The sequence below is a fragment of the Aplidium turbinatum genome, chromosome 2 (assembly GCF_918807975.1).
Source record: "Aplidium turbinatum chromosome 2, kaAplTurb1.1, whole genome shotgun sequence".
NCBI classification, from domain to species: Eukaryota; Metazoa; Chordata; class Ascidiacea; order Aplousobranchia; family Polyclinidae; genus Aplidium; species Aplidium turbinatum.
In genome coordinates, this window is record NC_137473.1 from 14,842,357 (window position 1) to 14,903,304 (window position 60,948).

The 60,948-nt window shown below is 37.9% G+C and overlaps 3 protein-coding genes across 4 annotated transcripts; 2 read left to right on the forward strand and 1 right to left on the reverse strand.

The window, feature by feature from the left end:
- The first annotated feature begins 11,553 nt into the window (after positions 1–11,553).
- LOC145765431 (uncharacterized) lies at positions 11,554–32,096 on the forward strand. Its single transcript, XM_082577251.1, has 16 exons — positions 11,554–11,572; positions 15,667–16,204; positions 18,844–18,931; positions 21,590–21,761; positions 22,112–22,265; positions 22,551–22,623; positions 22,821–23,383; positions 23,553–25,458; positions 25,887–26,172; positions 26,717–26,998; positions 27,481–27,640; positions 28,506–28,638; positions 28,795–28,895; positions 28,998–29,198; positions 31,490–31,550; positions 31,638–32,096. Exons 1-16 carry the CDS (start codon positions 11,564–11,566, stop codon positions 31,642–31,644), a joined length of 4,734 nt encoding a protein of 1,577 aa, XP_082433377.1. The 5' UTR covers positions 11,554–11,563; the 3' UTR covers positions 31,645–32,096.
- Positions 32,097–33,122: 1,026 nt separating this feature from the next.
- On the reverse strand, positions 33,123–43,547 carry LOC145764861 (peroxisomal membrane protein PEX16-like). Of its 2 annotated transcripts, XM_082576552.1 has the most exons (9): positions 43,380–43,547; positions 43,150–43,279; positions 40,025–40,109; positions 38,922–39,058; positions 37,882–37,962; positions 37,296–37,419; positions 36,489–36,683; positions 35,684–35,900; positions 33,123–35,133 (listed from the first exon to the last, which is right to left on the reverse strand). In XM_082576552.1, the coding sequence occupies exons 2-9, from the start codon at positions 43,255–43,257 to the stop codon at positions 35,007–35,009; spliced, it is 1,074 nt and encodes a 357-aa protein (XP_082432678.1). In that variant the 5' UTR covers positions 43,258–43,279; positions 43,380–43,547; the 3' UTR covers positions 33,123–35,006. The 2 variants fall into 2 exon arrangements, with proteins under 2 accessions (XP_082432678.1, XP_082432677.1); XM_082576551.1 differs by having other exon boundaries at positions 43,150–43,547.
- Positions 43,548–55,385: 11,838 nt separating this feature from the next.
- On the forward strand, positions 55,386–60,055 carry LOC145765427 (uncharacterized). Its single transcript, XM_082577249.1, has 2 exons — positions 55,386–55,460; positions 58,915–60,055. Exon 2 carries the CDS (start codon positions 58,940–58,942, stop codon positions 59,621–59,623), a length of 684 nt encoding a protein of 227 aa, XP_082433375.1. The 5' UTR covers positions 55,386–55,460; positions 58,915–58,939; the 3' UTR covers positions 59,624–60,055.
- The last annotated feature ends 893 nt before the right edge of the window (positions 60,056–60,948 follow it).

Below are 60,948 nucleotides of genomic sequence, written 5' to 3' on the forward strand. Positions count from 1 at the left end.
AAATCTTCTTCTGTGCTACCAGACTGAGCAATACATTGTAAACTGAACCCATGTGCTGGATAACCTCCCAAAAAAAGCCTTCAGCATACTAACACAGATAAGCAGAGGAGAAAGAGAAAGAAAGAAAGTAAAGGCTCATCTCACACGAGGTAACGTGGTTGTGGCTAAACTGGCCAGCCTTTGAAGTCGAGCTGGGCTATGCTGATCACTGACTGAATATTGCTTTAGCTTTCGAGTGCTTCAGTATTTCACAATTTTGGCTTGAAAAACTTTATTTTTAAGGCGGTACAATCTGTGATTAATTAAATAAAGTTTCTGTTTGGAGTTTAGACTTCTGTAGTTTAGTTGGAAAGTATTTGTGACGTGTCTATTTTACACTTGAATATTTATTGCCAATTCAAATACACTCCTGAGTGTTTTTATACTGAGATTTTTTGACAGTAAAGAGTGTGTTTTTTTTTCTTGAAACCTTTAAAGAAAAACATCTGATAGTTAATTTTTTTTCTCACCATAGAAAAACTAAACAAAAATGAGCGTCCAACAATAGCTGGTCGATTTTTCTGAAACGTAATTGTCTTGAACGAATAACTATGCAGTTCAGATAAAATTGCTGTATTTACTTGTATGTTTTGTAATCAATCTGTCTGTAGACATCAGAAACAGAGAGTTTATCTGCCGCTGGGAGCTGTTATTTCTCCCGCAAAAGCAGATTATTTTATCGATGTACTTAATATATTCAGTTTGAGCAATAGAGCAAGAAGGGCTTACAAACTAAATTTTAGTCTAGAAGAAAGGCTAATGTGGAAGCTATACGACATTGCAATGTTGTAAACTCGTTATGTCAGAGAAGCTAAGATCAAGATTTTTCAAAACACTGAACTATCAAGTATCAAATATCTTCTAAAAGAAGAAAATATTTTTATTTAGTTATAGTCATACTTTAAACACAGTTTTAGCGTAGTATGTCTTTGCAGCAAAGTGTCAGTTTAAGATTTCAACTTCAAGTGTATGTCACTTTTAGTCGAATACAAGTTGAATATGATTGGCGGGAAAATGACACTCCTGCGCCTGCAGCGTGATTGAAGATTCACCGATCTTTGTTTTGTTAATCTAGTTTTCACGTTGGATTTTGTGCAGCTAGAAAATTTGCTTTCACCGTAAATGGAGATAATATTTTTTGATAATTTGTAAAAGTTTAGTTTTAAAAGTTTTATCATGTCGGAAAAAAAATTGAGTTACCGCATATGCAGCTTACAGTGATATGCATGAGGTGCTACAACTTTACTGAAGCAAAATTGTGGATCAGTGATTAGCAGCTGGGCTACTGAATACATTTAAATATTGCTAATTTAAAATAGACGGCACTTCATAAATTCATAGATATCTTGCAAGTTGCAGTAGATCGGCGTCTTTATGGACTGTATTAGGTCTCGCGAACACGATAGGCTTGCTTTATGTTGATTTACCGATTGTGAGCCTTGCCATAGCCTGTGGCCCTGTGTCATGTGACAAAAGCTGGTGATACAATGTCGTAAGGTTGTCGTTGAAACAGCTTTATTTGGTGATTGTTTTTACCAACGGACAGTACGTTTGGTAGCTATAAATTTGGCTTACAAAGCATTGATTGTTTTTACAAACGGACAGTAGCCTACGTTTGGTAGCTATAAATTTGGCTTACAAATCATGCTAGTTCCCCATTCTACACCGCTCGCTGTGTGTCGAGCTGAGTTCACATGCCACAGTCTCTACTGCTGTAGGCTATGCGTGTTTACCGAAATTGACACAAGCTGCGCCAGTAATAGTAGGCTATGTATACGAACAGTTAGTTTTTATAGAAGTTAAGCGCTTACAATTATGTATGAACTGTAGACCTGGTGAAAGTATGCTTTTTTATTCTTTTTACAGAATATGATGAATTCACTATGACATCTGAAAAAATAAGGTTCAAACTCAAAATTGATCAAGTCTGAAATTGTGTGTTTGCGTTAGCTTGGTTATTGTTTGCAGTATGACAACAGAATCAGCCAATCACACAAAACAGTCAACCATTTCAGTATCTCAATCATCACTATCCTCAACTGCAACTGGTGAGAACAATAAGCAAGGTTCCGTTACCTTTGCCGTAGTCCCTGCTACAAAAGCTGATTCAGACCAAAAGACTTCTCGAGATTCCAGTTCCGGCGATGAAGAATCTACTGACGAGCCCGGGAATTTGGTGATAGATTTGGGAAATGACAATGATGCAGAGAAAGCAGGGAAGGATTTTATTTCACCAGCAACACCACACAGCAGTGGTAGCAACAGCAATCCCAGAAATGATAACAATAACAACAGTGTCGAAGTTACAACACCCTGCATCAAGAAACGGTCTAATTCGGAAGAGAAAAGCGGAAGAACAAAAGCTGGTACCGACGAATTATCGTCTTATACTCAAAATTCAAGTGTGAATAATCAGCCTAAAAGTGGTAAAACAAAATCGAAAAAAGCTGTTAAATCAAGCAAATATCATAGCTCGATTAGCATGCCGAATAGCGTGGCCTTGTCCAATTTAAGAACTAACTCTCCTTCTGTACTTCAAGATGCTGATGTTCCTAATATTTCCTCTAATCTTAGTTCAAACAAACAAACCCATTTTCCTGACTCAAACCTATCGTCAGCGCAAACAGGTTGCACTGCAGACGAGACCTATGGAAAGAAGAGTAAGTCATCGAAGTCAAAGAGTCATCACAAAAAACACAACAAACACGGAGAAAAGAAAAATTCCGGCAACAATGGCGTAAAATCGGACGCCCTGGGCGAAAAATCGAAGTCTAAATCGAAACACGGTAGCAATCTGCAGCCAAATACCTCTATATCAGGCACAGCATTTTCCGCTTCAAGTGGCGCACATGTTCTCCCACCTCTTATTTCAGCGGCGTCCTCTTCTATAGCAATTGCAAACAAAGCAAACTTTGGTACTTGTCGGAGTGATTCTCCTGTTTCGGGAAACTTGATGAACGCCCAGTCGTTATCCTATTCCCAGAAAACCACCCAAATGTTATCTATAGGGCGTCTCCCAAGTCGCACAGCACTGAACGCAGCCCTAACTGGCGGTGGGGCTAAAATCAGTCAGGCGTTCAACAAAAGAGAAGAAGGTTACAACAGTGTGGACAATCATAGTCACCAGGGTAAGAAAAAGCTCCGAAAATCTCAACCAGTAACCCAACCTACCAGCAACCCACCTGAAATTGCTATGAGCACTCATGTCGCAATTACTTCACACACACACAACTGTCTAGGTCAGCTTTCCGATAGCCCTAAAAGAGACCGAAGCGATACGAATTTCCTGCTCTCAGAAAGCAATGTTTCGGAGCCGAAGAAGCTTCGACTTGATATGGTGAGAGGTTTGCTTTGGTTTCATTTTGAGTTTTAGTAATTTCTGGTGTTGCTTTGGTATATTTGCTTGAAAACTGTTGAATCTGATGCTATGACAGCTTCGCCTTCGTACTGTTTGAAGGCGGCCACTTGTTGCCAGACCACTATGTCGCCTAAAGCCCTAAACAAATTACTGAACGTTGTTGCAAAACATGCTTTTTATAGGTTGGTGTCACTGCTGTGTTTGATATCTTTTTCTATGTGGCAACTGGCAAGCAATATGGCTTGTCTATTAACGAAGGTGCGAATTTTCGTCTTGTATTTGACAAACAACGCCTATTCTTCGACAGTAGAATTACTATCGGAAAGCAATTAATGTCAAATTAGTACATTGAAAACATAACCCTACTATGAGAAATGTTAAATTTCGTCGCCTACTCCATCAAACAAAGCTATAAGTAGGCTTCATATCGTGGCACATTTAGCAAACAGCTGATTGCAGTCTAAGTCTATTCCATGCTGTCAAAACAGCCACAGCAACATAATAAGTTGAATTGTGAAGAATTGCTTCATGCTTTGTTTTATGACGCCAGATGGTGACGTTATAATCTTAATATTATAACATGACCAAAAGCGATCATTTCGATTTGCTGTAGCGAAGTAGCGGCACGTTTTTGATGGTCTCTGTTGCTTTTTCTGATGCAATTTTTACCACTGCCTTTTCAGGCTACTTGAAAATTTTGCGAGCAAAAATAAGATTACCTTGTCTCGTGCTGCTGTTATACTTTCTGATAGAGAGATATGAAGTGGGCTACATGAGTAGAGTTTGCTTTGTCAAACGTGTATGTTGCGTTGTTTATTTAGTTACTTGTGATACTTTTCGGAAATCCGAGATAAGAGATGTGCTCTGAATGACGTAGCAAGTTAGATAATTTCATGGAGACAATAAAATTGTTTGGAAAGCATATTTTGAATGGGCGAAAATAGTGTCACAAAACGTTGTATTAGTATTGAGATTTGAGACACTTCTTTGGAGGCAACGTAAAACCTTTGGTGGAGATTATTCGTATCAACTCCCAGCAGGGACAACCATGGTATCCATAAGAAATTATTTTGTTTGACCTTTCGATGTTTTTAAAACCGAGTTTACATTTGGCCTCTTTTTAATTTGATTTAACAGTTGATTGAACAGAGAAAATGGGGCCGGCATAAAAAAAATTTAGAATACGTCTTTTGCATTGATTCAGTTTCCGAGTCTGCGATGTTATGTTCACGTCTGCAGATGTTGAATCAATGCAGAGGACGAATTTGTGGGTGGAGCGAAACGTTTCAGATTAATCATACTTTTTCCGTTTTGATATGTGACAGTGTTCTTTTACTTCACATAAATTGTTTCAGATTTTTTGCCAGCATAATTTTCTAATCTGCTGAATAACAGCAAAAAAGCTCAGCAAGCTTGTTTGTGAAGCCGTTTATTTGCTAACGAAGATCATGCTGATACAAGGATTTTATACACATTATTGTAAATTTGTAATTATCATCACCCATGACCACAATCGTTTATTTAAGGTTTTATATTTGAAACAGGTGTCTTGTTACTGTAGCGGGGTTGCCACTTACAGTAAAAGCAAAGCCCGTTGCTGTATCATCAGCATTTGACAGGAAGCATGTTGAATACTGAAAAGTTTCTTGCACAGAGGCTACTACAGACTGCTTCGGCAATCGGTTGACTACTTACTGTAGCATCGTGTGCTTTTGCGTATGACGTCAGCCGCTTTGCTAATCATTCGTTTGTTAGCTCACACCACGGCGAGACACCAATCCTGAAAACGGTCCCATGCACTTTTGTTCACATTTTTAATGGTTGATGGTTACGTTTGGATGGTTTATTCGCAGTTTTGTTGTTTTGATGGCTGATGGTTATCTTGTCACGAGAATGCATTTCTCAGGAACAGTCATTAACTTCTATGATTGTTTGAAAACAAGCTTCATAAATAAGCACAAATCAAATCAAGATGCTCAAGTAAGTAGCGCTATTAGTTCTACTGGTTAAAACGCTAATTGATTTTAACGTTTTTGGTTTAGGCGTTATGACACGATTGGCTTTCTTGCCTTCCCATCCACTAAACTAAACCAACTTTCGATATATATAAGTCTGGTTACGACAAATAGCGTTATTCAAACGTCAGGCGTTCTACATCTAGCTTCATTCAATACATTTCTTTTGAATAACCAAACTTTTTTTCGTAAGCATCTATATTCTATGTGATTGCACGTTGCGACAAAATGACAAATGTTTGCAGAGTTGTGCTTGACGCTTGTTCCATTTCCTGCTGACAAAGTCTATGTTGGATGATTTTGTTGTTTCAGGATCACTCTTAATGATTTTGACAAATTATTTGAGCATTATAACAATATATTTTACATATTTACAAATAGATTAACAGTCAAACGTTTTCGGTTTAACTTAAGCCTCATCAGGAATCTGAAAATATTTATAAAAATGCAATAAATTTCAAATTCTTGAAGCTTCCTCTTCAAGTTGAGCCGAAGACGTTTGACTGTTAAACTATTTGTAAATATGTAAAATATATTGTTATAATGCTCAACCCTGTTGCATTGTTGCGTCTTGCCTGTCTTTGGTGCAAGAAAGAAAATTCTCTCCCGAAACTATATGATAAAGATTTGCAGCTAGCTGGCTATAATGACCCATATATCTGGTGTACACTGTACAGTACAGTCGATCTAATTTGCAACATGGTACCTTTTGTTTAGTTTTTATTTTTGCTTGTGTAGTTATGCAGAACCGTTGCAAACCTAAATCATTGATTTATCATTCACAATGCGAACAGGAAACGGTGGGCAATCCTGTACAGTACACATGTTTCAAAACCAGGTTTCAAGTTTCCGAAATAGACGGTAATTTTGCATTTTTTATCACCACAATCTTCATTATTCTTTCAAGTGGCATACACCCACGTTTTTGTTCAAAACATTGAGCAACACTTGAGATAGATTACAGGTTTGAGATTTGTTTTGCGTTAAGTTAGGAACATGGCTACGCTAGTTCGACGTATGTTGCTGTATATATGAGCCAGAGAATGCAAGTGCTATGGTTTTTCTTCGAGTTGTCACGATGCACTGCAGATGTGTTGTGATGACGTCATTCCAGAATGCACAATCTTTGCAAGTGCTGTAATTGGCTTTTGCAATCCCAACCAGCTTTGTATTGAATGTGATTTATGTAAACGACGGAAGCTGGTCTGAGAGGTTTTAACTAATTGACCTCGGCGAATTGTATGTGGGTTTGTGTGAGTTGTAGCTTTGCTCTGCTTGGTAATTACGGTATTTACGATATTTTATATTCATATCGTGTATTATGTCGTATATTTTTATTGGCTCAATAAACAGCTCAATAATTCAGTAGTTTGTTCAGTTGTACCAAATATCATATGATTGATTTTGTGTGCACTATTTTGTGTATTTTATAAATCGTAAAAAGGTTAATTTTCTGTGGTTGTGCATTGCGTCCTGTTGGTTTGAGTTCCAGTGAGTTAAAGTTTGGCCCACCTAACAAAATTGGTCATTTATACATTTAACGTTGACAGACGTTAAATTAACGTATAAATAACCAATTTTTCTTCCTAGAAAGTTATGGGACTCCGTTCTGGTAAAGTAAATATTTCATCTCATTAAGCCATCTGAGCTTGACAGAGTTGAGAATGTGCTTTTAAATACATGACCTCTTACATTGACGTAAATGGGCGAATGCTATTTTTTGGGCTGTTACCTTTCAACTGGAAGTCATGTCATTGTAGGCGGCGTTTGTGTTTCATCAAAGATGATTTCACAAATCACTCAATGAAAAAGATTTTTGGTCGCATTCTTACAACTTGAGTTGTGTGGTTTTATTAATTCTTTACGTGTAATTAAAGATGTGAGTCGTTTTTTGTGCTTGTTTTAAAAAAAATGTTTTAAAAAAAACTTTGCTTTTTTTGCATCAACAATCTGTCTAAAATTTAAATGTTACAACGAAATTTGTAGCTTTGCTTCTCTGAAATAATCAAGACATCGATAAGTTGCCAAAATAAAACTTTGTCGCTAAACTTTTCATTAAAATCTTCTTTTTAACTTTACCAATGATCCAAACAGATGCGTAGTGTGATAAAATAATCTAAAAAAGTATGAGCGTATCACACTAAAATTGGCAATTTATGTTCATTAGATTTAAATTGAAAGAACTTGAATTTGTCAATTTAGTGTGGTACTGTCTACTTCTTTTTATCGATAATCTAACCTTCATCAGTAGACTAGACTGTATATTCACCAATTAGACTTTAAAGAATGTCATAATACTCCATATAGTTTTCAATTACTCATCATAATAGGCTATGTGCAATAAAAGAAATGACAGGAATAAAAGAAATAAACAAACTAATAAAAGAAATGAAGACAGACAACAAAGGAGGTTGACTGTTAGCATGGTCACCACTGGGGCCAAACAGGCCTCGTCTTTATCATTGGTAGCACGAAAGTAGGTGGTTCATTGATACCACTTGCTGAGCATGCGACCACATTTCTGACTAACAGAACTGAGCTAAAACTGCAGCAAATTAATTTGTAATAAGTTATTTAGCAGCTACTGTATAATTCAACACTTGCTTTTGCAGTTCTTTGTTATGATAAATGGAAATAGTTGTTACAGGAAAAAATGTATGAAACGATCGGAAATAGGCTAGTATAAAAAACGAAAAAAAAACAAGTAATAAACGTAAAATACAATTTAAAAAAAAAACGACTAAAAAAAAAACGTTTTTAACCATCCCTACTTGTAATCCAATAAGTGATTAAAAGGCCATTTTGGGATTGATATTTAATGAAAATATTTTTGTAGCCATTATAGCAGTGATCTATCGTCTTCCCCTTAGAAATCGTTTTTTGTATGTCGCATGTTTCAGGCATATTTTGATCTGAACCATTTCACTGCAGACTGTCATGTTATATGAGGATAAATTAATGCTTAATATCAAGCAGATATATTAGCTCAAATGCTTTAATAAGTTGCCTGGAGAATTAAAAACACCTGACATTGCATGGTTTGAGTGAATTACGTTGGTTTATTAGCTTATTGCATGCTAAATACTTTGCGGTGTTTTTGAAAGCAATTAAATTAAAGCACAAAGTGCGAACTCAGACCGCTCTCGTGATCCGTCGCATACCTAAGAAGCAACGCAACAAAACCATATAACTTTAAAGGGTAGATAGAAACTTAATTGTTGACAACAGGAAGCTGAATTATTGGTTTACAATTATTCCCGGCTTTATAGCCGGTGCTTTTTTTCTAATACCAACTTCAAAGAAACTGCTACTTTTTTCACTGAGGTATGTAGACCATTGACTCGCAAATTGTTACCAAGGTAGCCCACAAGTCACAGACTTATATGCCAGCATACCTCGTGACTGGAACAGTGTCAGAACCGTATGGATCAAAACATGTTATTATGCCAAGCTGATATTAATCCTGTAATCGTGGGCGTATAAACCGATTGCTTTGCTATGGTGACGATTTCCCAACGTAATCCTTTTTGATTAAAACACCTTAAAGGCGTAAGTCTAAACCGCCATAGTATGTCTGATGTAACTTTAGATCTGAAAAAAGATGGTTATCTTTCTTTGAGGACAGAGTTTAACTTTGTTACGTTAAGCTACTGCTTTATCATTTTTCTCAACTGTCAGTTGTTTAAGATGGATTTTGCTCCTTTATGTAAAGTTGCATTGTGTGGTAAATCAGTGCTCTCCAAACAATGCTCCATGAAAATGTGTCAAGCACTGACGTGATGAACTGATCACTGGAGAGGTCATTGTTCCACGACCCCCTTAACAAAGTTTAGCACTAATTGTTACGTAATTGCTTCTTGTCGGACAACGCTATGCGCATTGTTTAGGTTAATTCAATTACAAGAATATGGAAACAAACAAGACAGAAATTAAACTGCTAGTTGCAACAGAAAGAAATATCTTTGAAAACTCTTTAACATTTTCAAAGTAAACACCATTTTTTAATTTACTATTTTTTTACTATATTGTTATCCGAATCGTACTTTTTCTATTTCTTTGAAGTTCTAGTGAACGGCTCAATAAATCTGTTCATTGTCGTAGACTTCCTGCAACAAGCCCACAACATTTGACTTGCCTTGGTGTTGTTTCAAAGTCTGATTAAGTTTCCAGCGTGCAACAGATTAAAATTTTTCCACCTGTAGAACTATCATGCTCTGTAAATGGTGTTAGTGTTTTAGAGATAAGTTATTTTTAATAATGTTGAAGTAACGGTGTTAAGTATAAATGTAATGTAGCAGAGCTTTTTTTTATTCTGTTGCAACTTGCAGTTTAATTTCTGTCGTGTTTGTTTGTTTACTATTGTTATTTTTCACTTGGGTAAAACACGTTCGGTCCGACGCAAATGTTTTTCCAGCTGGTAAAATTTTTTGTTTTAACATCATCTCATTGTCGCTATACTTTGAAATGATGTAAAAAGATAACTGTTTATCGATTGGGTTAAGACACAAAATGATAATTATAATAATTGATAAGAACTTTCTTTTATCGCAAGGCTCAGTAGCTGAGTATATACCTCACTTTTATTTCCCGCCACCTTTTAGGAGAAGTGCAATAAAAGAAGCGGAATGTATTTCATCTTTGGTTGCCAGTTCCATATGTGACGTCCATACCGGTATGGACACTCCATCGGTGCGCGTATTTGTAATCTGCCGGTCGCTGCAGCAACCACGTGATACTGTGAGCGTCTTTCTTGAAACTTTAAGTAAATTGAACAAGCGATTCCGCAGACACAGACTGACATGATGGTTTGATGACTGGAGGTAATAATCACGTGGGTTCGATTTCCACCGCTGCCACTACTTTTTTTCTTTAATTACTAAACAAAGTTCAAAGCAAGAATCAATTCTCTGTCTTGAGTGCTAGAAGGGTCACAAGGACTGCAGTTAAGTGGCTCATGGGGAAAATTGTTGTATTTAAGGTATCTACCGGTCATAACACTCCATCTGCTGCAGCGACCTGCAGATTAGAAATGCGCTGCCGGTATACGAGTAGTATAAATAAGTTTTAGCGTTGTGCCTGAGTTGAGTCAGCCTTGGTCTGGCAGCTCATCTGTAGTCAAATCAAGTCCATGACCTTACTTGCCTGACAGATTTCTCGGTGCTCGCAAGCTTCCACACGACGACAACGTGTTGGCCCAGGTTGTGGTTATGCTGTAATTAGCTTTTCAGATATTTGCCACCTTTTTTTGTGTGTAGAGATATCGAGGTAGTAGTTCCTCTATTAATGATTTTGAACATTTTAAGCTGCTTCGTCTGTGGAAAGTTCCATTCCTGTGGTAAACACAAATGATTGTATTGTGCTGATGCTGTGTGAAAGATAGCTGTGCAATCGCGCTATGCGCATACATGAACGAAAAGATGCATCAATAGTGATCAATCAGTCTTGCAAAAAACGGAAACTAAACCATCTGTCATCATTTAAAAATGCACTTTCTTCTGAAACCTTGATTACTGCTAACTTGTGTCAATTTTCCATATCACTGTTTATCTGTTAATTTATTCTCCATTGAAGTATTCAGTAATTTTTTTTACATTGATTCAACGTCTTTAAATGGATGTGAAAAATAAGTCAATTTATTGGCTAAGATACATCTCATAACAATCCCCTTGTGCTAACATAAAAGCCTCAACGGAAGCTACTTTGGCGTGTGTGTAGCGCTGTCTTGTAGGTTACCTCACACCAATGGATGCTATCGTTCAGCTTTGACTATTCAATGACTCATTTCTTAACTACTTTTTATAGTCATGTTGATAAAGTGAGAAATATCCTTCCGTTTGGATAAAATGCAGCAGCTTGCTGTCGTGCGGCTGTAGCTATGGTTCTGGAAGCACGCCAATGTGTTTGCACACTTAACTTTAAATTACTCAGTGCGCTTCATAAATTGCAGTAAGATTTGCAGCGTATTTCAGCAGATTTGTGGTCATGCAAAGCCAAATGCTTGAATTGGGCGTGAATTCTGGAAAAGTTTAAACAAGTTCAAGTATTTCATATTTTCACTCTGCTGTCAAGCAGGAATTGCAGCCGTCGCCTTGACGCTTTTGTTTTTTTAACTTTTGGCTAGTCTTTGAAGCAGAGTTAGTATAGTTGCAGCATGTTGCAGGTAAGACAGACGCTTGGCCACTCAGTTTAAAACTAAAACTTATTTCAAGTAAAGGCACTTTGTTACCTAGAAGATCAAATATCGATTGTTTTCATTTGCAACTTTAAAGTTTAATAAATGACCCTGAACTCCAGCAATTACGTTTCGACGTTTCGAAGTTGACCTCACGACTCCGGACTTTTGTTCTTTTTTTCCTCTTTTCTGGAAACGTTTTCAATACGATATGCTTGAGCGTACCTTAAATTTTTGCAACAGCCATAATTAAAATTAAAACCACATAAAAAGCAGTAAACATATATATTTGAATGTGAAATTTACGTTAGATAAAAAGCTGTGATCATATATCGTAGAGCCGTGTGACGTATTTACATTTATGGCGTAAATATCAAATACATTTTACGGCCTAAAATGATGGATTAAATGCACGTCGCTTTTTATCACTTTTAAAATCCCAAACACGAGTTCATTGATTGGTTTTCTATGGAAAGGACAATTAAACAACGCGCCTTTAGACTTCAGTGTATAGTTTGATTTATTGATTTTTGTGTTTTTATGCGCCTCTGAATGGCAATAGACTTAATTTTCTCTTTTGTTTAATCGATGTAACTAGACGTTGAATTGTTATAAATGAGCAGCGTTTCTTTTTTCATCCTATCAACATTGTCGACTCGGAGGTGTTTTGAAGTTCACTAAAAATTCCATTTTATTTTCTTTGTTGATGGATCAAAAAATATGTTGATGATTGAGCTCAATTGCAGGCATAGCCTCAATCAAGATGTAATGTCAGAAAGGATTTCCTGGCTTTGTTTCATTAAATAAGCCGTTTATCGCAGCTTTATAGCGTGCTAGCTAACTAACTTTACCACAGGTACCTTGGCCTTTAAGACATTTCTGCAACAAGTTGGGTTTTCCGGCCATTGTTCTTGTTTGTCCAACGCTAACCTGTCTTTGGAATGTGTGGACTTATCGTACATATAGTTTTGAAAAGTTAAACAAAGGTCATGAAAGGCCACAGAAAGACAAGGATTATTGAAAGATCTTGTGTAGCGGGACGTTATAAATTTTAATCTTTTAAAAAATATCTCAGTGATCTTGCTGCTTTGTTGGCGACCGTGCATGACACCTGTACTTTTAGGTAAGCTCAGAACCGGGCGGTCTTATAGAATGCTTTAATTTAAGTGGCATTTGTAAAAAAACTGATTTTCTACCTAGCTAGTGATATGCATATTACCATATTGCGTTATTCTGTACCGTCTTCACTTCTGCTGGTTGACATAATTAACCGTTGCTTTTTTCTTGTTTCTACCTTTGACATTGAGGAGCACATTCTTGCTTGAAGTATTAGCGGGTACGCTTGTGTCCAATCAAACCTTTTTTGAATGTCAAGTTCCATTTATTGTTTTATGTTGTGGGTCAAAAGGATTTTTTATCGTAAATCTGTTGTAGCTAATTCTCTGGTAATTTCACTTGAGTGTTTGTTTGCTTATGTTTACTTTCGTAACGAATATTCATGGATGCTTCTTGTGTTGAAGCTGACACAATCTCGAAGGCGTCGCTTTCTCAATACTCTCTAACTGTTCAAACATGCATCCTAGCTGGAAAAAATTACTCTTTTTGCACTGATTCGACGTCTGCTGGCGTTTAATCAATTTGAATATAGTCCTGTATGAGGTATGCTTCCACTGCTGGCAGTAGCTTTATTAAGGAAATCAATAGTGTTTGCAGACGTTGATTGAAGGTAAAAAAAGGATATTTTTCTGGGCATAATGACGTTTCATAACAGAAAGAGCATTCTGCCCCTGTTTACGTTGAAGGTACCAGCTGTATGATGGTGGATTGGTGGTATCTGGTATAGAATGCTTGATTAACACTTACGTTCCAATCGTACGTGGACATGAATTGAGCTTACTATTTGTCAAAATTGATAATTTGGCAGCAGTTTTGCGCTAGGACAGTTTGCTGGTGACCTTGCTGTAATAGTTATTTACTGGTTGTATGAAATTGGCTGGCTTCAATGAGTTTCGTCGCTTTGTTACGTTGTAATTTCAGCAGTGTGTTTTTTTTGCTGTGGAAGATTGCTGTCATCCATGACGTACGAATGACGTAAAACTTGCTTTACATGTTTTACGCACGGCAGACGTTACATCGCACACACGGTTATTAAAGTCACTTGTATCAGAAACAAATTTCGGTTGGACCAAATAAACTTCGTTTTCAGTACCGTACAAGAATTTGGTTCGGAGTTTGATTTTGTTTGAGCCAAATAAACTAAATTCTTTGCTTAGAAATTTAGAAAATTAGAAATTTATTGATTAAATATGAAACACCACAACCGCAGAATTTGCGACAAGACGAAATTAGATTTTGTTTTAAAACATTTTCGAGACATGTCTTTTGTTCTGAGTTAAGAATCACGAAACGCTTTTGTTCGGCTACTCGAAAATTAAAAACACAAACTTTCAACGTTCAAAGAATCCAATTGTCAATTACAAGAGTGTTGGCTTGGTGGCAGTGCGAGAAGTTGAAGCTGTTCTAAATATTGTTTGTGTCTACCAAACAGTAGCCTATTGTCATTTAGTTTAAACTCACTAGCTCAAGCGGGGTTGTAGTCAAATGTTCAAGCACAGTTGTTTGCGTAATTGCAGCAACAAACTTCCAGCAGTTCACAGTGGTGTTCTAATCTAACATAGTTTTGTTTCTTTTTCTTTCATTCGACATCAAATTATATTGATTTCAGGCATCAACAGCTGAAACATGTTGTTTTCATGAGTGAGAAGTCTGTGCCACTGCAGTTTGTTTATTTTTTAAATTAATATCATGATGCTGGTACAAGATTGTTTAACTTGCTGAAATTATTGCTGTCTTAGTAAATTGCGTATTTTTGTTTCTTCAGCCTATTATCTTATACTTTAATTTGCCTGCCAAGTGCCAAGTATGTTAAGTAGCTTACTCTATCCGCGAAATTACCTTGTTTGTTAAATTATATTTTACTTCTGTGAGTCTGTAGCCTGCTTATTATGTTAAGTAAAATGCTAAAAAGTGCTGTCAAGTTGTCTAAAAAGATTGAAGTGATTTTAATATTTGTTGAGGCTTGATCAACGCAAAAGTGATGAAAAGTGTGTACAATTTTGTTTATTTTTCTTGAAACAAAAGTTCAATGTCTTGCATCAGCTTCTTCGTTGATAGTATAATTTTTACACCCTATTTAAGGGTTAGGCGGTTGGCCTACAATTGTTTTGTGACTCTCGCAAGCCTTCAAAGTACCATGAAGTTTAGCTTAATATTCATACGAAAATCTGACTTCATGTTTTTAGTGTTTCAATCAATGAAGTAGACTTATAGTTAAGCAAAAATACGACCACTAACTTCTACTACGTGTACAAACAGAAAATAAAAAGTATTATCGTTCTGAAAATACGATAAACACAAACGTTGAAACAATTTGCAAACCATCAAGAAGCAGGGTTTCTTCTTTCGTATGAGAGGTTGTTTTTCGGACTACATTTCATTGGGGTCAAATGTTCGGGCATTCTTCGAGCAGCCACTTGATTGTACAGTAGAGTCCTCCAGCGTTGACAGGCTAACTGCCCTTGGAGGAGTAAACGTCGGTTTTATATCCTGGAGGAGAAAAGCAGGGTTTTATATCATGCGACGAATAAGGGAAAAATACCGACCCCTGCGCCATTGGCATCCGAGTACTGAGTTAAATTTGTGCATCCAATGATCCAACCATATGATTTTGAAAAAGTGTGGTTATGTAGGCTATTACCTCAGTAAACAAATCAATTCAGCATGATTACCCATCTACTTGGGTCGTTGTCAGGGCACAGTGTTGTTGTTCGTGCCAAATAGCCCTCAATTGCGTCTTCTGGCGAAATATGTCAAAAACATATGCAGAAAAAAAGCAACGAATTGCTTCTTTTGACGAGATATGTCAAAAACATGCAGGAAAATAGCCTTAAATTGCGTTTTTTGACAAGATATGTTTAGAACATATATAGGAAAACGAAACTGTGTGATTTTGTGGACCGTGTGGATTGTATTTTGCAAAGGTATAAAGTTGTAGTTTAACGGCTGTTTATATATTTTTTCAGGATCAAAAGTCTGGCACTGCTTTGGTGAATTCACTGTCTGGTCACATGCGCGTGACATCACAATTCAAAACTGCTACCGTTGGAGAGAGCAGAAGGTCGACATCCCCACTACAGCAGTCTGATCCGACAAAAATTTCACGTGCTGACACCGGAGAAATTGGACGCGTAAAGGCGGGAAATAAGTCATCCGATTACGGCATGACATCCGTCGCTCCACCGGTGTTTGCACCGTCAAGTTTATTCGCTCATTCAATGCCGAGACTAAACGTCTCAAAAACGGGCGAACATACTACCAGTTCCTCTCCCTTGTCAGAAGCCTCTTCTGTCTGGTCAACCGCGAGCAGCAACTCCAGCAGCGATGCTTCAAAAGCAAACGCCAACACTGAACCATCATCGGTCACACATTCACATCGATCAGTGGGGACTGTGACAACTACATGTGATGTTGGAGTACTAACAGAACCGGACTCATTGGGTCCGTGTGAACCTGGGACAAGTGTGCATTTGGATGGAATTGTCTGGCACGAAACTGATACAGGTAAATTACACTGACGCTCAAGCACCGGAACTGTTACTAATTTTTAAATTCGATGAGAGAATTTGCAACAGCAGGTTCGAAATATTTTTTCTCGAAACCAAATCAAGACCAAAAAAAATTTGCGCAGAAACACAACAAAAGCCTTTAAGTATTTTCGTTTCGGACAGCTTTAGTTAAACATCATACGTTTTAGTTCAAATATAGAAGATTTTATGTTTCAATCAATACACGTCTTATGTTGTAATCAATTACGGATGTTTGGCTTTGCGAATGCACCAAATGTTATGACTCAGCTAATGCTACAGCAAGCACTTATGACGTGTAAGTAAATACACATACAAAGTAAGCGTGGCAGTTGTATTTTAATCATAATAGCATGTGAAAAGTATCAATTCAAGTTGTATAATTAATGATACATTCTTCATGCTTTTTAATCATTTCCACATTCACATTGCTTAGTTTTTGAAAATGTAAGTGATATAACGACTTTCACGTTTTGTGATATATGATAATTGCATCCATTGAAATCTGAAGTTACTGGCCATGCACCCGTCAGCCTGCCCGCTGCTGCAGCAGTTGAGCAGCACAGAACAATTATTGAAATCCAGCAATTTCATGATGCGAGAAAAAATAGTGCGAACAATTCGAACATGCTTTGGTTGTTCTGAGCCAGACAAAGGCCAGCGATTAGAAACTTTTGCGATTCGTTAAAAAGCGCGAGCCTGAGCTCATTCGTGTCTGGTCTTTGTTCAGTCGTGGTCGTGGGCAAGAGAGGATGGGCCAGTTGCCTTTTTATCTTGGCTGTGCTTTGGCGTAAGTCTGGTGATAGTGAATAGGTGGGGGCTTGGCTTGAATGGTAAACTTTGGTAGTTGACTCCTTTTGGCCATTCAGCTTCATAAAGTTTTTTCGCATATCTATAATAACTAGCGACGTAGAAGTTATTCAAGTAATTTTGAAACTGCTTTTGAAACTGCAAAAGGTACAAATCCAGCTTGCAAACTAGCTCTTTTTTCCATTTATTCAACATCTGCAGACGTTAAATCAATGTAGAAAAAGACTGTTGCTAGTTAGGATAGATAGCCTATTGAGCACTTTAAGATCACCGATTTGTTTGTAAGTAGTCTCCCGGATATGACGTCCTATCAAAGTTCAACCAATTGAAAACTTTGTTTAATTAGTAACCTTTGAATCGAAAAAAGATATTTGCTCGCTCTTTCTTACCCATGTGAGATTCAGCAAGCCCTCTCAGTAAAAAAGTTTGTTTGAAATAACTCAGTATTTTGCTTCGATCTTTTCAGACTTCCTGAATGTTCAGTTATTTTTTCCCAGCCAGCAAAAGTTGTCTTTTCTGCATCAGTGACGTTATAAATAATGTTAAAAAAGGAAGTTTAGCTGACTAGGTGAATGTACACATTGCAAAAGTTTTAGGGGGAGTTTGGGAACAATGTGATCGATAAAATGGCTGTAACGCCTGTTCAATGAAACCAAGCGATAAAAAGCCTAAAATGTACATACTAAACTCATGTTCAGTAAACGTTTCGAAAACTTAACTGTTTTCATCTTAAGTGCTATTTTGGGCTGTTTATTTTGTGATTAACAAGGTGGATATTTTTCTAATATGGCTCGATCCTTTAGATTTAAATTTTTATTAGGCATATTGTAATAGTATTAGAAGTAGCTAAATATTTGAGAATTCCTGTTTCGCTGAGCACCTCTGTTTTCGCAACGTTTTGTCTTCAGACAGAAAGGAATGCAGCGTGTGCTATTTGCGTTTGGTTGCATGTCAACACATGTTTTATATTTCAAATGACAGAGTCAGCTCTCAGAAAGTTTTCTGCACAAAACTGCTCGATTTTCAAAATGCATTTTCAAAATTTAGGTGCAGACTTCCCTAGTAATGTTTTAAAGTTTCATTTTCTACTTCTGCAGTTCTGCTCGTCGTAGGCACTGAAATTGTGTGACCAAGGATAAACTAGCTAACCAGCATGTATGAGCTAGAGAGCAGCTATTATCTGGTCTACCACATGACAGGTTGATTGACAGGCAGCAGAATGCAAGCTCTGCATGCCTCAAAATTTGCGCGTTCATTTTGAAAATAATGTATGCGGTCAATTGTTTGTAGTTTAATGTTTAAAATACGTAGTGAGGGCAACCTATTCACTTTTATACACGTGCTTCTAAATTCTGTGTTAATCTCACAACATTGTAATATAATAGCTTTGGGATATTGCGGGATAGAACAAAAGTGTTCATTTTGCTTTGTGTCAATGTTGTTAAACGGTTACACAATGCCAATATGACAACTGCCTTGTTAAACATGTTTTTAAACGCAGCGTATCGAATGACGCGTTTACTTGATGTTGGCCCGAAGATATCGCTTGAGCTGGCTGATTAAAGTCTTTAATCTTCGTACGATGATGGTCCTATCCCAGCTGGCAAATTTTTCTTTTTTATATCTATCAAACGTTTTTCGTTGATTCAATGTAACACGAAATTATTACGTTAGACCTGTTGCCCTCCAAAGCTAATTGTAGAGAGATCAAGGCTTTTTTGATACAGAATATTACTTTACGCATACCAATGTTATGGAATAATTGGGAAAAACATCTATATTTTATGAATGTTCTTGTCATCACAGGCGTACTTGTCGTGAATGTGACTTGGAGGAATAGGACCTATGTGGGAACCTTGCTTGACGCCACGAAGCACGATTGGGCACCACCCCGGTAAGTTTTGCTGAATGGAGAGAACACTTTATGGTGGTATCCTTTAGTAAATAAACTGTCTCAATTTTTTTCAAATCTAATGGAACGCAGTGTGAACTGAGCGAAACAACTAGAAACTATTTAGTTTTTAATCTCGTTAAGCCGCATTCTTCTTTGTTAAAAGCAGCTGTGTTTTAAGTCTCGTTCTTATTACTATTTTTTGTCTTACTTCTGTCATCGTGTAAGTTGGATCTTGACGGGCCGAATTGTTTTTCTGTTGCAATCCCAGACAGCAAAATCAGTCATCTTTCTATTGATTTAACGTCTGCACACATTAAATCAACGTATAAACGACGGATTTTTTTGTTGCAGTAGAACGGCTTCTTGTATGATTAAAACATTCTGTGATTGTATTTTTGAAAAACAATTACTAAAAATATTAACTTGATAAAGTTTGGGTGGAAGGTTTAGATTTTTAAAAGTTTTTGTTGGTACGGTATCCCACAAAGGAAACAACGGAAGTTAAAAGGAAAATTGGAAATTGCTGTTTCGTTTGTTTTAAATCATGCCAACTCGCTGTAGCGTGGCGTGTAGCTAACACGAAAATCACGTTTGTTGCTGTGAGCAAAAACACTGCAACTGGCTGAGAAAACGTGTTATTGCAAAGATATAAATCATCTCGGGGTAAAATGCAACCACACTTGTATTGAAAAGAATGTAGTTACTTTGTCTCACCTTCTGGCAATAACGTTTTCTTCAAACTTTAAACAAATAACTTGGAATGACATCATTGAAAATGTTTAAAGTATCTAAACTGTTTTGCACTGGCGAGTACCGTGATTAACGCTGTTTTGTCATAATTTTCGCAGACAGAAAAAAAGGCACAGAACTCGTGAAAACTAAATTGTTCAATCAAAATCGTCGATAATGAATCAGCGTAAAGTTTGGCTATCAAATTTCAATCAAATTCGTAAACGCTGCTTTGATAACTTTTGAGTCTTCCTTGCTGCCTGCCAACAACAGCCTGAGGGGTAATTTAAAATATTTGCCAAAAAGGAATATTGCGAAATATGCCGCTTCTGTAAACAAGCTCTCATTAAAAACAACAACCTCAAAGTTCAGATTGTCTTCAGTTGCTTGATCTAACTGCGTGGAAGACTGGTATTTACTGATGCCGAATAGAAAATGTAAACTGAAGCCGTCAATTCTTGTTACACTCGTCTGCCGAAAAACAATTAATATGTGTCTTGGCTGCCATCTAGTAGCCTCTCAGTTTAATCTGGGTGCACATTTCTGCTTTGAATTGGAAAATGGTAGGTCACTTGACTCGACCATTGGAACTCAGGAAACAGGAAAGTTAAATGAACGTTTCTTTACCATTTTCACTTTTCACCATGGTCAACGCATGCAAAAATAATGAGTGCTTCTGTGTTGGTAATGTTTGAATTGTCTTCCATTTTAAAAGCTCTGTTTTCCACATGTTGAGCATACAAATGATAAAGCAGTAAATGCATGCCGACAGCCTAACTGCGAAACGTAGTCAACCGAATTCCATTTTATAACGAAACTTAGCTTTTGCGATAAAGATTCATGAAAAAAGTGTATTTCTATGGAATATCGATCAAGTCCAACTAGTTGTGGGCTCAAGCAACCTTGCGATTGCACGACGGTTTTGTAACCACTTTTCTACCTACTCGCGTCTTAATTAAACATTTGCATTTACTCTCATGGGGATGGTTTTGCTATAAATGTGGCAAATGACAACAGTGATCTTTAAAGATTAGAAAAACTCTGGCAAACTCGTTCAGTGAAAATGATAATAGACGTAAAACGTACGTCACGCTAACCTGATTAAAACAACTTGCAGCTAGGTCTCTGGGAACCATGACGTAAAATCCTGGCGAGAAGAACGCATTTTTACAGACGCTATGTTTTACACTGGTTATATTGTATAATGCTGACGGTATGAACACATAACTACTTTGTTATACAAGAAAGAACCCAATCGGTACCGTTTTAAATGTCTTTATCGTGGCTACCTAAAATCGAATTCAATCTTAGTATTGGTAACCACTCACCTGTTTCCGTTCGAGTCTTCTAAATCTGATTGATTGTTCTTAAGTTGTCACATTCTTCCGCAACAGAATATTGCATTGAAAAGTCCCAGCTTGCTGCATTCAATGGTGCATTGTTTTGAGACATGTGGCCTGTTTAGGTCGGTCTTGGAGTCCCACCTTATCAGTATAGATTTGGTGCGGACGACAACGGTTGGAAGTTGGTTGTGTTTTTCAGTTTTTCCATTGGCCAAAAAGGCGCTTGTGGAAAGGGCTGCTGCAACCAAATGACCGAGCGTCATTCATCCTTCCAAAAACAGTCTCGTCCTACTTCATTTTCATAATTTGATACGAGCGAAACAATGAAACAGTTAGTTTCTGTTGCACGTTTTGTATTGTCGACTTATCGGTTGAAAATCATCGGAAAAGCAAATGGCCCAGATGACTATCATTTTGCCAATCAGAATCCGTATTAGATATAAAATGTTTTCTTTTTGAAACAAAATGTAACTTTCTATTTCCTAAAAAGAACAACTGCACGACGGACTAAGCTTTGTAAAATTACAGGTATCGTCGCAAAATTTAGTTTGCAGATAAAAAAAAAATTGATTAAAACTTTTTGTAGGTTTTCGGACAGTGACATGGATATGGAGTTACGCGCAAAAAACGGACGGCCCAAAAGAGCCAGAGGAGCCCTAGCAGATGCAGCTAGGAAGGGAAAGAGTAGAGGAGGAGCCCAGTATGTTCCTGATGACGTCAAAGGAAGTCCTTCCGCTGCAGCAAAGCGCAGAAACAAGGTAACGGTCAAGTTTACCGTTTTTTAAGTCTGGGTTAGTTAATCACGTTTGAGATATCTACACATGGACTGGCCAGGAAAACCTAAACGGTACAATATTACTCACAGCATATCATATTGTGTCCACAGTGAATTGACTTCTGTCACAGTTTTTCGACTATTCATTTTCAAATAAGTCTTTGCATTGAAAGAGATACGGATTGACTTAGATTTCCCAGTTATCTTCACTGCCATGGGATAACTTCAAATATCAAATTGGCTAAGCAATGACTGCAATCTACAGTTTACTGGGCAAGCGTGCTTAGTATCTCATTTCCATTAAAACTTACATCCTTTCGATTTCTTGGTCAGCAGAATTCAGAATCAGAGATGGCTGCGAATACAGAAAATGACAATTCCCGTGTTTCTGCTCCACGCTTTTCAAAGCGAGCTCGGCTGGCCGCGTCACGTAACAAGGACTTGTCACAGCAACCCCAGGCTCAAACTGATCGCAGCACAAATGGAGGTAAGCTACTGTTGGTCAAATACCGCTTTTCTGTAAAAAGCGCCACTTTAATGCTAGCGAGAGATTTTTATTTCCAATTTTTTACTACTTACTGACACCGGCAAGTATGTTCTTTTGAAAAGCTTTTGTCGTATAGAATGAAACGTTTCATCTTTACAACCAAATGAAAAAGAAATATAAAGTTTTATGAGGCTAAAAGTAGGCCTATTGGTTAATAAAAAGAAACAACGGCTGGTACTGTATCGTGATACAATTCTTCAACTAAATTGGACATTTACACAACAGGCAGTGGTTCTTCAAGTTGCTCATCTCCTGTGTTTCTAGAATGTCCTCATCGAAAATGCAGCAAGCGTTATAAGTGAGTACATAATTATATAAATATAAACTCTCGTCGTCAGACGAAGTAATAAAATAAAAATGGTATGTATTTCAGAATCTTTATTTTGTCTTCTGCAATGGTTGCATGACTGTTTTGTTGAATAATGTCTCTTGGTTTTGTGGTCTTAGTGTCTGACTTGAGCAAACTTCATCCATCATGTTTTCATTTGATTCCAGGCATGTCAGCGGGTTGAATTATCATCAAACTCATGCTCATGGTGATGATGTGAAAGAACCTGGTGATCTCAATGATGATGACGGGATGGCTACGGACCAGACAGGATCTCCTTCTGGAGGAGAAGACTTAAGAGTATCTGATCCGGAGCGCTCTAGTATTGCTGAAAAAGAAGATGATGAAAGTGCAAAAGAAAATAGCTCCTCCTCCAAGGCTAGTCCTGTAGCTGTCCAAACAAAATCGGATGCTGAGGGTGAAGATGGGCCGTCGGATGTTAAAAAGAAACAGAATCAGTATCTGACCACCGAAACATCGTTTTCTGATCGAAATCCGACTTCCACCGTTGTTTCAGCCACCCAAGGCGATGTCAACGTTTACACAACTGCCCTATCACAAAACACATTCAAAATATCACCCGTTGCATCAATAAGTTCAACAAGCATGATGACAGCATCTGTTATAAACGACTTCCCGTATTCAACATCTGAGTCTTTATCTCATCCATTGAAGACGTTGCAGTCTGCTGTAAGCTCTGTCGTCCACGCAGCTCTTTTGCAAACCACAGGTTTGTGTTATTCTTTTGTTTTAATATATAGCAAAAACGTTGTGATTTTTTTTGTGTAATTGGAAAGTTTATCTCGTAAAACGATAAACCAGCAGATGCTACGTTTCGAAGCATTGAACGTTTAATTATATAATTCTTCTTGTTCATTTTGTTATTACTTTTCTGACAGTTACAACTGAGAGCCAAAGACATCCCAGTGGTCATCCAGTCTCATCTGACGCAAACGCAGCCGACAACGAGAGTGCCCAAGCTGTACAAACCTTGCTGCAGTTGCAAGACACCAACGATCAATTTTTGCCTGGACTCTCAACACCGTACAGCCACAATTCTCCTCATCCTGCTTTGTCTCTTGTGTCCAGAGTGGGAAAAGCTTCCATGCCAGACAACGTTCAAGTTGCTCCAAGCTCCTCCAGCATCAGCGGAACAGAAGCATCGGCCAATGAAGATGCTTACAAAATCACCGGATCCTCAGGAGTCTTAAGTCAAACAAGATCTGTCTGCACTCCTCAGATTGTGCAAAGCGAGGCCAGAAAACCGTTCGAATGTGACGTAGTGTCTTCAATCAGCAGTCAAGCACCACGCACTGCTCTTGTCACTGCAAAAGAACCGGTTACTTTGTCCTGTCACGTCACTACCACTTCGCTTCCTCAATCAGAAAACGCTTTCGAAACCACGGCTCGGCATTCGTCGGCTGATCGAACTCCTAAAGAAAACTACTTTGCTTCAATTTCGACGCCGGCTTCTCACCCTCAAGGCTTGAAGATCGCTAAAGGTAAAACTGTTCCGATCCCAATTGATCCTAATCAGAGTCTGACATCATCGTACGCTGGAAAATCTTCTCCTGGAAGCCTGGTAACATCAGCAAAGAAAGTTAAGCGGAAAAAGAAGTTTGACCAAAAGTCAAGTTCTTCAACACCGACGCCCGAAAGTGATTTTCGAAGCGTCGAAGGAAATATTCACCAGCCACAGCCCAGGACCTCTGCTACTCCCTTCGTTTCTGCACCCTCTCCTGTCCCATCGGTGGCACCGGCCACAATTAGCATTGTGCCGCCCGTGCAAAGTCCACAGAAAGCGCGCAGCAACATCACACTCAAGTCGAACGAATCTACTGTGGTGTTGACCAGCAACACAGATTCAATGGTTCACGTCAAAGCTGAAGGGAATCTTCGCTTGCCACCGCAGCATTTTGCAGGCAAAAAGTTACCTGGGGTGGTTCTGCATGCGACCTCCACTCAAAACCATTTTTCTAACAACATCACGGTAACTGGGACCTTCCACCCTCATCCTGACCCCCACAAGCCCCAAACCGCAGTTTCGGCCCAAGCCCAAGACCGCATCAGGGCCAACCGACCCCTAACCCCAAATAATATGAATACCTCTCATATAAAGAACAATATCCACAAACATGCCTCACCACAGCTAGGTGTTTCTTCAGCAAGGCCGCAATCATCACAGGCAGACCTTCATAGCACCAAATCAAAACCACCATCTGTTCAGGTGACATCCCCCTCTCCAGAACAATCCGCGCAACACGATGTTGAAACCCATCTTCACCCTCAATCGAGGTACTCTGATCCGAAATTGCGGCCAGAAGTCGCAGAACACTCTTCGACAAAGCTTAAACACAAATTTCACAACGCGACTTCAGACACTTTCCGAGACATGCCCGCTCGTTGCAAACCCTCTACTCCGATTCCTTCTGACGCCCCTAAACCTCAAGAGCACTCTAGACTAAGACCCCCTTCAAGTGAGCCCCGCGCCATTATAATTGCAGACGACAATCAAACTCAACCTCAACCGCGAGAGCGAAGTCTTGTCAACCGAAGCCGTCCAACTCCGGATGCGACGATTGAAATACGAGATGTGAGCCCTGGTTCTCATGCGAAACTTCCTCCTAGCGAACTCCACGTGGCAAATCCCCCTCCTCCTGCCGCGTACATGTCGCAGATGTACGCAGCTGCTCCTCACTTCATATCTCCTTTAGGAGGAATCGGTTACCTTCCATCCATTGATCCAGCGTACCAGCAGGCAGCAGCCGCAGCTCAAGCCCAGTACTTTGCCGATCCTCGCGTCAAGTAGGTTTTTTTGCCTTTTTCAAACTTGCTGACACACAAAGCTAGACAAGTAGCGTACAGTACAAGAATACAAATGTACGATACTTAATAAATGTATATTTACTGTTTTTGTCTTGTTCTATGGGTGGAAGTTATTGCTGTATTTTTCTAATAACGACCGCTTCATACTTATGCTGTCTTTGCTTTATTATGTAATGTTGAGCTTATTTGTTTCTTAAGCTGTTTTTTATTACCTAAAATACTTTTGATGCTGCTACACTACACCAAGTCCCTTTGTACTTTACATCACAGTTGTAGAATGGGAAAGATCTTGACGTATACGTAGTCGGTTGAAATTGTTAAGTAGGGCACTTTTGTTTCGAATCTACAGCTTTACTTGATATACAGCAATAACCAACAAGCACTAAACCACCTGCATTGATTTTCAGGCAACAGTACGAGCAGTATATACACGAACTCCAAAAACATTCCTTCTTGCAGCAGCAGCAGCAGCAGCAACAACAACAACAACAACAGCTTCTATCTCAACGAAATCAAGATCACGAAGAGAAAATTGTCGGAAAGTTAGACTCTGATAGAAAAACTCCTTCTAAAGTTGATTATCTCACCAAGCCGATCACTCAATCGAATGCAGATCAAGACAAAGCCTCTTTGTGGCCCCATCAGTCCCAAAAACGTGTCTCTGCGGGAGCTTTGTCCCCCTTTCAGTCTCAGGTTAGAAAAGTAGTCACACGCATTATTCAATCATTGCCAGGTATTCTGTGATAGTAAGCCTACATAGCCTGCTTCATTGCACTAAGAAAAATACAGCGCTGAGCCGCTGAAAGTTTGAATTTTTTTTCAACCGAACAAGGGCTACTATTTTATCGTGAAGTTATAATATGCTTGCTCATAATCATCATCCATTCGGGCATACCTGGACACGGACACACCCTCTTGCTCATAAAGATTCTTTGCTGTTGTACCAGTGGACAGCGTGCTCATTCCATGAAATTGAACGTGCAAGCAGTTTCAATGTTTTACCGATGTTTTGTGAGCTATAGTGACGCCCTATACTGCAAATCACTCGTTTTTTTTTTACATCGTTTCAACGTCTGCAGACGTTGAATCAATTTTTAAAGAAACATAGTACAAGAGATAGGGAGTCGTATGTTTCAAAGCAAACAATCCGTTTTTTTGGACTTTACAGAATCCTGAACAGGATCGCATGGTGTTTATTTCACAATAACTTCATAAATTCATTTTTTTCTTATTTCAGATCACAAAAGAAAAATCTCCTGCAGGAAACACTATGCATGGTTTAACTTACCAGCCACCTGGACCGCAACATGCGAATTATAAGTCTCCACAGCCCAGTTCTCTCACATCGGCATCTGCGCGTTGTCACTCTGTTGCTATTAGCTCAAAAGCGCCACTTTCCGGATCCTCGCATTCCAGATCGGAGTCTCTAGATCGCGGTAGGGCGTTAGCAATTGAAGAGCGGTCGTCAGTCCGTAAACCCTCTACCTCTCCAATGAGGACGACTAGGAGCCCAGAAAAGGTAACCTCCACACTTTGTGAATATTAAATCGTCTAAAACATATTATCTTATTGTGTTGAAAAAGTTATATACTGTATAGGTTACAGCCCAGTTAGCCTATATGCAGTTATACTTGTACCTCACTTTGTGATGACTTTTCTTCATGTGAGCCCGGCTGTATTTGATTTGAAACGCATAGTGTTACTTTGTGATTAGAAACTGTAGTCTGTTCCGACATGCCTTGCTTTAAACTAGCAGACAGGTTCAAGAGCCAGCAAACGACTTTGTCAAAACGCTTTTCATATTTTCTCCAAGTAAAATTGTTGGAAAGACACCTTGTATATTGTTACATTTCTTAACGTCAGTACGGTTGCTCTGAAGGCGTCTGTTCATTGCAATACATGGTGGAAGGTTGCTCGGAATCCAGTGCTACGTCTAGATTAATATTATTTACAAGTAGCCTTGTTTATAAATTGGCTACCTACTACCTATTTATCTTTCAGCCAAAGGAAATGGATCATTCAGGGCCGAGGGTGTATAGATCCTCCGCTGAGAGCTCTGGTAGGCAACTCCCGTGCTACCCATATGCGCAAATATATGATCCGAATCGTCCTGCTGCTTTCAGGAGTGTTCAACCTTTTCCTATGTCTGGCATTCCCACTGGTGAGGGGCACGTTGCACTGTTCTTTTTTTGGCTACTTATACCGGCTACGCTGCGTGGAGTTATGTTGTAGAGCGATCTTTACTGAGTTTTTTTCCCTGTTTTTTTGTTATTACATGTTACTACTGAAAGCAAAGTAGATGGCAATTTAATCTGGAATGTTTGTTGATTTTTACCATAAGAAACGAACTGGGGCCCCTTTACGCTCTATGGGTTCATGGTTGATTCTAAATACAACTTCACAGAAGTACATGTAGCTTCACAGTAAAATAATTTCAAGTTAGGTCTAACTCCGATTACAAGTTAATTTACAGGCCAGATCAGCGTAGGTCTTCATACTGTCAAAGGCTTTTCATCATACCTACCCCATCATCTTTTAGACTACTACTTACACTTCATATGCAGCCTGTATACATTATACAACCTGTATAACTCACTTATCAGTTATCTCTACACTATTTCGACTGCATAGCCAAGTGTTGAGAGCTCTGCAACAGCACTCGAAAGGGCACTGGTTCGACACCGCTCACGAGCAGCATGCGGCTGTGTCTTTGGCAATACACTAAAAGACATGCCTGAAGGTGAAGGTGTACACGAAGATTGGCGTTTACAGTTTCAGATCAAAAAGACTTTTTAAAACTATGAGCTGCAGTCAAGCAATCAAGGTTATTTTGAAAAAGCTCCACATTCATTTCAATTTACCATCACGAAAAATATAACATATCTCATTACTTTTATTCATATGGAAGCTACACCATGGAGGTATCGAAAAAACTATGCGGTTATCTGAGTCAAGTTGCTTCCACTGAAGCGTGGTGGGCAATCAAGCGTAACAAAGCTTGAAATAAACTGACGTCTTTGCAACAGGTTATGTGTTTCCCTCCGGTACTTCTCCAATGTTTGCTGGACCGCCCGGTTGGGTTCCTGGTGCTCCAGTTCTTAGTGGAAAGCAAAGTCCTTCCTTGAAGATTCCAAAGGAACAGTCACCTGGGAGGCAAAGGTACAAAACCTTTAATGTTTTAGAATTTGGTACAAAAACGTTTGGAAAAAAATCTATTTTTCGTTCAAGACTATGCATAGCGTATAACCTGCACAGGTGTTCTGTGGGCTAACAATAGTAGTGTGATTGTTATTCCGTTTGTGTGCATGCTTGCAGCAGATCCCCATCTAGAGAAGACCTAGCCAGAACGAGGATTGGAGAAAAACCTAGAGATCCTGCAATGCATTATGGGATGAAAGACAGAAGGCTTAGAGAAGGTGAACTATTAAAAACATATAATTCTGCATTTGATCAACATTATTTTGACGTTATTAAAGACGTAAAAGTTTTTCTCCTAAAATACCTTTTTTTCTTTTCAGTTCCAAATCTCCCTGTCCGCAAGCTCAGTGTAAGTCCGGATCCCAAGCCTCTTGTTCCAGTTGGTGTCCAAATGGGTAGAAATTCTGTTGTAGGTCCACCTCCTCCTGCGGCCCACTCAGCTCCATCACCCCCTACCCAACTCCATCACCATACTCACCATCACATCCACGAAGCGATACCATCTCAGTACGCTTATCCAGGTGGGGGCACCCACTGCAGAGAATCGAATATTGTCGATGCAAATTCGCTTTGCAGTTTTTGATTAGTCGATTATGTTACGATGTGTCTCTTACAAATTGACTTTGTCTCAGCTATCAAATCCTGTACTTTTTACATTGATGCATTGTCTACTGGCGTTGAGCCAATGTTTTAAAGACATGTTTTGCCATATGACATAGTAGACACTCTAGCTTTACAAACTTCCAGAGTTGGCTGCATCAACTGTGGATCATTTATCATTCACAGCAGCTTCAGCAGCGATCTAGCCTTTGTTTTTCTTTTTAGTAACCTTAATCCGCTGATTAGAATCACCGATTACTGATCTACCAAAAGGCTTCACTTTACTCAAAGTGATTGTCGATTAACTAACCAAAGGCTTAACTTGATCGACCGATTAAAAGATCTGCTGCTGGCTCATGCAACCTTCCGTGTCAAGCATTCTTAATTCTATAATCTATATTCTATAGCCTATAACAGGGCTTCCCAAACTTTTTTGTTCGCGACCCCTGTTAATCTCCTAAAATTTTCCGCGACCCTTTGCAGTTGACATGATAAACAGTGCGAAATATACATTTGTGATATTTGTTAAAAGGCTTAATTCGAACGAAACTAGAATAGCATCAAGCTACTGATACTCGAAACCTGCCACTTACACGTAGCCTATTGGAAACAAAACATAACCGAAAACACATTTATTCAGTGTGATGAGTGCGACTGCTTTCTGCTGCAAAGCAAATCCAGTCGTTGCTCAATGTTTGTTACTGCTGGTATCAAGGCGGTTTCAATCTTGTCTAGTGTGGAACGGTATTTTATTGCGATTGTCGTCAACTTTGATGACGTTGACTCGCACAGACGCGTGAACACAAATGGCAGAAGTGCACTCACTGCTGAGTGAGATAATTAGGCCTATAATAGATATTCCGCTTTAATTAGCCAAAAAGTGTGAAACTTTTTTCAGAAAATTCAAGCCGCAACGTAGATTCAGAAAATAGATCAATATGTTATTCCTGAGATTTGGAAAAGAGGTGCTGCGTGCTTGGTATTTTGTTTTTGTATTGCAAATAGGTTTTGGATCCTATCTAATTTGGCATTGTTTAATTCTGGAAGAAAATACTTTTATAACTGTTTCAACAGATTTGACAAGTGGTCGATTATCACAGGCTTAAACATTTGGTTCCACATCACTGTTAGTCAAAAACTCTACAGTAGGCTTAGATGAAAAAATTTCAAATGAATCATTTTCAACTTCTTCTTTCTAAATGTTTAAATTTTTAACGAACGCTTCAAGTTTTTAATTTCTTGATTTCAATGTAAAAACATTGGTGTTTTTTCCTTAGATGGATAAATTAAGTTCTTTCCATTTTTCAAGCAAATCTCACAAATAGCATAATTTTGAAAGTCAGATGTCATTGCAGAAATGATGGACCAAGTTTGATTTTTTTTCGACTTCATTTTTCAACGTTAATAGCATTTTTAAAGTTTTGTTTTTGAGAGCCATCTTACTTCACAATCCAGTAAAAAGGGATTTAAACTGAACTCTCATTCATTAAATTTCACCATAAACTTGCAAAAATACGGGTATTGAGTGCGCGACTCTTAATAAAGTTAATATTTTCACAGCATCTTGCACAATAGCATTTTGATGAGGATATATTCTTTTTAGATATTAAGGTCTCGCAATGAATCATAGCCTATAGTGTGTAAATGCAACATGACTGTGTAGGCCTGTCACTCGCAAATCGCACTTTTGCATGAAACCCAGCTGTATGTCCTGTCATTGCAGAAGCTCCCTCAGTAGACATGCCAACACAGTCCTTCCAAAATAGCTCCACTTCCGTGCAAAGTTTGACAAAATTATCGTTACCGTTCGATTTTTTTAACCAGCTTTCGATTGATTCGATTAGGTTTACTTTTTCAATATTTAGCTGCTAGCATGCAGTCCTCAAGCTAGCGCACTACCAGGGCAAGGCCTATTTAAGCAGAATCTACAACTCAGTTAAGAATAATGTTTTGAACAGTCACATCAGTTTCAACAACTGCGTTATAAAATAAAGGTCTGGAAAGTACCATAGAATAATATGCACTACTTTATGTAAAATTGGTATAACTTACTCTCTGCGACCCCTGAAGTTCGTTACGCGACCCCCAGTTTGGGAAGCCCTGGCCTATAATGCTGTTTCCTTTTTGGACTTATAATGCGAAACTTTTTGGACTTATAGAAATTATGCGTGTTTTCTATAAACTGATTTAATGTTAAACTAATGTCTTGTAGGTCCGCCTGTCATCGCCGGCTCTGATGCAGTGACCGCGTATCCTGTGCCGTACCAGAAGAGGTAGCCTATGCAATAAAATGTGATGATTTTGACTGTTATGCTAAAACTTCAAAATTCAACAACAAATGATATGAAAATTTATTGCAGAGATTAACGAATGACAAAGAAAATTTGTCCACGTCGTGATGCTGGTGACTGTCTTAACTCATTCGAGCGTGACGAAGAGGTTTTCAAATGCTTGAATCAAGCATACAACACCATTTCTCATCCAGAATATATATGCTATTCAAAAACAGTGATATTACGCACAAAAACTTACAACACCGTTTTGTTGCAATTTTTACACTGATTTCGCATATTCTAGGTGTTGCCAAAGCGTGAAGTACTCGTACGATAGATTGTTACGCTCTCTTGAAGCATTCATTTAATGCTGTTTCTTGTGCAAGATTTTTGTTTGTTCTGTGCTGCTTTCAAAATTTTATTGGTGTTTTTTTAATTTTTTGAAAAGGTCAATGCATGTGGCAACATTGTGTGTGAGCAACTATTTTAAAATTGTGTTTCGGCGAATTCTTGCTTGTTTAATAAAACCGCGCCAATTTATGCTAATTATGTCGAACCAAACTGGGTGAACCGCAGTTTTTCAGGTTTAGAGCGTAAATAATCGACGACATGATGAAGTGAGCAGTGTGGGCGTCTAGGCACATTCTGTCGATTAGATCGGCACATTGAACATGTGGCTGTATCTTGGGAAACCACTTTAAGGGGTTGTTTTAATCAAGATCATGGTTCTAACATCCTTCAGAGTTTTGTATTGAACAGCTTCTAATGACACAACATGAGTGAGACATCGGCTTTCTTGCCTTTCTCTTCACTTCAACCACCAAGCGCAAGCCTGGATTTCAGTTGTGCAATAGGCCTACATTTTTATTTTTGACCATCGCACTGGAAATGAAAGTTGACGCTTGAAAGGCATGACCATGCAACGCCCGGTGCGGTATACCAACTGAATCTCATGTTTTCTACTAAACTTATTTCGATGGAAAGCTTCACCAATCCGCAGGTTTTCGTTCGTTAATTTCTATAATAAAATTACCGGTAATGGATAGCATAGTGGTGCCCAAAGAGTTAGAGAAAAAATATGAGACAAATATATTAATTTTTTTTTTACAAGTGTAGATAGAACGATCTGTTTCAGCTTGATGCTGTGGTAATATCTATTTGTCACAAGCTTTCAAAACACAGCTCCTTCGATTGGGGAGCTGTCGAATAAAGTAACGGTCATGCTCTAAAAACGAAACTCAATATATAAACAATAAAAAAGTTGTCTTCCACAAATTAATAGCAAAGCGATTATTCTAAATACGTTGATGCGTTTTCAAATAGCGCCAGTGTAGCCTATATCAGTGTTTGGCTGTCGAGTGTACAAAGTAGTCAAAATAGTGAAATAACATCGTGCTTTGGCCAATAGGCTGGCCTGTCAGGATAGCACCGATTCTTCGCGGAGCATCCTACATTTCCTTGGGGTTCCAACACAGTACCGTACCTGTTTTTGTCAAGTGCTCATCTTTGTGGGCTTATTCGTCCTCATTTCCTACTTTCAAGGTTAAGGGGACAAAGACATTTACGACAGAATACACAATTATCAGATGTATTTGCACTATGAAGCTTCATCATGATTGCAACAATTCAAAGAAAACGACGGAGTCAAAAAAAACAACAACAGAAACACAGATTGCAACAGAATTTTTACAAAAAATTCAACAGTACAGTAGATTACAGCGTCTTAGCTGGAATGGCATCCGAAATACAAAACTGAAATTGCATAAGTGGGCTCAGCCACAAGAAACTATTCTTAGCAATTCACAAAAAAATTAAAGGTGTTGCCAGGGACATGACACGCAAGGAGACAATTTTAGAATGGTTATTGAATTTTCAAGTTTGACATAATGTGCCACCGCTGCCTCAACACTCATTTTAATACTGTAATCATATTACTGGGTTATGCCAAATTTGTGACAATAGCCTACGGACATTTAGAATTACGGACAACCTTGTGATGTATTGTAGCAATCGTGTTAAAACGATTCGCAACTTTTGAAGGAGGCAGTTTTAAGACTCACGGTTGAAAACGTGGGAAAGGTAGGCCTACGTGTTGAAAGATTTCGCAGGGTATGAAACGTGGAAATTACCTTTCCATCCAGCAATCAGTCTCGTTTTACATTGATTCAACGTCTACATCGTTGAAATGAGACTATTTGCAAGCTGAGTTTCTGTAGCATGCAGGGCCGGATTTAGCTGATGGGGGGCCCGGGGCACTTTTAGATCGGGGGGTCCCCCTGCAAAATTTTTTTTCAAGCCTACGGCGCCAAAAACCACCTCTGCGTCTACAGTAGCATCTATCCAGCACTGCACAGAATTTTGCAGAAACTTCAAAGGCAGAAAGGAAGAAAAAATAACACTAAATCACATTTTTTCCACGTAAGGGGGCCCTTCAAAAGTCGGGGGGCCCGGGGCACCTGCCCCCTCCCCCCTAAATCCGGGCCTGGTAGCATGCCATGCAATTGAGATGAGCTACTCTAAATTAAAGGTTTATAGATTTTTGTGAGTGCCAAGTGATACGCATACATGTTTGGATTGAGCGCAGTATTTTCGTTCGAGAAACAAGCACCGTTATATAAAATATTTCACAAGACAAACCTGCTTGAAGCAAAAGGCACGTCATAAAATTCAAAAATCAACCAATAAACGTGAAACAGTGAAAAAGTAACGAAAGGAATCAGATAGAGCGCGCATATCTACAAATCATTATCTTACTTAAAACTATATCTACGATATATACATAGAAGCAACAGCAGGGCTAACAAGTCATGATGTTACAGAAAATCAACCGTTGATTTGCTGTATGAGAATGCGCTGTATAGCAAAGCTAACCCAGTCGGAAAATCAGTAACGTCTGTAGACGTTAAATCAATGTGAAAAGTGACTAATTCGCTGACTGGGAAACGACTACAACAAACACATGTCTGTAGGTGTAACAAATATTGATTGAATGTTATCAGATTTCAGAGGTAGGACGGCTCGGCTTTCCAATAATGCAAACTTGGTTCGACTCCCGGCTTAAACTGGTTGTTGTAAGCACCGTTCACCTCTACCCATAGTGTGGTGAATTGGGCGGATGTAGTTGCTGAAAGGCGGCCCAGAGAAAGGAACTGGCTACTCTCGTTAGTACCGAAGGCGTAATGCAATAGAAATTTCATCTTCTCATCTCCCCAAAGTCAGTAACTAAGTGTGGCATCACATTTTACCAGTTTTTAAGAAATCTCAAGACTTTCAACTTATTTTTTGTGAGTTAAACTAAAAAAAAAATGCAATGGCTATGCAGTAACTAGGCTTCATACGCTTGTTGTACTGCACGAAAATTCTTTGTCAAGGCTACATATCCGGAGAGAAACCCAAGCTTCAAATCATAGCAGCCAATTTGCTAATCTTGAGTCAACGACAATGAACAGCAGCAATTCAGTCCGACCAGTTGTAGAAGTAAGTCATTTGCCAGGCCGGGATATATTTGCAAAGCGGTTGAAACAGGTACTGACCGAACGGAACCGCATCGGAAAGAAATGTTAACGTAGAAAGAAGTTTGCACCTGTGGAAAAGTAAAAATACCAATACAGATTTTTGCTGATTTTGTATCGTAAATCAAACAACGTATTAAATAGAGTAAGAGCTGAAAGTACATTAGAAAAAATGTCTATGCACTATATTTGAACTTTACTGTATGGTAGCTAGCCTGTACTATAATGATTGACGACAGGAGTGATACAATGAATTTATAGTGGTACTTAAAAGCATTAAAAATGGTATTGTGAAATTATCTTTGCTGACAAATTTTGTAAGAAAACCAGGCAAAATCGCAAACTGACAACGCATACACTAAGAGCCGTAGAGAGGATAATTTGGGCCCGGTCCCCAGATCCTCGGGCCCTAAATGAAAAAAAAAACACATTCAATCCAAAGAATACGCGGTGATTTCTTTTTCTCTTCCCGGGCATCTAGGAATGGTCAAAGGCTCTTAAAATCACCACGGTCCTTGGTCTAAAAGCACCCCCTGAACCCTCCCTGTCAACGCGACTGTATATACTTGAATACGTAACACAATGTCGGGTTTACGTAATAAAAACCTCAAAATGACTTACTCAACAAATCTATCATACATTGGAGAACGCAACAAGTAGAAAAGTAACTTTGCGTAACGGCGACGCAACTCCTTCCTCTCGCTGGTGTTGTACGGCGTACGTGTGCACGTCGATGACGCAGTTGCTCGGTGAAGCAGAACGTGAGATGAGCTGTCCATCAGAAGTGCGATCAACCATGGAAAGATGGATTTAGATCCAAAAGCACCGGATGTGAGAACTGAACAGCAAATAGTAAAACATTTCAGAAAATCTTTGTGTAAATGCAAAAGAAACTTCTTTGATTCCTCACAGAACACAACCCAGAAGAACTGAGAAGAGCTAAAAATCACCAAGTGCACTAATCATTGACACTACCATGACACACTACCCGGTATTTTACAACCAATTGGTGTAAAATAAATTATTCCTTAAGGATTCACTGCTCAGCCAGTGATCAGCAACATCTTTACATAGTGATCAGTGATACCAGTGATAACCAGTCAACCAGTGATACATTATACCAGTCAACCAGTCAACCAGTGATACATTATGAAACTCCGCAAGCAAACACAACTGACAAAAACCTTAGGTTTTTTTGTTATTTGGGATGAAATAGAAAGCATGAGCATGAAATTTAAGCTTACGCTTAACTTATACGCTTCATGTTTGACGCCGCTTTCACGTTCTGTTTTCTCGCATGAACATCATCAGAAAGGTAAATCATCTTGACCAGCAGCAGCACTATTCAGCATTGAATTAACGTTTTCGGTTTTAGTACATTACCTTAGAAAGACGTTTCTTGTTTGATCACAACAAAACAAATTACCGTGAACCAAAGGACGGGCAGCGTGAAGGCATTCTGCAACTTTCTCTGTTTTATTAAGAGGAGTAGATGGAAGATTGGCAAAGAGATTGTGATTAGTTTTCGATGAAGACCACTCGGGATCCAGGGAGAGACTGTGTAATGTCCTCCTCCTCTGTCCGGGATTGGTACCGATGTAAATCACTTCGGGTTCGTCATCTGATTTTGATGAAGTGTTTGTTAGAACTTATAATATATATGTAGTATGTACGGTAGCATTGCTGATTTGCATTCAGAGATTGGTGGCATTTGCACTCTAATCTCTTAACATCCTTTTTCAAAGAACCGATTTTTGCAATAAATAAAATAATTTACCACTGCTTATGCTGTATACATATAATAATTATAATGTATATACGATAATAATATGAAATATTGAATTATATATGTATCAGTAGGTGACTGTGTAAAGAATGCAATGATATATAGCTCAAGCTGCCACGGTCTTCACCGCTGCTGTGCTCATTCTTCCCGCATATTTCTCAATCACCACTGCGTGAACCAGTGCAGCTAATAAAAACGCAACAAATAAGTTAGGTGAAGAATTAGATGATGTAAATAGTGCTGATAAATCTCAGATACCTTGTCCTTGTACAAAAAAGGCGACAAGTTGATCGGTTGGTAGAAAAACAAACTTTCCACAAATTTAGAGAGAAAAAACTAAAAATGTAGATATGATTTCACATTCAGACACCAACCCAAAGCTATGCATCGTAGTAAGAGTAAACTTTTTACATCCCCTTGACCAACACACGGCAATCCAACAATTACCTGCAATGTGACTTTCTTCATGCGTAGTTGTAAAGACAAGTTTGGATGCATTGATTAAGCTGGTGAACGAGTGGCTTTGAATTCCAGTTTCAAAAACGAATATCAGAAGGCAACGAAGGATTGTCTGTAAAAGTTAAGACGTTAAACTTTCTGGATTTAACGTTGTTTAATAAAGTTAATACTTGAAATGTTACCTTTAGGTAATTTAAACATTTTAACGAACTTAAAAACGGAGCATCTAAAACATAAGAATTAAACAAGCACACTACTGAGACTGTACACAGCTACAACTAACAGAGTTTGCCACATGTACTGAGGTGGTCCACACAAAAGGAACACAGACACGATGCAAGAGAGAGTGAAAGAGACGAGGTAAATGCAAAATACCAGAATGAACATAGACAGTTTCAAGGCAATTTACAATAATAATAATCGTTTATTAAAGTAATGCAATCAAAAACAGTATACATACACTTCAGGTTAAAGTACAGTATAATTCCGTTAAAATATGAATAACATTTGAAGTTATTTATATTGTATTCTAACTGTAAACCATAGTTACATGTTAAATGATTGATAACTTCACCTTAATGATGCATATGAGAAGAATGACTGCCCATCTTGCTGTGGTGCCTCCGATCTTTTGTGCAGTTATTTCAATAAAAGCCTGGAAAAAAAGAAGCATTACAGTTGCAATATCATAAGCAATCAAGTAAACGTGTTTTTCAATCGAATCAAGAAACAATATTAAAAAGAATGTATGAAACTAATTTCATTCTTTTAGGGTTGTTTTCCAGGATAAAAATATTTGAATATACCGTACTATACAAGGACGTGAAGGGAAGAGAGCTCGATTGATAAACTACCCTTAGGTTGGCTAATTTTGTAATTTATATATATTATATATAGGGTTGGGCTGTAATTGTGCAGCTTTTGTTTTGGAGTCGCAAGAATTTTTCATCAGTAGCGGGTGTTGTGCTGGTTTATTTCGTTTTATATCGAATAAAATTTGCAAAATAAATATCACTTCTAGCAAAAAAAAAAATTTTTTTTCATTTTGATTTGTGCAAACGTTATAATATTAGGCTACTTTCGGGTTTGTTTTAACTTGTAATTGATTGGGCTATAGGGCTGGATGTATAAAAATATTTGGCAATCTTGAACCTAGTCCTACGGTTTGGGCAATGTCACTCACAATAGACAATCCCTTAACTTTTATAATGAGCAACACACTTCGCATGCTTTCCGCAACACATTGGTTATCTGCTGTACATCAGTTGGAGTGTTTTAACAAAATTGCAATAAAACTGAGCACTAAAACCGGTAATTGCATCGTCAATTATTCTTGAATCAGCTCACAGGTTTAATCGTGTTTATGCAATTATCCAAAGCAGTAATTTATCATGCACCAGAAGCATTTTTTTAAAACAAATAACTCCTGTTGCAGCAAAGTCTGGTAAGTCTCCTGTAGGCACAATGTACGGCGTTCACTATTTTATGCACAGGACGGTGCTTTCGAGAGTATGCTACCAAGCTGTATATTTTTGAGAGTGTGTTACCAGAGCCTCAATATAATAAACCTGTAACACGATTTATACAAAAAATCAATATGTAATATTGTAGTACCTGCAAAAACTCCACAACAGACAATACTTGCTTTATCTTTTCAACAATATAACCGTCTTCAATACCCGCAAGTCTTCTTTTAGATTTCAACAAAAAGTAGGAATTTGCATAAGTGAACAGGTTGCAAGTGGAAGTTACTAGAATACAAAAAAACTGAGTTCAAACGCCTTACATCATGCAAATAAAATGGCAGAGACGTTGTAGCATGTTAACATCGAAATCCATGCATAATAGTAAGTCGAAGTTTCTTGTCCAAATCATCGTTCCTGTGTCAAACATCAGTACTATACTGTAGTGTATATTATATTATACATATTTTACAGCTTAATATTGTTAAGACCAAACCGTTACCTGGTATGTGGTTCAATGTACGGTACTTCTGAAAACAAGTTTGCAAATATATATGGTTTGTTTGTTTTAAGTACCGTACTTCTACTGTATTTCATATTTAACAAGTGAAAACAAAAATTCAGCAACCTCTCAAGCACAGCTTTTAGCTCCACACAAAGTGAAATTATATGACAAATCTTTTCATCATTTGGAAAAAAACTGCTGATTAACTTTTTCTGAAACAGTTTGAAAGAATTTTTCTAAAAACATTGCTGATTAACTTTCATATTTAAACCTGATATTTCATCCACAACATGGCTAGTTTACGTCTAAGCTAGACTTTTAACACGCTGCAAACAGCATGATAGTAATTGTCTAAATTATTTTGCAGCCTTAATATGGCATGATTAGGTACATACAGTTACCGGTATTTTAAACATAATTTCAAATAACATTACGGTACAAAAACTTAAACAGGAAATAAACATTTAGCAGTAAAATTTGTGTGTATAATATATGAAAGAGTATGCAAGATCAACAGTCAACACAAACGATTCTGGAATGCAAGATTGAACTAAATTAAGGGTCTAATCTAAGTGACACGCGCTTTTTTTCTGTACCCATAATAGCCAGTTGTTACACCAATTAACAGTTACACAATAAGATGCTTAGACTAACCTATGTTCAATTTTCAATTGAATACATTGCTATGTTGAGTGGACACTGAGTCCAATTTTTTTTTGTGAACAAAGATGTTTTTTTACAATAGTTACCAAATTCCGTGATAATGAAAGAACCTCCGCAGTTTGTTGTTAAGAGTTCAAGAATATATGTTGCTGCTTTCACTGTCTTTTCAACCTGCAACATAATAGGCTACGTCAGTTTAATATAAAAAGAAAAAAAAAACTTTTATATGTTCAGCCATGGAGTGAGTGTATAATAATGCAAAAAAGAGAAATACACTGATATTTCAGCCTTTTGATTGCCTTGCCAGTATTGCTCCAATTCCACTACCAAATTCTTGACTACTACTTGACTAATATGGATCAATCATTGTGTTCTTTACCCTGTTTAAAAACAATCAACAAGCTGTAGCCTGTTTTTTTTTTTCGCTGAGACTTTTCGGTCATTTGTCCGAAATGACTTGAAAAAATCCGGTCATTTTTTATTTATTTCGGTCATTTTTTTCTGGTGAAAATATTTCCTTTCAATTAGCTGATACAAACCAAAATTTGCACTTCCTGACTAGCTACAACATTTTGTTTCGCTGAGAAACGTTGTCATGTTATATCTGAGAAAAGTTAGAACATACAAACGTTTCTTCAACGTTCATCAGCGAAACTCAACCTTGCAACACCCGACCGCAGACATCTTTTATTGCACAACGGAAAGGAATAAAAACAAGTAAGAATGACCAAATAAAAAAACACGTTACGCTCTAATGGTTCGCATTTACAAAGTGATTTAACTCGTCAACAATTTCACCGGCCGTGGGCGCTCACGTTGTAGCGTGCTCGCTTCGCGTTGCTGTGCCAGTGCGCGTATGCCGCGTCATAATTGAATGTTTCGTATGACCCAGCATTCAACCTCAAACACATAAGTTTATCTGCAGTTGAACAACGCAAGCGATTTCTTGCTGGAGTTCGCAACCGAGAAAGCAAACTGAATCCACATTCTGCGGTTGCGATCTCTTCATTAAAAGTCAGCAAAGCATTAGCAATTAGCTGCCGAACTTGGCCAATCTATGCCACGCTTCGCAGCTATTGTTAAAACTTTCCGCCAATTATCACCTGGTTCGCAATTACACATTACTTCAAATTTAAAACCATCACACAAAATCGCTATCTATCAATGTGGAGTCAAACATTTCACAGAGGTTATCACCAGCTCAAAAGTTAACAACATTATGCAACAAGCTGGGATAACTTCCCGACTGACAGATCAATCTTTTCCACGACGAAGGAAAGATTTGAAAACACAGTGGCATTTCTAGAAAGTTGAAGTCTTTGAGTGTGTTACTTTCATGTTTGCGTTTATCACAAGCAATGAGACATTGGATCAACGTACAAAGGGATACTTTGTTGTTTATCGAGGTCTGGTCAATAACGTTTCGAAAGGGTTGACCACCAGCTCAAAAAATAATAATATAAATAATTATGTAACATGCTGAGAAAATGTTCCGATTGACAGAACGGACCGATCAATCTCTACCAAGCGGTTTGACCGTTCCAAGGCAACGCAACATTGCGTCACACTTGAAAGCACCACGTCAGTCACGTTTGGAAAATGTTACTTCTGTATTTGCGTTATCACATATAATAAGACATTGGATCAACGTTGAAACACTAAGTCTATGTCTTGTATTTCCGATAGACAAAAAATCGTAGAGTGGCGCAAGAAGCTTCTTTGCAATCACTGAAATCGATTTGCGCGCGTTGACTACATATTTTTTCGGACATTTTGACCGAGTTGACTATATTTTTTTCGGACATTTTGCTAAAAAATCGGTCAATGACCGACAAATGACCGAAAAAAAAAACCCAGGCTGTAGCTATGGGTGCAAACTGCAAAGTAAAATGAGGGATCTTTTGTAGTTATCAGCTTGAGGCTGAATAACTACCACTATAGTAGTGGTACAATATACGGTACATGTTAAGTTATATAATTATGTCAAATTTTTCAAACAAACATATAATTTGTTACGGCATTTCCAAACTTTAATAGGCTACAGGAAATCTTTAGTGTTTTTGTTTTGTTTAATGTTCTTTTAAAAAAAAAACATGAATAAAATTGCATGAAAGAATTCGTGTTTTTCAATTTTTCAAAGTCTACAATAAGACCAAGAGACAACATTGTTAAAATGTAGGCCTACTGTAGTGTAGAGAGCTTTGATAAGATATGGCGTTAATACACAAAAACAATAATTTGAAGTCCTTTGTTTATGTTTTCAAACATAAGACACATACATGCACAATTGCACAAGTCTTGTTATATTTTACAAAGTTAATAAAGAAAACCCATAAGATTTCATGATAAAAGATTATTCATTAAAACAGATTTCTAGACAGACGACAGGGTAACATGTAGGGTAAGGTTATTTGAGCTTAGTAAATGGTCAAGGACCTCTAAAAATCGTATTCGTTAACTTGAGGGAACACTCATGATGAAAATAATTTTTTTATCAATATTTTTTTTTGTATCTGAAAAGCAGTAAACGTTGTCAGGATTCTGAATATGGTAAAATTTTGATTCTATTCAATGTCTTTGTGCGTCAAAAATTACAGTGATAATTATATGAGTAATGTATATACTATATAGCTTGTGTTTGGGTGTTTTTCAAATGCTTTTTTCTTCAAAGTCATTTTTTTGATGTTTTCAACCACTCAAATTACAACTACTCATTATTTCTTGTTAGAATGGCATGAAATTCAATATTGAAAACTCAATATTGGAGAATTCATCTATATGAGGATTTTTGCTTTTTCTGTGTAGTTTCACTTAAAATTAAAAAACAATTACAAATATATCAAGTTTTTCTAGTAGGCATACGTTTAAAATTCATTCATTTTTTTTATATATACACCCGTGGAAAAACATCTTTCATCACTATAGGGGTAAGGGATGGCGACAATGCCAGCAAAAAGTAATAAATGATATATATATATAGGTTTTCTCTAAAGGACTTAATTAATTTTTTAACGGTGGTAAAAATTGAAAAAAAAATAGAAAAACTATGTGCGGTGCTGAAATTGATAGTACATCAGAAATGTCTCTTTAAGCAGTTACTCTTTTTTTATCATAAAGATATTTTCATACACTTAAGCATAAATAATTTGGTGGTATTGTTGTGTGTATTACAATTACAATAGCACAATTTATGATTGCTGTTTTAACTTACTTGATCAAATGCATCTGGATTTTTCGTGACAACGTTCATATAAGCAGCTTTCAGATGACCAAGATGTTCTTTTAGTTTTTCTGAACCAAGTCTGTACATGTCTGCCATTGTACCAAGAGAAATCTATGCACTGCAACAAAACCCAAGTTTATTTTTTTTAGTCGTTAGGAGAACACATTGAAGACAAAACTGCAATAATCTAACACCGCATTTTACATTTTATTTCTCACATATCACAATTGTATGGCCTAATGGATCTCCTCTAACAGCCATGAAAGGTCAAGGAAGTTTGAAATACCGACGTCTGAAAATATGGAATGATTTACGTTTGGAATTGTTTAGAACTAAAAATTTAAACATCTTAACAAAACAACTTGAAATTCACAACATGAATAAATTTGCATAGGCCTATGACAGTTGTTATTGAATTCATGTTGACTGCTGTATTGCAATTTGTTTAGATAACACAGAGTTCAATCTACTACCATAGATGCACGTATAGTATACGCCACAAATTCTATGCCGTAGACTTGCGGCGTAGACTTTTTGTTTACGCTAACGGCCACATTTTTTTGGATAGTTGTTGCTTGAGGCTACGCCGTAAAGTTTTCATGGTTTTATAGCATATAGTGTCAACGTATACTTTTTAATGTTTTTTTTTTTCTCGCTACAACACGTCAATACCTTCCAGCGCTGCAGTTGAAAGAATGTTTTCAATGGGCAAAGACATATTGAAACCAAAACGCAGCAAAATGTCAGATAAACACTTTCAGATGCTTGTGTTTCTTCGTAAAAATTCAAAATATAACTTGTTTGTTTCGAGTGGTTTATACCGTGTGAATGTTTGGCACATAGCAAACAAAATGAGTTTACGCTAGAGTATGCGCTGATGCCGCCAACTTTTTTTTACAAGTTACATTGACGCATATGGCGTATGGTTTTTTGAACGTTTGCGTTTATGCTGACAGCGTCAATATTTTTTGTATACGTGTACAATGTACATCACTGTCTACTGCATATTGTCATATTAGTAGCCTATCTATATAGAGTGGTGTAAGCCAGGGGTGGGCAAACTACGGCCCGCATGCGGCCCGCGAGACCATTTTATGCGGCCCGCCGGCACTTGCAGAAACTCCTACTCATCACTTATTGTTTTAATTAAACATGTTACATGACAAAATATTATTCCCTTTACGAGTGTGTTTTTCTCTTCACTTTCAGTGCGTAAACACACACACGTCAGTCGCGCATGTATTGCAACCTGATCTCACGCATTGTTTGATCATAAAATACAAATACGGTAGCGGCTACCGTAGGCCTACCAGTACTTCTACTTTCCTCCAAATAGCTTTTCATTGTTACTTGAGACGCACAGTGTTTCAATAAATATTATTTTATCGAAATTGGGAAGAAAGCCGTTTGCTTGTTGTGCCGTGAGTCCGTGGCTGTTTTCAAGGAATACAATTTAAAAAGATGCAACCAAAGCAAGCACGCAAACTTTGGACAAAATTTCACCAGTAAAAAAAGAAAACGGAAATGCCAAGAGCTAGTGAACAAGCTGAAGAAACAACAGAGTGTTTTCACCAAACAAGAGGCTGCAACGAAAGCCAGTTTTATGATTTCTTACACACTTGCAAAAACAAACAAGCCGTTTTCAGACGGTGAGTTTATCAAGGAATGCATTTTTGAAGTAGCTATGTGTCCAGAACAAAAAACCAAAATGGATATCATTGCCTTATCGAAGAGAACCGTGGTTAGACGTGTTGGAAAAATAAGTGACGATCTCATGAGTCATTTGTAATGAGAGTGTGCAGCCCCCGGCTGCAACATTTTTTCAAATGTGGCCCTCAGTACAAAAAGTTTGCCCACTCCTGGTGTAAGCTATGGTTAAGCTGACTTGTTGTTTATTTTGCTTCATCCTTGACAGTAGCTATCTTATATTTGTTGTTTTAGTAAGTCTATCTTATTTTTAATGCTCGTTATAAAATTTTATAAATATTTGCATAAAACCACAGTATTTTACTTGAGTGGGTTTATGGTGCAGCAATCATTTTTCTATTTTAATTCTTACTGAACATCAGCCTATCTTTAGTTTGAACGCAACTAGGTACAGTACCGTAATGCAGGGCCGGATTTAGCTGATGGGGGCCCGGGGCACTTTTAGATCGGGGGGCCCCGTGCAGAAAAATCATCTCTACGTATACAGTAGCATCGGTCCAGTACTGCACAGCATTTTGCAGAAACTTTAAAGGCCAAAAAGTAAAAAAATAGCACAAAATCACCTTTTTTTCCACATAGGGGGGCCCTTCAAAAGTCGGGGGGCCCGGGGCAACTGCCCCCCCCTAAATCCGGGCCTGCCGTAATGGACTTAGACATGCATCACATTAAAAACATGAGAAGCAGCAGCTGATTTGACAACTGATATAATCTTTCACTATTTCCTGTGAAATATAATTTTATACAGTGCGAGTTTTTTCTACTGGTTATGGTTGCACCATACTATTCTCACAACGAACAAAATAGACGGTTTTGTGAGGAAAACTGAAACTAGTAAGCAACAAAGTTACGGTAATAAACCAGTGAAAAAACAATGCTTTTTTGTGAACGTGGCCGAGTGGTTAGAGCGTTGGGCTCGCAGTCGAGAGCCTGCATGTTCGACTCCAGCCACCCGCACTTGCTGTTGTTTCTCTGGGCAAGAAACTTAACGATAATTGCCTCTACCTAGTGATCGATTTCGAGTAATGGGTAGTACCAAATTTAAGTCATAAGTAGAGTAGACAACCGGAAACTGACATTGCCGTCGGCTGCAGCGTGGGTCAGGTGTATGTCGGAAGGCGTACACCGATGCATAGCGCTCAAGTCCGCTTTCCCGCAATGCAGGATAAAGATAAACAAACAAAATGCAAACTTTCAAAATTAATCAATTGATTGATTTATTTCAATCAAATTAATCAACCTCTTAAAACAATTCTGAAACACAAAAATCAATCGCTCGGGCAACTTGTCATACGTAAACGCCAAACGGCCACCTCAAAAGCCAAAAGTTTCAAAAATTTTAAAGGTCGACATGGTAAATACAGTAGTAAAATAATAGTTTTCTTAAATTTCATATGGGGATTTCCCTACACAAATCTTTGTTGCAGTTTTGTTTTATCGAAAAGATCGTACAATTTGCACTAACTTTTGCATAGGCCTATCGAAGGAACCCTGCAATAAGCCATTGGCGGTGTGCAAAAGAATAACGATTTTTTTTACAAAGTAACATACAACTTCCTCAACTAATTTTGTACAAATGTGTTAAATAGTACAAGAATAGATCAGGACCTGTTTATATTTGTACCGGTATGCCATTTTAACTAGCTTAATACTATCCAGTGTCGTACGCTACCGTTTTTGTTAGTCTTGCAAGGCCTGGTGCGTTGCTTTCTGAAATGGCTTTTCCAGTGGTATGATTTCATTCAGGAGTTTTCTTTGTCTACCTTGTTCTTCATGATGAGCTAACGCATCAAGAGTGTTCCTTCAAGACCATCAGCACTTTTGATAACTCACCAAGTGTTCCCGACAATTTGTTCACCAAATCAAACGTCATATAAAACCGTTATGATCTACTTTAGGCTACCTAGCTGGCATCTTACGTCATGGAAATTGCTAGAAAATGTCAAAATATTGCACCATCGTTCGTAAGACCTGATGAAACATTGTATCATCACCTTTGAACACCTGTTTGAATTGCTTCACAATTCCTTTCATTATTGCGTCACATAACTGCGTACGTGAGTTTGAGATATTGAAATGTATTCTGACCATTTTTAAAATTGTTAGCCTACTTGGAAGTTGGTCGCAAATTTAACTGTTTGCTTATTGCTTGCTAGCTGGACAAAGTTTCCGTCTTTTATCTAAGTAGTTTGTTGTAGTGACAAGTTTTTAGTGGTGTATTGCGTTGCACCCCATTTTCGATAGCCGCGGGCTAATTTTACAGAAATACACTTTTTGCATAGACGTTTCAAAGGAGTGTTTCTTTTTCGGTCATTAGGCCTACATACAGACTAACGGATCTGGGAATCTTATGTTACAATTTTCCCACGAAGAGATTATGGTTTATCCAGGGATACCCTTATATCCCTAGGTATACCGCTGTGACCACCAATGTCGATCAGAGAGAGAGATTTTTTTGTCCTTTCAGCAGGAAAAAATATCGAGTAGGCTAGTTACACAATAGAACATAGCCTATATATAATGAAGAAAGAACTGGCACCACCGAACAACCTTACGGTTTCCCAGACCCGTAACTAGCTTGGAACACCAGAGGGGGGGAGGGGGGCAATAAGTATTCTAGAGGGAGCCCAACTTTTACTTTCCGTATTATGTACGAAAACGACGTTTGTAAATAATGTAGGTATATTTACGCAAAAACATCATTAATTGTGCTACAGCGTTACAATAGCATAGATTTGTTTTTCGGCAGTCGAGTGTAGCAATAATTGACAGCGATAGAAACGTGTTTGGCCAATGAGGTTGGGCTCATCAGTATCGCACCACTAGTTCATGCCATATAGTTCTCAACCGCTGCTTTTGTCAGACAATTTATTATGTAAATTCCGTATGTAAATTTCCAAAAGAGTTTGTATGTCAACAAGATTTAGTTTATTTTGAATATTTTGAATCTGTATCCTCGGACTGATGAAGCCTTGATAGGATATTCCTGGTAGTTTCGCATACTTGTACAGGCTCTTGACGGAGGGCCGGTTACAGAGATTGGCAGAGTGACGTTTTCCGTTTGTTGAAGTGTTGTTGCCAAGGAATCTTTCCACTCACTGGATGCCGCTGAATGGAGAGCAGCCGTTGCGTTGCTCAAGCGCACACTGCGAGAGTCGAAGTTTAGCTGACAGGGGTCTAAAATTATCGCTTTATCAACGCAACTTTTATCAAAGCACGCTTGATATCTTTAAGACATAACTTCCCTGGGTATAATTGAATTTCCGCAAGATGATGATGTTGTTTTTTGCTAGTTTGTTTTATTTGTTTTATGTCATTGTTTCATGTCGTCAAGTTATAGCCTATCTATTTTGTGAGTCGTGCAAGGCCTGGTGCGTTGCGCTTGAAATGGCTTTGCCCGTGGTAGGATTTCTTTGTGGGGTTTTCTTTGCCTGCCTTGCTCTTTGCTATGAGCTAAACGCATCAAGACGTGTTCCCCTTACGACCATCAGCACTCTTGATAACGCACCATGGCCGATCTTCATAGCAACTGTCCATACAAATCTTCAATATATCAGCTAAAGTTATGTAGGCTAATAAAGTTATAGCCTATATATGTTTATTTGTTTTGTAACATTTTTTTATTTCCCCTTTATATCTTAAATTTTTCTGAAGGTGTTGCGACCGTGCCAAATTTTTTTCAACTCAATAACTTACTTCGATCACAAGCACGTTTTAACGTTCGCGTTTTGTCGCTTCTACCTTTTTCTTGACCTTTGCTATGTTGATGTGTATTGTTTTGATATGATGGTCAGAAATAAAAAAACAACTGAACTGAACTGAACTGAACACCGTCGCGTGATTTTGAGTTTGGCGCGTAACCACTGAACTAACAGGGTGGATAAGTTCTGTGCAAGCGAGAAGCGTTAGGCTACGACAAAAGGCAATCAATTACATTGTTTTACTTTGTTGCCTCAACTGTGCCATTCAATATAAAGCTTTAGGTAAAGCTTTGTATTTGTTATGAGTTGTAATTGTGCACTCTCAAAGGTCTTCCTTTGTCTTTTAATGAAATTATGATTAATTTGATGTGGTTACCAGCGCAGCCAACATTGCAAAACTTAGAAAGTTTATTGTGAATTGTGATCAGCGCTTCCACTTCGGTGGAAATTACCACAAATGTGAAAATTTCATCATGCTTGTGGTAAAAATGTGGTAATGAAAAATTTGTGGTAATTTATTGGTAGTATGGAAGCTTTGTGTGGAAATATTACCAAAATGTGGAAGTAACAAATTTTGAAAATTTGACATAAAATTCTATCAATAAATAAGAGCATTTAAACAGTTGTCTTCCGAAATCAAACAGATATGCAAAAAACTACTTATAAAAGCATGCGACTAGCATGTTCGGGCTCGGCTGTTTTTCTGTTTGATTTTGAAATGCATCCTGACTTTTGACTTTGAGCGTAGGGTGACCATGTTATCATAGGCAAGATGTCTTTCTGATTCTAGCTGCGGTGTCAAATACAATACGGTAGGCTACTTTGCTTACTTATTTCGGACGTTTTAATAACTGTTAATAACCGGTATTGTTAATAAACTGAGTATCGGTAGTTGTCTTAAACCTACTATAGCCTAGTCTATAAAGTTCTTTAACAGTACTGTCAGAGTGTCAGTGTCACTCTGCTAGTACGGTATATAGTGTAAATATAGCCAAATAATAGCGTTGCCAGATAAGGAATTCTGCCTTAATTTGAGAAAAGTTTAAAGCTGTTGAAAACAAAAACTTGTATTTTGGAATTTTTTTTAGTTCTGGGCAGTGGCGTACGCAGGATTTTCTCAAGGGGGGGGCAATTGAGAGTAGCGTAACCAGGAATTTTGAAAGGGGGAGTTTTACGGCCGGCGGGCGAAGCCCGACGGCGTTTTTGCCTAAAACGACACCCAGTGGCGGGGGGTCTGGGGGGCCTCCCCCAGAAAATGTTGAAAAATTACTTCGAATTTGGTGCATTCTGAGAGCATTTTCAACAAAAATGTGGGTATGAATATTCCTGTAAAATGGTGCTGTCAGGTGGCATAGCAAAAGGATAAGATCATGTTTTCTTCGGCATTTTTCGGAAATAAAGCTAGACGTTTTCATGATATCCCAGTATGGTTTTAGTTTAGACTTTATCCATTTCTTTCTCACTATAATAGGCTTACAGAACACTATGCTACATTGGCATACCTGGGGTGGGGTAGGTGGATTGGGCCATGTATTTCGTATTGGCTTAGTCTATATTGTTAATTGCTTTGACAGAGCAATGCAAAACATATTAAATATCTTAATCTACGTCGTTAACTACTAAAACATTTTAAAGGGGGGGGGGGGCCATGGCCCAATGGCCCCCCCCCTGCGTACGCTAGTGGTTCTGGGTAAAGATAAAAACCCTAACCTTATTCCTAAGTGTAACCCTTACCTTAACCCTTCCTCACTTTCATCATAACTCTGGCAACACCTGATTGTAACCATGGCAACCAGTGAGTAAAAATAGCCACTTTGTCAATGTAAAAGTAAACCATAATACGGTTGAAATCGGGAAAAAAGTCACAGTAAAAAATGTGGTAATTCGAGGACAAATGTGGTAATACAAGCGGTAATCTAGCTTTGTAAAAGTGGAAGCACTGATTGTGATATTACTATTAGTTAACAGCGGATCAGCGATGCCAGTGGTGCCTAGTGTTTTTCCACTAGATCTAGTGTTTTTGGGTTGCATCTAGCGTTCTAGTGTTTTTTTTGCTATCTAGTGTTTTTTTAGCGATTTACCGCTATGTTGGTGTGCATAAGTTTGGACAGTGTTCAAAGTAGACCCACCTATTTTTGTTTGACTGCATCAATGTGTTTGCAGTGCTTTTCAAAGTGGACTCGGGTTTTTTGTCTAGTTATACCCAATGATGACCAAATTTGAGATATTTAGCATAAATACTTTAAAAAATACACACAAATGACTGTGAAAAGTCTTCAAAGTAGACTAAAGTAGGTAGCATAGCCTACCATATGGTACCAGAGGCTTACATTTCGTCGGCTTACATTTGATGAGTGTGGAGTTCTTAGACTACACTACCTCATAGATGATTGTGACTAATATTGCGTTTTTGACAATATATTTGCAAAGGCCAAATTTGGGGAAAATTTGGGTAAATTTTGTTTGCTCCCCCAAAATGTTTTACTCTCCTACGGCTATGACTTCAGGGTTCTCACTTTCAAGAAAATTCAGTTCTACTTTGAAATTTTGAGGACTTTTAACACTCACTAACGCCATTGGCTGTCATTTTTGTATATTACATATGCATGTAAATGATTGTGTATTTATGATACTAGTGTTTTTTTTGTGAATCTAGTGTTTTTTTCAGTCAAATCTAGTACTTTTCCATGACAAAAGAGTGGCAACAGTGAGCGATGCCACATTTGATGTAATTACATCAAATTTGATGTTTTTACCCAAAAATCTGATGTTAAGCGATTTGGTATATATTAACTAGCTCAGACCAATTAAAATATAATATTATAATCCATAGGCGCCGACTTTTCAAAAAACCTTGGGGGGGCGAGAAAGGTGATGACGTCATAACCGTAACGCTATTTTACTCAATTAAAATAGTCTTTGATTAAGCTTACTGTCTTGTTTATATTCACCTAGGTTGCAAACCGAATTTATTAGAACCGCTACTTGAAACGATTAGTTTTACGCATGCAGTACGCCTAGTCGCAAAAATTTTGATATTGTTAGCTAATAATTGGAACAGTTGGAAAACAAGCCGATTCATTTCCTTTTCGTGCGAGTGAATAACAAAGACCAAGATAGTGAAGTTATCGAAATAAAACGCAAAAAAAACAAAATCTCAAGCAGAGTGGAAACCCGCTATCAGTTTTATTAACCTCATTTCACTCGTTTTGCTAATTACTTACCTTCAAAGCGTTGACAACGGCGAAGTGCTTTCTCTTTTGATTTTTATCAAAAGTCTTAATAAGTTAGTCTTTTATCGAATGACCGTATATACTCGAGATGTTAGCAAGTGATTTTCACCTCAAAAAGATAGGTTGGTTCAACTTACACACGGGACTAGCTGTTGTCTACAGATCGGCAGTTTACAAAATGAACTCATTTTTGCTGCGGCAAAATCATTGCCGACGTAGATTACGGAGCGTGAAATGGCGTAGGTTGAAGTAAAAGTTTTGAATACCGGTATTTGCAGTGATTCAAACTTAATTTTCATTTAATGATTTCTTGTCAATTCTAAACTTTATGTACTGGTTGAGCAATATATGCAAAGCTCACGAGACAAAACAGCAGAAAGAGCTGTTTTAAGAGAACAATTTTTTTATTTTTGCGTGTAAGATATAATCGTTCTTATTACGTAACATCCATGATCGTTGAAGTTGATGTCAAACCTTAGCGGCCGCATAAAACAATGATGTCAGGTTGGCTAGGACTAGGTGATAATAGCGGTAAGAGACGTCGTTAATGCAGACAATATCTGCGACCAAAACCAATTAAACACCTTTTCTTTTATCGGTTCTCGATTTAATTCTCACACATTGTGAACAAAGCAATGCGTTCTGTTAAATCATAATTGATCTCAAAGCGGGAAGACCTCGTTGAAAATATCGCGTCTAGTTTAGCTGGTTTACTTAATATTGCCCTGAATAGTTATGTGACTATTCCAGCAGCGTAAGTTACTCTACGATCTACTTTGAAATTTCCTCACAGTATGTTAATGCCAATACTTTGATGAACCATCGAATGGTAGTGTCAGAAGCTATTCAACGTATACACGGGAGAAGGAAATATCACCGATTTTTAGCTCAAAAGTAGGGATTCGACCTATACTCGAGTACTATAGGCTACCCAGTGGTTCCCAACCTTTTTTTGGCTGTTACCCTAATCTCCAGCCTGAAGTGAGCCAATTACCCCCACAATCAATTTTCAAAAAAAAGTGTTTATTGCTATGTATTTCAAAGGGCCAACTCTGACAATCAAAATGCAATAAGTTACAATACTGAATACAAGATAAAAATGCGTGGTAAACATTCAGTGCGAAGGTTGGGCCTGGACTTCAGCCGCCAGCTTTATGACATCGCTTTCGACATCTAGGCGATTGCGCTTCTTTGCCTTCATTCCCAAGACAGTTGAAAATCCTTGTTCACAGCGATACGTTGTTGAAAAAGATGTCAGGGTATTTAATACCCGTGTCGCTAACGTTGGTGCGTCCTGGAGTCTGCTAAACCAGAAGGGTGTCTTTGGTCGGAAAGTCGTCATCATCCACCTGGCTGTCATCACATGTGAAGGGCTCAGTGCACCATTAGAGACTAGCCGTATCCAAATTCGGAAAGTATAGTTGTACATCTTCTTGGCTAGCTGGCCTAAGTGGTCAGCTATGTCCTCCTTCAACGCCGCTGATCTCAACTTAAGTCCATTCGACTGTCGAGCGTCTAAAACTGCGCCACGGTGCCTCTTCCAACTCGCTTGTTCCACAATTTAACCTTTGCGATAAATGCAGCTACGGCTACTTTGGTGTCGATCACAATTACATTCTTGCCTTGAATTAAAAGATTGCCTTTGTTCAATTCACCAAAGATATCAGCCAGATAGCAATTAGCAATAGCAATTCTCCAAAGATATCAGCCAGATAGCACAGCTGGCAAATCCACTGTTGGTTAGAGAAGTTTTCAGCCAAGTCGGACTTCTTTTCTATCAGAAAAACATGGACAGCCTCACGAAGTTCGACCAGGCGGGTTATCACTTTGCCACGAGACAGTCATCGTACTTCTGTGTGGTACAGTAATGCTTCGTATCTTTTTGCACAGTTTCTTGAAAAGACGGCTGTTCAATTCCTTCGCTTTTATAAAGTTCACAACCTTCACTTGCTTCGCTGTTTCTAAATCGGGTCTCGTTACCCCACAAAAACAGGCAAATTACCCCCCGGGGGTAATTTACCCCCAGGTTGGGAACCACTGGGCTACACGGTAGAGCAGGAGTGTATATTGATGAGTGTATGAGATGTATATATTTTCACAAAATGTAGTCACGTAATTGTTCGTTGTGTCGTAGTTTTAACTCGATAAAATTTACTAAAATCGATTTCATGTTTGAAGTCACCAAAAATCCAACGGACGTTTGGATAACTCGTGAAATGAGAATAAACATTCAACCTCGCATTTGCTTTTTGGTTACCACGCGTTTTGACTTTGAAGTTGCTCCTCACGCACGGGAAGATAAGCAGTGTGTGACTGTGAGCGTGCGTGCCATGCGCATCTTAGTAGAAATTAACGTTCCAGAGAAAGCCATGCGATCAGCTGCTGTTTTGCGGGAAAGAGCAACGTAGGCTATTTTTTGCTTTCGGCATTCTTTTTAGTCCGATTAAAATCTCTTTCGCGAAGTATTTTATCTTTGAAACACCACTTGTAATAGCCATTTTTGTTGCCCCTCAACCATAAATTTACGGGGGGCGCCGCCCCCCGGCCCCCCCGGAAGTCGGCGCGTATGTTATAATCGATTTATAAGCTATTTGCATTCAGCTTTGTTTCGATTTTAGGGAAAGCTGCAGTGGAAAGAGTTTTCAGATCGGTGAAAACTTCCGAACAAAACATAATGAATTCAATAACTTTGAAAGGACAGCTGTATCCCTAGTAGTGGAGGCTGCACCAGCTGGCAACCATCAAATAGGCTAGTGGAAAATATGAGCAATGACGGTCCACATAAAAGATACCGTACATGAGCATTATGAGCCGTTGTGACGAAAACTGATGGGCTGGTAGTAGTAACTAAAATAAAGTCATCAAGTGCAATATTTTAAAACCCTAGAGCTCAAGTTGGACTTGACTAAAAATTCGACCCCATGAAGTAGGCTAAAGTGTAATACCAAAATGCTAATTTAACTGGACGTTTTATAGATTAACTAGCCAGTGCAATTGCTGGACTTGATGCATCTTAAAAGATGCATTTTGCAAAATCAGTTTTGCATTACATTTTCATTACATGTAACTTTTTTTCTGTTGCTCTGAGACACTTTTTAATATAATTTTTGAACTCCTTACCCCCAAAAAACCCTTGACAGCAACTTTCACCATTTTTCTAGTATCATTTGGCAATAAATTAACAAAAATCAGTCATGCGTGACTGATTAATCTGGGTACTTAAACGGTCATAACTCTGGTAGCCTACCGATTGTTCAATTTTAATAATTTTTTTTTAACTTCTTCAGTTGAAGAAGTGCTTTCAGATAATCTAGATATCAGCATACTAGGTTAAAAGGAAAGGGGTTTTAAAGGGGATTTTTGTAATTTTTATGAAAAGTTGTTGCTAAGAAACAGCAAATAACTTCCAAGACGTTGATCGAAAAAAAATTTTATGCATATTTTTGAAATCAGCATTGAAAACCCATGCAGAAAAGTCACAATATAGAAGAAAACAAAAGAAAGTCCGGGGATTGGGGAGGTCTATTGCACAGTCAAAATAATGTTTTATTAAGTGATTTTGGATTCGCGAAGCCTATTCGGTTCAACAATATTGGAGATGTGGTGTTGAGCACAATATTTTGTGGATCTGCCGCCTATGCTGCTCCAGAGATTTTGCAAGGTGACAATTTCAGCAGGCTATTTCTAAACTTCCAAAACAAAACTTCATTATTAAACTTTTCATCAAACCTTAGCTTTCGCCACAGAAGAGTGGCTTCGTCAGTATAGTCTGTAACTTACTAGTGATTTAACGACCTCCGGCTTCGGTTCTGGCTCCGGTCAAACTCTAATGTAAGATTGAAAACGGGGTCAACAAAGTCAGTCAAAAATCTTCAATATCTTAAATACAACTTTACGTCGGGTGGATAGAAAACGTTGCCAAATTTGAAATCTGCCCAAAAGTTTTCTCCTGTAAAGGTCCTTCCAAAGAACCCTAAACAAATCCATGAGCCACCTTTTAGAGTGTTTGGTTATAATAATAATAACATAGGCGCCGACTTTTCAAAAAACCTTGGGGGGCGAGAAAGGTGATGACGTCATAACCATAACGCTATTTGACTCAATTAAAATTGTCTTTGATTAAGCTTAGTGTCTTGTTTATATTGACACCTAGGTCGCAAACCGAATTTATTAGAACCGCTGCTTGAAACAATCAGTTTTACGCTTGCAGTACGCCTAGTCGAAAAATTTTGATATTGTTAGCTCATAATTGAAACAGTTGGGATTAATTTCCTTTTCGTACGAGTGAGTAACAAGGATCAAGACTGTGAAGTTATCGAAATAAAACGCAAAAAATCATGATCTCAAGCAGAGTGGAAAGTTGGAAACCCGGTATCAGTTTTATTAAACTCGTTTCGCTAATTACTTATCTTCAAAGCGTTAACAACGGCGAAGTGTTTTCTCTTTCTGTTTTTTATCGAAAGTCTTTATAGTCTTTTATCAATACTGTATATACTCGAGATGTTCGCAAGTTATTTCCACCTCAAAATGACAGGTTCAACTTATACACGGGACAAGCTGTTGTCTCCAGCTCAGCAGTTTTCAAAATGAACGCATTTTTGCTGCGGCAAAATTATTGCGGAGACGTAGATTACGGAGTGTGAAATGGCGTCGGCCGAAGTAAAAGTTTTGAATACGTTTATTTGTAGTGATTCAAACGTAATTTTCAAATTTCTTGTCAGTTCTAAACTTTATGCACTTCTTGAGCAATATGCAAAGCTCACGAGACAAAACAGCACAAAGAGCTGTTTTAAGAGATCAGTTTTTTTAATTTTTGCGTGTAGGATATAATCGTTCTTATTACGTAGCATTCCATGATCGTTGAAGTTGATGTCAAACCTTAGCGGCCGCATTGAACAATGATGTGAGGTTGGCTAGGTGATAATAGCGGTAAGAAACGTCGATAGTGCAGCAATATCTGCGATCAAGACCATTAAACACCTTTTCTTCTTGTAGTGCAGGAGTGTATATTGATGAGTGTTTGAGATGTATATATTTTCACAATATGTACATCAATACAATGCTTATTGAAGGAAAACATGCATGACACGTGGATAACACTTTTCAAAAACGCATTTTTTCTGCTGTATTCACGTAATTGTTCGTTGTGTCGTAGTTTCCACTCGATAAAGTTTGCTAAAATCGATTTTATGTTTGAAGTCACAAAAAAATTAACAGACGTTTGGATAACTCGTGAAATGATAATAAACATTCAACCTCGCATTTGCTTTATCCCTGCCACGCGTTTGGACGTTGACGTTGCTCCTCACGCGCGGGAAGATAAGCAGTGTGTGACTGTGAGCGTGCACATCTCAGTAGTAATTCACGTTCCAGAGAAAGCCATGTGATCAGCTGCTGTTTGGCGAGCAAGAGCAACGTAGGCTGTTTTTCGCTTTCGACATTCTTTAAGTCCGTTTAAATGATCTAAATTTCTTTTGCAAAGTATTTTATCTTTGAAACACCACTTTGTAAAGCCATTTTTGTTGCCCCTCAATCATAGATTTACGGGGGGCGCCGCCCCCCGGCCCCCCCGGAAGTCGGCGCGTATGAATAATAATATATGAGATGTTGTAAAGCAGATTGCTTAATCATCTTTCAATCACGTACAGTAAAGAACTAATAAAGATAATAACAATATTAAGATTAACAGAGGTATCAACAGTGATACACACGCAAAAGTAAACAGCTATGTAATATCAATGTGACTAGGTAAAAAGACACACAAAAACAATACCAAAATTTTTTGTTATTGTACTAAAGCCATATTGGTATGCATCAATTAGGCAGTGACTACTGGAATGCCTAATGCTAACAATGTAATTGAACACTAGTGTTGGTACAGTAATAACAGTAGGCTACACAATCACAACAATAAATACTGTAGTACACTACAGTATTAGATATTGGCAACAATAGTATAAATAGAAAGTAACGTTAAAAAATTTGGAAACAAAACTTACTGTGGTAAGCTAGTGTGGTATTAGCTTATGTGGTATAAGGTTATAGTGGTATAAAACCGCTAGGTTGGAACACTAGGCTAGTTTTATGAAATACTGTATTATATTTATTGATTTTATATGATATTTCAAATATATATATTTTTCATCAAAAAAATCTTTTTTCACAAATTGATGCTGTAACTCAAAACAGTCAAAGAATTTTTGATGACAACAAAAAAACTTTTGAATGTAATGTAAAGGCAATTACATCGTTTTAACGTTGCCAGACGTTAAAATCGTGTACAAAAGGGCACTTTTGCTGACCGGATATAGGTTGTACAGGTCTGAGAAAAATTTACAAAAGCCATTCGATTTGTTCAAAGAACCCAATTAGCCTAACAGTTCGTATTTACATTGATTCAATGTCTGAATATTGAATATATAATATTCAATCGTCGGATTTACAGAAGGCATCGTTGGATTTTCAAAAAATCGCCAAATGGGGAACTTGCCGAAAAAGGCTGTCGCCTAATAGTAGCAGACCCCCTGTGTCATAGTTGTTATTTTTATGTTGTTTGTTTATAGTTTAACAGAAAAGGATATTTATTTGAAAATTGATATTTGTATGATGCATGCTTCAGCTGACTACAGTATTACATAATTAAAGCTGAGTTTGTACTAAAAAAAAACTTCTAATCAAGTCATTTGAAGGTATTTCAATCTAGTAAATTTGTCAGAAAGCCTGTCACATGATATTTCTTATTTCTTTTTATTAATAATAATAATCATGTTTTTATTTGCGCCCATTGCGATAACATGCAGTACACTGCGATCACAGATGCGATACAACAGACGACAGGAAGCAGCGAAGTGACATATAGTCTTCGAGTCAGCTGCTCTCCTTATTTTGGCTTGCCGTTAAGTGTCTTTGCCAAGACACAGCTGTGTGCTCTGGAGAGGTGTCGAACCCACGTTCTTTTGAACGTCGCGCAGACGTTCTCACCACTAGGCTACGCAGCCGACTAAATTAAGCACTCATGTGTTATATATATATTAGTAATGCTTATGTGCGGTAAGTTATGTAAATAAATACAATTACATAAAATTTTAATCTCTAACTTAACTCTTTTTTTTTAGAAACTAATTAAAATATTTGTTGAAAATGACTTCGCTGAAAAGAAGTCTATTATATGCATTGACTGCACCCCTCCTTCCTTATTATTCTATTCACATATATAACATGCGTCACTCAATAAAAGGCAAGAAAACAGATTACACTAAATCGATATGGCAAGAAAATACAAGTGATGAAGAAAAAGAGTTGATTTCAAAACGACGCCAGCCTGTTGTGGATGCTTTGAGAAATTTTTTAGAAATGAAACCACAAAATGTGAACAGTGTTTCACCTCTTTTCACTGATGACGTGTTGTTTGAAGATCCCACTTTACGCTGCGTAAATAGGAAAGAATTATTCAACTGTTTCTCGCTAATACCGGTCGTCGTTAAAAGTTCAACAACTACTGCTTTTGAAGTGAGCCACTCACAAGACTGCATTCATATTGCTTATGATAGGGATATTATAGCTTTGCAAAATGAAAAGTTAACGTATAAAAGATCTTCAATGCTGTTGATCAAGCTTGTTTCTGAAGATGACCAAGAAAAAGTGTCATCAATTACAGATGAATGGAATTATGTTCCTTTATTGGATCCCAGTAATACTCCTATTTTTGGTAAAACATTTGTATTGTATCGCAGATTTGGCTTAAAGTATGCCTTACTTGTTTTCAACTTCAAGCGATCTTTGCAAAATATGTTCAGTAAAGAGCAGACAACGAACAGTGTTTGAATTCATTAAAATTATTTGCAACTTTTTGTGTGCCAGCATTAGAATGTAGAAATGTCTTTGTCATTGTAAAGCTTTCGATGTAAGAAATTTGATTGTCTTTGCTGGAATATATTTACAGACAAGAAAGTTCTTTTTTACTGTACAATTGGAAACTTGTCACTGATTTCACAGTTGTTTTCATCATCATTTATCACAACTTTTTTGTAATTTTAATTATGGTAACAATATATTTGTTAATACCAGTCATTTTTTCAAGCATGGTTGCAACATCATTGCTGATGCAATATTCTATGCAATTGTTGCATAGAACAAATGAGCCAGCTCCACTACTGGGACACAAACTGAGGATAAATGGTAACAGTGTAGCATGTTGTTACAGCAGTTCACCATGACTTAATAATATGTTATTCTTTCATACAATGGCCTTGGCGATCAAGCATTCTAGTCGTCTGTGATGTGCTGCATAAGAAATGAAACTCAATCACTCATTTAAAAGCGTAAATGATTTTAAATTGATAAAAGCGACCAAGAGAGTGATTTGATCTAGCTCAGCGGTTTCACTTAAGATCAAGCGGGACTGGTTTGATTCTCGTGGTGTGCGCTTGAGCAACGCATTTCAGGACTGTTCTCCATTCAGCAGTACCTAGTGGATAGAATAATTCCGCGACAACAAATATGGAAACTCCACTCTCGGTGATCGGGCATGTGTTAGTGGTTGAAGGCCTTTACTAGTATGCAAACTGCCAGGATTGAACTCTCAAAGAAGCGTTCCGAGTTTGAGGATATACTGCGGATCAAAATCAATTCTGTTCTCATTGACATCTTAAGCGGACGAAAACAGATCGCAGTATAAAAACAAGTGGGACCTAGCAACATGTTCAAAGTAACCCTGAAAGTACGGGAGTTGTTTGAACAATAAAATAATAAAAAACCATATAACTATTGATCCTACAATTTTATTTATTTTAAAGATCTAGCCTACATTACGCTGTAAACGTATCATAATATTAATTTACAAACTGATTGAAGTAACTTCGGTTTACGGAGGGTTTACTTAAAAGTCGACAAATTAACATCTTATAAATTTTTTCAGGAACGTTTGCATACGTTGAATCGATATAAACAGTAGGACTACGTAGCCTACTAGCCTATTTCTTTAGCTGGGATGACTATGGGCCAATGCTATTTGAATTTACGTTTTGGAGGAGGTTTAGTTAAGCACGACAAAGGCGTTTTCAATTCCAAGGTTTTAAAAAACTCCGAAACCGGATTAAAATTGGGGTGGTTGATAAAGGCAGCGCCGTGTTAACCGCCCCACGACCAAG

Excerpts from the sequence above, each read along its gene's own strand:
- LOC145764861 (XM_082576552.1), bottom strand. The coding sequence starts at position 43,257 with ATGGCAGACATGTACAGACTTGGTTCAGAAAAACTAAAAGAACATCTT. Across the intron at positions 37,963-38,921 it reads CTGTTGTGGAGTTTTTGCAG|GCTTTTATTGAAATAACTGC; the intron begins GTACTACAATAT and ends CTTTTTTTCCAG. Across the intron at positions 35,901-36,488 it reads TGCCCGTCCTTTGGTTCACG|TTCTCACATCCGGTGCTTTT; the intron begins GTAATTTGTTTT and ends TTTGCTGTTCAG.
- LOC145765427 (XM_082577249.1), top strand. The coding sequence starts at position 58,940 with ATGACTTCGCTGAAAAGAAGTCTATTATATGCATTGACTGCACCCCTC.
- LOC145765431 (XM_082577251.1), top strand. Across the intron at positions 28,639-28,794 it reads CAGTCACCTGGGAGGCAAAG|CAGATCCCCATCTAGAGAAG; the intron begins GTACAAAACCTT and ends GCATGCTTGCAG. Across the intron at positions 29,199-31,489 it reads ATCTCAGTACGCTTATCCAG|GTCCGCCTGTCATCGCCGGC; the intron begins GTGGGGGCACCC and ends AATGTCTTGTAG.